The sequence below is a fragment of the Nicotiana tabacum genome, chromosome 8 (assembly GCF_000715075.1).
Source record: "Nicotiana tabacum cultivar K326 chromosome 8, ASM71507v2, whole genome shotgun sequence".
In the NCBI taxonomy this organism is placed as follows: Eukaryota; Viridiplantae; Streptophyta; class Magnoliopsida; order Solanales; family Solanaceae; genus Nicotiana; species Nicotiana tabacum.
In genome coordinates, this window is record NC_134087.1 from 208717375 (window position 1) to 208789463 (window position 72089).

Genomic DNA, 72089 nt, shown 5'->3' on the forward strand with positions numbered 1-72089 from the left:
TGTTTTCTTTTCAAAAATAAACTATCAATTCCCTAACCGCTATTTCTTTTTTTTCAATTTCAAAATATTATTCCTGATATTCACAAGTCAGTCAACACACAAGTCCGAATCAAATAAATGCGCAAGTAGTAGCAAGTAAGATGCATCAGGATGGTCATTTTCATTTTTTGGTACACCTGTCCTAGACAGACCCAACCCCTGTGTTGAGCCTCCAAAGTCAAATGCACGTGATGCAAACAAACATTCCTACTAGGGATCCGGCAAGAAGCTGAGTTATTCTAGGTTCATAACCTGGGTATTTGTTCTAGACTGTGTACCCGAGCGGACAACTCGAGTCGAGGAGGGGGCTACGTACCGGGGACCCGCGGGATCGTCTGGCTTTGTAACTTGTCCGGCCTCTTTCTTATTTCAGGTATTGACACTAACAGAATAGGGAGTCTCGACCAGCGAGCTTCTCCCCGGAGGTAAGAAGAGAAGGGTTTTAGCACAATTTATATGTACAGTTCAAATAATATCAAAGCGGTAAAAGCAGCATTTAGCACATTAGGCTCAAACATGTAAAAATTAGATAAAACCAAATATAACAATTTATCTAAGCTCGAATTTCTAACCCTGAACCAGTGGTTCTGGGTTTTTCCCCAACAGAGTCGCCAGAGCTGTCACACCTCCTTTTTCCGCCCCGCGAGGGGGCGTAGGGAGTTTTTTCCAATTAAAGGACAATCGAAACGGGATTTGTTTATTTATTTCAGAGTCGCCACTTGGGAGATTTAGGGTGTCCCAAGTCACCAATTTTAATCCCGAATCGAGGAAATGAATGACTCTATATTACAGTCTGCGTACCAGAAATCCGGATAAGGAATTCTGTTAACCCGGGAGAAGGTGTTAGGCATTCCCGAGTTCCGTGGTTCTAGCACGGTCACTCAACTGTTATATTCGGCTTGATTATCTGATTTTATGCAAATATGAACTTATGTGCAAAATTTTATCTTTTTACCGCTTTCTTACTTATTGTTATTATTTTACGAGAATTGCAACGTCGTGGAAACATATCTCGAGCCACATTACATCAATGCACCCGTAGTTGTTTGACATATCTCGACTCGGTTGAGATTTGGATTTTGGTCACATAAATGTGCACCCGAGTTAAGGAAAATAAATTATTAAAGGCGCGCTTAAAGCAACTAGCGTATTGTTATTTTTTGGAAAGGCCGTAAAATTCGCTAAACGGCCTGTCCTCGAATTCTAAGTATTTTAATATATACATTTAGAGGGCCCCGCATCTTGTGCATTTTTGTTTGTCGATGCTCGTCTCATTTATTATTTAAAAAAAGAATTTGCAACGTCATGGAAATGCATCTCATACCACGTCACAATCAATGTACCCGTGATTAGAGACACATTTCGATTTCGTTGAGATTTGGATTTGGGTCACATAAATGTGCACCCGAGTTTAAGAAAAATTAAATTATTAAAGGCGCGCCTAAAGCAACTAGCGCATTATTATTTTGGGTAGGGTCGTGAAATTTGCTAAACGGCCCGTCCCGGAATCTAAGTATTTAATACATATATTCTGTGAGGGCTCCGCAATTTGTACATTTTTTATTTGACGAAGCTCGTATCGTTTTTTTTATTTTTATTTTTTTTTTTTTTAAAAGGAAAAGGATAAGGCTAAAAATAACTACATTTTTGCTACTTTGCTAGGTCATGGGTTGTAAATTGGACTTATTTGATGAAACGAGTATTTTTCCGCGGAATTAAAATTGCTACTATAATTTCAACATTTACTACCACATGTATAAACAACTATTAAGACAAACTAAAATAATTAACACCTTTCCCCTATTATGACAAATATTTGGATAATAACACTCTAAACATGAAGAAGCCAAAATGTCAAATAACTACTTGAAGCAAACGAAACAAAGGAAAAAGTCGTTCACGGCCAAATTTCAATACCATACGGAGTTAATTAACAAAAATAGTCATTCGCAAACATCATGTATATATGTCTCGTTCAATTCACGCACTATCCGCATGAACTAGGATGGTATCCTAGAACATCACATATACATATTACTAACAGAAAATATGAGGTACACGGACAGAGATGACCTACTTGAGATTAACGTCTGATGCGTTGGACCTGCGACGAAACCTCGGAAAACAACCTCGACGTACCGGACCTCGACGAACCAAAGACGACCTCAACGGACCTCACCCCGGACAGAACTTCTGGGCTACCTTTTCGATCGTTTTACGGTTAAGCTTCAGCTGGTGTGTGTGTGTGTTTTTTCGGTCAGTCATAGCAAGGAGGGAGGGTCGTTCATGGCTAGACATTGCAGGCAGTCGTTTGGATGTGGGGGTGCGACTGGATGGTCACCTTGGGTAGTGATGACGCAGCAGGAGCTGGGCTTCGTTTGTGGTCGACGAAGGGAGTTCGGACAGGAGGATGGTCGACTGCTGGTGGGTTGTTGACGGAGGTGGTGTTTGCTGGACTGCTTGGGCAGTGACGACATGAGGGAGTGGGTAATGACGGGTGAGGCAGCTGGAGGTGGAAGGGTCGTGGTGGTTTTGGGTAGGTTTGACGATGGTTTAGGGTGGTGTTTGGGTGGTGGTTAGTTTGGTGGTGGTTTGGCAGTGGTCGACGGGCTGGTGGGTTGTCGCTGTTGGTCGTGAGTGCTGGTGGGTTGTTGATGGTGGTTTTGGGGTAGGGTCCTTAGGGTTTTTCGTTCCTTCCTCTTCTTTGAGGAAGATGATGAATAGTGGTCGCCGGACTGGTTTGACGGAGTTTGGGAGGAGACAGGGTGGTCGTTTGGTGGTGGTTTGGGTTGGCGGGTTGTTGACGGAGGTGTTTGGACGGTGCCTGGTGATGGTCTCGTTTCCAGTAGGGTTTTTTCGTTCTTCTCCTTTTGGAGAAGATGAATGAATAGTGCCCCCTTCAAAATTTTCCAAGTCCTTTTCAAATTTTTCAAAGTCCACCCCTTTCCTTCTGTGTTTGCCCGTGTATTTGATACCCAATGCCAAGAAAAATGAGCCCCACGCGTGGTGGGGTTCAAGACTTGTGTCCCCCACGCGTGGTGGGGTTCCCTGTGTGTCGTGTTCCGTCCGTGTTCCCCACGCGTGTCCCCCATGTGTGGTGGACTCGGATTATTATGGGCTAGGTCCGAAAATTAGGCCTAAAACCGGGTAGTTTGAACCCGAATATTATTCTTTTGTCCGGACCCGAGAATAAGAACACGACGTTGTTCGACTAATCCTATGTAAGCAAAATAACTACCAAAATAAGACTAATATTTAAAACAAAACTATATCTTTTTAAATATTTTTTTTTCAAGATTAAAAATAGCTACAAAATATTAATAAAACTATTTTTTTGTAATTTTCGTTTTTATATAAAGATAAAATATAAAGTAATATTTTTGTATTTTTCAAAAATTAAAATGACTACAAAACATTAATAGAACTATATTTTTTGGTAATTTTCGAAATTATGTAAAGTACAAAATAAGGTACTATTTTTTTTATTTTTCAAGTTTATGAGAAATACATAAACTAAAAGTTTATATATATATTTTTGTAATTTTTCTTTTTGCAACGAAATAAAGCAAAAATAGCCAAAATAGGTATATTAGACCTAGATTACATATTTATGCTAAAAATGTGAAAATTCTCGGGAAGGGTCAAAAATCAGCTGTCTACAATCCCCGCCGAGGTAGAAATTACCTCCTTAAGGGTCATACAAGAAGCAGAATTAGATGATGCATAATGGGTCAAGAGTCGCTACGAGCAGTTAGCCCTCATAGACGGAAAAAGAATGAATGATGTCTGTCATGGTCAAATATATCAGAACAGAATGTCCAGAGCCTTCAACAAGAGAGTCAAGCTAATGAAGTTCGCGCCAGGGCAGTTAGTATTGAAGAAGATACTTCTGCATCAAGATGAAGCCAAAAGAAAATTCTCTCCCAATTGGCAGGGTCCGTATATGGTGCATCGGGTTCTAACCGGAGGAGCCCTTATTCTCGCAGAAATGGACGGAGAAGTCTGGTCGAAGCCTATCAACGCAGACGCAGTGAAGCGATACTACATTTGATTATATGTTTTTCTTTCATAATGTAATTTGAACTACGCCTGACCTGATTCCCATTTAAGAAGGGATACGTAGGCAGCCCTATGGGTTCGGTCACATCTTAATAAAAAAAAATTCCATCTTTCCCCCGCAATTGGAACTGGGGCAGAATTTTGAGGAGGACCCTCAAAATTCCGAAGTAAGTTTTTCAGTCTTTTCATCAGCACCAACACGGTAAACTGGGGCAGAATTTTGAGGAGGGCTCTCAAAATTCTGGGATTGTGCTACATTCAGTCATCCAGCACAACCGTCAGCAGCGCCAACCCGATAAACTGGGGCAGAATTTTGAGGAGGACCCTCAAAATTCCGGAGGAAGCAAGGTCGTCGCATCTTGAACCACGTTGCAGTCGTTGGTTAATTATTCTTTTACCTATATATGTATATGTACTTGCATTATGTTTACTAAGTCATGCATAAGCATCATTCGCATCACCATCGTTTAGCAATGCTACGCCCGTGATACACAACGCCAAGAGCCGGAGGATACGAACTAACCTCCCCCTCCCCTTTAAAACTCACAATTTTTCTTTGGATGCAGAAGTTCAGGTAACGAATCAAAGTATATTTGCTCTTCAGAATCAAAAACCCTCCAGAGGGTCACTATCCGCACTCGACACTCCCCAACAGTCTTAATATCGCAAACCGCCCACCATCTAAGAAAACTTACTACTATTCGCTCTTTTACATTCCTGCATTGCATGAGGCTACTATCTGCCTTGCGAGACTAAGCTCTGTCTCCATCTGCATTTTTGCATAAGGCTATTCTCTGCCTTCCGAGGTTAAGCTCTACCTCCATATTGCATAAGGCTATTATCTGCCTTTCGAGACTAAGCTCTGTCTCCATCTGCATTTTTTGCATAAGGCTATTCTCTGCCTTCCGAGGTTAAGCTCTACCTCCACATTGCATAAGGCTACTATCCGCTTTTCGAGACTAAGCTCTGTCTCTATCTGCAATTTTTGCATAAGGCTATTCTATGCCTTTTGAGGTTAAGCTCTACCTCCACATTGCATAAGGCTACTATCCGCCTTTTGACACTAAAGCTCTGTCTCCATCTGCATTTTTTGCATAAGGCTATTCTCTGTCTTTCGAGGTTAAGCTCTACCTCCCTATTGCATAAGGCTATTAGCTGCCTTTCGAGACTAAGCTCTGTCTCCATCCGCACTTTGCATAAGGCTACTCTCTGCCTTCCGAGGTTAAGCTCTACCTCCATATTGCATAAGGCTCCTATCTGCCTTCCGAGACTAAGCATTGTCTCCGCCCTGCATGGCTGAAATATTGCCATCTTATATTTTTGTCTAGCTGAAATATCGCCACTCTGTTTTCCATTCGGCTGAAATATCACCACCTGAATGTTAAATTTACTCTTCAGCTAAAATATCGCCACCTGCATTTTAAAATTTACACTCCGGCTGAAAGATCGCCACCCTTGCATTATTTGGCTGAAAGATCGCCACCTATATCTTAAATTCCCGCACGGCTGAAATATCGCCACCTGCATTTTAAAATTTATGCTTTGGCTGAAAGATCGCCACCCATTTGCATTCATTTGGCTGAAATATCGCCACCTGCATTTTAAATTTACGCTTTGGCTGAAATATCGCCACCCCTTTGCATTCATTTGGCTGAAAGATTGCCATCTTTCTCATGGGCTGAAAGATTTCCAACTCATTCAAAGGCGTCATAGTTTGGAGGCACCATCTGCATAGCCCGAGAACATCATTTCATGGCCTGCAAACCCTTACTTTTATGCTCTTCATGGCCCAGGACATCATAGTCTGAGGACATCATCCTAACCGTCCGAAGACAAACATTCATGGTCCAATGGGAACTTGCATCACGTTTAAATTACGCAATATATATGCACATCATTCATCTACAGGTACACCGGCTGGCTCACGGCCGTCTCATAAGGAGCGATTCCGCTCCGGTTCTCCGCAGCCTGTCCAACCTCCAAACCCCTCTCAAATCTGACCATCGCATCCGTCTTTTCGAATTTCCATCGGCATATTCCGCCAATGGTTCCTGAACTACATATGGCCTGATTCCTATAAAACCAGGGATATGTATGCAGCTCAGAAACCAGAGCACGGTCAAAATTCTTCTACAATCACCAATTCCGGTCAAAATTGGTCATCTTATCTTTACCCGACAACTCTTTCATCCTCCTCGGGTAAAGAGGGGCAGCTGTTGATACCCAATTTTTCTCTACGTATTTTTATGCTCAAAATACTTTTAAAATAGCATGTATATGCATATATAAGTATCCCTAAAGGCTTTGGTATTTTTCCCAAATTCTTAAAGATTTTTAAAACCAATTTATGGCCTATTGTGCACTATAAAATCCATTAATTATTCCCAAAACTTTCCATTTTGGTGAATAATTTATTTAACTCTCATATTTACATCAAAATATAATTTACATGATTTTCTCATAATTTTACAAGTCCATTTGTTATTTTAAACTAAAATTGCATCAAATTGCAATTTTAACCTACTTATAGATTTAATAGCAATTTTAATTACAAAATCAGTCCTAATATTTTTAAATTAATACCTACATATTTTTATCAATCCTGTATTTTTAATTTGATTTTTGACATCTGTTACTATTTTTATTAATTAAAGAAAAGGAAAAAATGGCTATTTAAAAGCTGGCCCCTTTTTATTTCAATTCTAGCCCAAATTGCACCCTTAATTAACCCCAATTTCAACCCCCTAATTAACGACCCAATTTCAATTTCAACCCGCCCCAAACCCAGTTACCAAACCCGCCCGTTTGCATCTTTAAATCCCGGCCGTTGATCATTTTGATCAACGACCCTCATCCTCCCATTCCTTTTTTATTCCTAACCCCTAACCCTATCCCTCATTTCTCTCATGTAGCCGCCTCTGAACCATCTCCTCCTCTCAAATGCTCTCTAACACTCGAAACCCTAGCCGCCCCTACCGTCTTCTCCGACCAGATCCACCGGCATCCATGGCTTCCCAGGGCCATGGATGGCCTGTGCTCTCTTCCCTTCACTCCCAAACCACAATTATTCAACGTTCTTCAAGGTTCGATCTTCAACAGGCCTGCTCAGGTCCTCCACTGATCTGAGTTCTTTTGGCTTCTCCGGTTCCGTTCCGATGTGTTCAAGCTCTGAAAGGCCTAGCCATGGCCCAGACCTACTCAGGACCAGATCATTCCAGGCCTTCTCGTTCATAGGGTTTCTGAGAAACCCTAAAAAAGCTTGTTCGAGGTTTTTCTTCCCTTGTTTCCTTAGATCTATAACAGATCTGTGTTCTTCTCGATGTTTTAATACGTTTCCCTAATTTTCCTTCTCAAAATTAGTCTGCTCAAAATTAGGGTTTTCAAAAATCCTAAAACGATTCTTCTTCTTTTTCTTTATTTATGTGAATCTGTGTGTCCATTCCATACTTATGTGTGTTCGCCTATTCTTATGCATGTTTTTACCCCGTTATTGTTTCTACTGGTTTTTACAAGTATGATTTACACGTTTATCTTGCATGACTTTCTATTGTTTCTCCTACTAAGATCGTTTGCCTTACTGGATTTATTTGGTTTATTGAACTTGCTTCTTTTACTACTTCCTAGACTTCTATGGCATCTCTTCTCTCTTCTGAACTGGTTGAGTTTTAGTTTGCACTTTACTGCTTTCGATTGCTACGTATGTCTGTGTATTTCCTCAGGGAATTCCGAAAGAGTTCCCCAGGCTTGTTGAGTTTGCCTTCTCTTTTGGTGTGTCCTACTCGGACTGAAACCCTATTTGGGGATTTTGCGAGCTTTTGGTTCTAGGGTTCTACTCTAGAAACCCTAGGCTCTCAAATTTGTGCTGAGTTCATAGACTGAACTGAAACTTGCTTTCCTTTTTGCTTATGATTCTAAAACTGTTTATGCTAATCTTTCTTTCTTGCTTGATACTAGCATGCTTATATACGAGGGTTTTGTTCTTTTTGAATTGATACTATTAACTTGTGATTGATTTCAATCTCCTTTTACTGAGGCTCGATTGATTTGCTACTGATTTTTTACAACTTAGACTTTTCCCTATTTTCCTGACTAAGTTCATTCAAAGCTTTTAAAACTTTCCGGCTGTTTGATTACTTTGTTTCCTTATTCTTTCAAAACCGTGTACTATAGTTTCTTACCTTAAATAGACTATATATGAACCTACCCTTATTATGCTACTCTGAAAGGTTTTTCTTCCCTTAATTACCACTCTCGTTTGAAATCAAATCCCTTTGACTAAGGGAGATTTTATTTGATTGACTGAGATTTTATTTCCTTGCCTTCTTGTCTACTCATTTTTGCACTATAAAAACTCACAGCTCTCACAAGTTCTAACCGTTTTTTATACACAAACACTCGAACACACAGACACTTCTGCATTTAAAATACTTCGAATACTTTTCACTACACAATTTCAAATACCTTCTCTATTACTACCTCTGTTTCTGATACTAAGTACTCTACTCCTCTCTCTTTTACTGTCTGAAATACTCCTAGTTTCCTCTTTAACTCTCAAACACTTGATGAAGGTTCTGAGTTTGCTCTTGTTGATTTTCTGGCTGATTACTTACTTTTGCTTGTTCTGCTGTACTAAAATTGCAACTGGTATGTCCTTCTAATTAAATAATACCCTCCAAACTATGTGTTTACTTCTCCCCTTATGTTATGCATTCTTCACTATGTGTTCATCCTAGTCTTTCATGATCTCTTTCATTATGTTTCTGCACCTTTAAGTTTGTTATGCTTTCTTGCTTTCCTCATGTTTCTGTAAATGCCTTCTTATGTGATTCCCTGTCCCTTTGACCCCCTTTTGTGTGTGACTACAATTCTGAGTCATGGTAGCATCCTATTGTTGCCACCCATGACTTAGAACTTGGTTCTCTTGAACCTCTACTCAAATCAATTCCCACTCCCTTCTCCCCCCTTATGTGCTGAGCCTTGACTCAGGTCTGGTGGTGTCCTAATCACCATCCAGACTCAAGTATGACTTTAAAAAGTCTGCTCTTTATTTGTTTGGATCAAGTAAAGGGTCAGGGATGTGCCAGCCTATACTCATGGTTGGGTATGACCACCCTTTGCTTTGATTCCCTCAACTCCCCTCACTTTACACTTACTCCTAGTTCCTTAAGTTCTGCCCCCTTTGGTAAGTCATGCTTTGGGACCCTGGAGTTCCCTCTGAACTTGGATACCTGAGGGCTGGTAATTCCACACTTACACTATTCTGTTACAATATTCCCTCTTCAGAGTGTAAGCATTGCCTAGGCTCTTGAAGCTCCTTGGAACTTTGAAACACTCTGAATAAGATAAGGCCTTGGAATCTGTAACCCGGATTTGGTGAAACACATGTATTGGATATTGAGATTGAATTAGGCTTCTCGGATCTAGCTGTGGGCTATGATGTATTTTGTTTACCTTCTTCCTTCTAATTTTGTAATAACCTTGTAAAAAGAACTCGGGGAGTATGTTAGTAAAGGGTGTGGGAGGGATTTACATTTTCTTGCATACGTTAAAGGGTAGATTCCATGCCTATAGGATCAATATTGTTACTTAATTACTTAGATACCATGCTTATAGGATTCATGTTGTTATTTAATCATTTAGATATCATGTCTATAGGGTTTTTAATGTTTGAATTCGACCACTTAGATATCATGCCTATAGATTAATGCATAACACACAATCCGGTCATATAGAAATCTTGCCTATAAGGTGTAATATTCAGTCATATTGCAATTCGTTAGAAATCCTGCCTATAGGACTTAATATTCATGCAAATCAGCTGCATATAGAAACCATGTTTATAGGGAATGTATAGGCGTAGGAAAGACTGTAGGATAACCAGGCCTGCCACCTATTTACCAACTCCGTAATAAGTTCTAAAATCCGGAATAAGTCCGTATCGCTTAATCTGTTAAGTAGTAATAACTGGATAACTGGTTTTAACATTTCAGTGTCACGTTTTCAATACAAAATTCTTACGAGTCTGCAATGTTTTTTAAGGTTCTACAAATCTGTCCGAAGCAATTCTTTAAAATTTTCTGCTCATCTCTTGAAGCTATATTTCAAAACAGTCTTTTAATTCACTCTCCCTTTTTAGGTATTTTACATTTTTTCAACTCTCCTGTATTTTCACTCAAACAAATCTGCAATTTCCAAAGTCATTTCTGAACTCCTGCAATTTTCAACTTTCCTGTTTAAATTCTTATGCATTAGGCTTTTGTCTGAAATCAATGCTTTCAAAATAATTCGTTTAAAATACTCCAATTCCTAACAATTGGATCCGAGTTGCCTAATGCAGACCTTTTATCTAATTCTATGTGTTAAACTGGTCCGTCCTCCGCTTAAGTTTTAATTTTAAGACCAAACTAGTATGTGTAAGGCATGCTAAACTAAGTGCTATCTGATTTACGGGGTTTTATGTGAGCCTTGCATGTTTGTTTGTCAATCCCCTTACTTGTTATTTGTTTTGGTTGTCGAAACTAGTATTTTGTCCTTTTAAACCCCACATATGCCTCTACCCCATTTCTTTCCCTTTAGGATTGGAAGTCCTTGTCACACCTCCTTCTTCTGCCCCCGCGGGGGGCTTAGGAGTTTTTTCCAATTAAAGGACAGTCGAAACGGGATTTGTTTGTTTATTTCAGAGTCGCCACTTGGGAGATTTTAGGGTGTCCCAGAATCGAGGAAAAGAATGACTCTGTATTACAGTATGTGTACCAAAAATCCGGATAAGGAATTCTGTTAACCCGGGAGAAGGTGTTAGGCATTCCCGAGTTCCGTGGTTCTAGCACGGTCGCTCAACTGTCATATTCGGCTTGATTATTTGATTTTTATACAAATATGAACTTATGTGCAAATTTTTACTTTTTACCGCTTTCATAATAATTATTATTATTTTTTACAGGGAATTGTAACGTTGCGAAAATGTATCTCGAACCGCGTCACAATCAATGTACCCGTGGTCGCCAACACACTTTGACTCCGTTGAGATTTGGATTTGGGTCACATAAATGTGCACCCGAGTTTAAGAAAATTAAATTATTAAAGGCGCACCTAAAATGACTAGCGTATCATTTACTTTGGGTAGGGCCGTGGAATTTTGCTAAACGGTCCATCCCGTAGTCTAAGCAATTTTAAAGCAAATATTTACTGAGGACCCCGCAATTTTGTGGCTTTATTCGGCGAGGCTCATCTCATTCTTATTTTTTAAAAAGGAATTTGCAACGTCATGGATACGCATCTCGAACCACATCACAATCAATGTACCTGTGATTAGAGACACATTTCGACTCCGTTGAGATTGGGATTTGGGTCACATAAATGTGCACCCGAGTTTGAGAAGGTAAGATTTATTAAAATGCGTGCCTAAAGCGATTAGCGTGTTATTATTTTTTTTTGGGTAAGGCCGTGGAGTTCACTAAGCGGTCTGTCCCGAGTTTTAAGTAATTAACACATACATTTTATTTGTGAGGGCCCCGCAATCTATGCGTTTTATTTGGCGAGGCTCGTCTCATTTTTATTTACAAAGGCAAACCTAAGGCAGCTACATTTTTCTACTTTGCGAGGGCTACGGAAAATCCAACCAATGGCACACTTCGATTTCTAAAGAGTTGAAATTTAATTAAGGGTCGTGAGTTATGGAAAAATTTTTGTAAAGGGAATGTACGACTTAATTGTTAAAACCAAAAGACATAACGTAATTAAAAACCTTTCAAAATTTTCTTCCCTACACGTTACTTTACAAATCACAACTAAACAGAAACGGAAATTAATTTATTCGAATCATCATCACATACCCAAAATGCATGCCTTAAACAGATTATTTACCAAAAATATAACTATAATATGAGTGATTTTTCTTGCTTGCACCAACAATTCTTAATACTTGACTGTCCTAATAGTTAAGAATTAAGCCATATTGAACATCCATCACAACAAACTACAAGTAAGATGCATTTGAATACAGTAACAACATTTATAAGAAAATAACTTTATTCAACTACCATACATCAATTTAAGGAGAATAAGATGAAAAGAGAAGGATTAGAAGCGGACCTTAATTGACCAAAACAGTTTTCTATCCCAGAACTTGATTAATACACCAATTTCGACCAACCGATACACCCATTCGGAGCAACAAATTCGACCAAAACTGAGTTCCATAAACCTGTCGTCGACATGGAACCTCGCTCAACCTCGAAACTTCGATACTTGCCTCCGAACAGATCTCACAAATGATCTCCAAAAAATGGACTCAACCTAATGGGTTGGAATGCAACGACACTTTGAATGACAAAAATAGAGATCGAACAACAAATGGAACGCAGGGAACCAGCTGTTCGACAGCAGCGTAAACGACCAATTATGGAGGTTCGACTGGTCGTTTGGTTGCTGGTGTGTAGGGGACGACGCTGCTGGTGGTTCAGGCAACGTGGATAGTGGTCGTTTGGCCGTGCGAAGGGGCTGGATGGAGGTGGGTCACGACGAGAAGCTGGGCAGCAGGGTCGAGGGGCAGTGACGGATGAAGCAGAAGGCAGAAGCAGTTGCGACGAGCAGCTGGGGATGATGGTGATTGTCACACCTCCTTTTTCCGCCCCGCGAGGGTGCGTGGGAGTTTTTCCAATTAAAGGACAGTCGAAACGGGATTTATTTCTTTATTTCAGAGTCGCCACTTGGGAGATTTAGGGTGTCCCAAGTCACCTATTTTAATCCCGAATTGAGGAAAAGAATGACTCTGTATTACAGTCTGCGCACCAGAAATCCGGATAAGGAATTCTGTTAACCCGGGAGAAGGTGTTAGGCATTCCCGAGTTCCGTGGTTCTAGCACGGTCGCTCAACTGTTATATTTGGCTTGATTATCTGATTTTATACAAATATGGACTCATGTGCAAGTTTTATCTTTTTACCGCTTTCATTATTATATTTTTTAAAGAATGTGAACTTCGTTTAAAAACATGTCTTTGGATTGGGTCACATAAAATGCATCCACGATCCGGAACGTATTTTTATTCAATGTTTTGGGATTTGGATTTGGGTCGCATAAATGCATACCCGTGTTTAAGAATGTATTATTATTATATCGCGCCAAAAGCAATTAGCGATTTATTACTTTGGGGTAAGGCCGTGAAATTTGCTAAAATGACTCCTCCTTAATTCTAAGCAATTAAATGTATATTTATTGAGGGCCCCGAAATCTATACATTTTATTAAGCGAGGCTCATCTCATTTATTTTCCTAAATGGATAAATCTTAGAGCGACTACATTTTGCTATTTAAAATTAGTCTCTAAAATGAATAAAGAAAATCCTAATTAATTACATTTTTTTATTATTATTATTTAAGAAAACATGACACGCTAATTGCTTGATTAATACAAATATTGATGAAAAAGGAATTTTATTCTTAATTTCGAAAATTATAAATTAAATAATAATTCAACAACTAATATTCAAAATAAACAAATATAGCTAGATTAAAACTCAGCATTGTTATTTTTTTAAAAAAATATATTATTGAGATTAATTATTCACAATCATTTGAAACTAAATTTAACCATAATTACTAAAGCTTATTAGAAAGTTTATTAGACTTAAACGTTCTTCTAATCTTGCTTAAGCTCAAGTCATGCCTTAATGCCTAATTTACGATGTTTAATTTAAATTCGTGTCTTAGCTAAATTTAGCTACTTGTTCATGATCAACCTATAATCTTGAAGCTTTCATAACTAGTGAATTAACCTATTTTACCGAACCGATTTATTACAGACTAACTTATGATATTATTTTCTTATTCCAGTTATTATTTAGTAATTCATGAAATAGCTTAAATACAATCAACAAAAGGAACAAAGAAAAAAACAAAATTAAAACTTCAAATTTTCATTCTTCATATGTATTCACGCTTCATATTTCGGATTACAATAACCAGCTTTTCAGTTGTGTACCTGATATTGGAAGCAAAAGAAAATGAATATGAGAATCAGCAGCAACAGTAAAATCAGTACAACACAACAACAATAGCCCAGCAACAGTAACAACCCAGTAACAGACCGGTGGAGTAGTAATCCCAAAAAAAACAAAAGCTTCCAGCTTTGATGAAACAACAATTAATTCTGATTTCAAACAACAAAAGAAAGCAGAATGTTTTTTCTTAGGTTTTTTTATTTATTTGAAAGCTTAAATATTTTTCGGAATTTTCTATCTCTTAAATGTTCAGCCCTTTTATCTCTCTTATTTTCAGATTTGTTTCTCTCTCTCGTATCTGTGTATTTTTCTCTATCTCTTTTTCTCCTTTTATTTTTCTAAAACTAAATTATAAAAGTACTTAAATTATTATTAAGAACTAAATTAAGTTATAAAAGCGCAAATTAACTCCCAATAACAATTAACGCACAATTAGGTAATAATTAAGCACAAAATTGTTCATTTGGACATTAAATGCTAAAAATGCAAAAATGCCTATTTTTGTAATTTTTAATTTTTGTAAAACTAATTTAATTACTAAGAATTGTAGAATTAAATCCTACATGCAAAATGCGACTTATTTTTGTATTTTTTATTAATTTAACAAATAAGCAAACACAGACAAATACAAATAATTATCCAAAAATATCACAAAAACACTCAAAATTGCACATCAAGAAAAATCATTTTATTTTGCATTTTTGGGAGTATTTCTCATATAGGGCAAAAATCACGTGCTTACAGCTGCCCCTTTTTGCCCGGAGACACGAAGGGTTTTCGTGCAAAGATAAAACGAGCGATTTTTGCCTATCCGAGTACTCCGTGTGAAGCATTTTTTGAAAAAGATTTAACCGAACCTTTGCTTCAAAGGTTTCCTACATATCCCTGGCTAAAGGGGAATCAGGTTAATGTAGTTCGGGAAGCTTTGGTAGCTGGGACTACCGTGGGACTGCAATGTTACTGTTGTTGCATGCTGTTATCACTGCTTACCGATCTCCTTGTTACACCGTGCTTAAAGAAAACAAGAAGCTAGGCTAGAGTACAATTTGTTTTTGTTGCCTTGCTTCCTTGTCTGCTTGCATTTCTTCCGGTGCTTTTCTTCTTTTGACACATGTACTTGAGTTTGTACTGTGACCTCTTGTTGCAACCTTCTGTTTCCCGGTGCCGGGGAATTTTATTGTTTCCTGCTGGGGATTCTTATTGTAACCCTCTGTTTTATTGTCCTCTGACTTGATCTTGAAATGTATGCCTCTGTTATCTGGGCGGGCTCCCAACTTCAATGCTTGAAATGTAAAGACTGAATGTATGCCTCTGTTCTATGGGCGGGCTCCCAACTTCAATACTTGAGAATTAAAGACTGAAATGTATGCCTCTGTTCTGTGGGCGGGCTCCCAACTTCAACAACAACTTTAAAAATAAATGTCATTCCTCTCTTCAGGCGGGCTCCTAACTTCAACCAATACATCGACATTCCTTTCTTTAGGTTGGCAAGATTTCAACAACTTTTAAAAACGTCTTTCCTCTCTTCAGGAGGGCTCCTGACTTCAACCACAACTTTGAAAATAATCGTCATTCCTTTCTTCATGCGGGCTCCTGACTTCAACCAATACATCGCCATTCTATTCTTCAGGGGGGGCTCCTGACTTCAACCATTTTTTTTTCAATTGAACCATTTTTTTTTTCAAATTATCCTAGGAGAAAATTCATCAGACTAGGATTTGATATCTTATCTTAGGAGAAAGATTCATCGGACTAAGATTTGATATCTTATCTTGGGAGAAAGATTTCATCGGACCAAGATTGTGACTCTAGGAGATAAATCGTCAGACTAGGTCCATTTTGTTGTGATCTTAGGAGAAAGATTCATCGGACTAAGATTTTATTATGTTATCTTGGGAGAAAAATTTCATCAGACCAAGATTTTGACACTAGGAGATAAATCGTCAGACTAGGTCCATTTTGTTGTGATCTTAGGAGAAAGATTCATCCGACTAAGATTTTATTATATTATCTTGGGAGAAAAATTTTATCAGACCAAGATTTTGACTCTAGGAGATAAATCGTCAGACTAGGTCCATTTTGTTGTGATCTTAGGAGAAAGATTCATCCGACTAAGATTTTATTATATTATCTTGGGAGAAAAATTTCATCAGACCAAGATTTTGACTCTAGGAGATAAATCGTCAGACTAGATCCATTTTGTTGTGATCTTAGGAGAAAGATTCATCCGACTAAGATTTTATTATATTATCTTGGGAGAAAAATTTCATCAGACCAAGATTTTGACTCTAGGAGATAAATCGTCAGACTAGGTCCATTTTATTGTGATCTTAAGAGAAAAATTCATCCGACTAAGATTTTATTATATTATCTTGGGAGAATAATTTCATCAGACCAAGATTTTGACTCTAGGAGATAAATTGTCAGACTAGGTCCATTTTGTTGTGATCTTAGGAGAAAGATTCATCCGACTAAGATTTTATTATATTATCTTGGGAGAAAAATTTCATCAGACCAAGATTTTGACTCTAGGAGATAAATCGTCAGACTAGGTCCATTTTGTTGTGATCTTAGGAGAAAGATTCATCCGACTAAGATTTTATTATATTATCTTGGGAGAAAAATTTCATCAGACCAAGATTTTGACTCTAGGAGATAAATCGTCAGACTAGGTCCATTTTGTTGTGATCTTAGGAGAAAGATTCATCCGACTAAGATTTTATTATATTATCTTGGGAGAAAAATTTCATCAGACCAAGATTTTGACTCTAGGAGATAAATCGTCAGACTAGGTCCATTTTGTTGTGATCTTAGGAGAAAGATTCATCCGACTAAGATTTTATTATATTATCTTGGGAGAAAAATTTCATCAGACCAAGATTTTGACTCTAGGAGATAAATCGTCAGACTAGGTCCATTTTGTTGTGATCTTAGGAGAAAGACTCATCCGACTAAGATTTTATCTTGGGAGAAAAATTTCATCAGACCAAGATTTTGACTCTAGGAGATAAATCGTCAGACTAGGTCCATTTTGTTGTGATCTTAGGAGAAAGACTCATCCGACTAAGATTTTATCTTGGGAGAAAAATTTCATCAGACCAAGATTTTGACTCTAGGAGATAAATCGTCAGACTAGGTCCATTTTGTTTTGATCTTAGGAGAAAGATTCATCCGACTAAGATTTTATCTTGGGAGAAAAATTTCATCAGACCAAGATTTTGACTCTAGGAGATAAATCATCAGACTAGGTCCATTTTGTTGTGATCTTAGGAGAAAGATTCATCCGACTAAGATTTTATTATATTATCTTGGGAGAAAAATTTCATCAAACCAAGATTTTGACTCTAGGAGATAAATCGTCAGACTAGGTCCATTTTGTTGTGATCTTAGGAGAAAGATTCATCTGACTAAGATTTTATCTTGGGAGAAAAATTTCATCAGACCAAGATTTTGACTCTAGGAGATAAATCGTCAGACTAGGTCCATTTTGTTGTGATCTTAGGAGAAAGATTCATCCGACTAAGATTTTATCTTGGGAGAAAAATTTCATCAGACCAAGATTTTGACTCTAGGAGATAAATCGTCAGACTAGGTCCATTTTGTTGTGATCTTAGGAGAAAGATTCATCCGACTAAGATTTTATTATATTATCTTGGGAAAAAAATTTCATCAGACCAAGATTGTATCGTGGGAGGGAAATTCATCAGACTAGGACTTTTTATCCTAGGAGAAAAATGTAAAGATCAATGATTTGAGAAACTTACCTTCGTAATTTCTTCTTTTCTTTTCTCCTTCCTTTGCTCTGCTTTGTTCTTGCTTGCTGGGGATAATACCATTGTGGGAGTCTCCTTTCTTCCCCTCCTTCAAATTCAAAATTTTTTTTTTGGGTTTTTTTTTTTCAGAATTTATTTTCTCTCAACACTGTTGGGGATAAAAGTGTTATCTTCTTGTGATAACGTTGTTGAGGATAACGCTGCTGGGGAATTTTATCCTTCCAAATCGATGCTTCATTCTTCTGGAAGCTGCTGGGGATGATAATGGCTCTTTGATTTTCTGAGCACAAGCGTCATCCTTTTATTCTGTCTGCTGGGGATAACCTCCTCCATTGAAACTTATTATGTTGGGGCAACACTGGTTCAAAGACCACTTCCTTGGTGTTATCTTTATTCTTCCCCAAATGGGTACCTGATTTCCAGAAAATTTTCTAACTGAAAAGAAAATTTTCTGCCCCAGTTTGACAATCTTTCTTGTGGCATGCATTTGTAAATGCCATTTATTTTACCTGTTTCAAATCAAACAAAATTTGTTAGCTTGAAATACGGTGGTTGGTTGTGATACGCCTACTGGGATGGTTTTTCCCTTTCTCCTTCACTGCTCCGTGTCCCACAACTTGTTGGGGATGATATTATTTGTTGGGGATAATCTATTTCTGCTGGGGATATCCCTCTTCTTTCGTGGAATGGCTTGGAAACTTGCATTTTCCCGACCTTTTAGTCTCGCATGAATTTCCCAAATCATGCTTATTGCTCTCCTTGTTTGTCCACGGGCCTTGGCCTTGAGGTTTTAATAACCTTTGATTTTGGCAAGGATATCCCTCTTGACACTCGTTGATCCTTTTGTCAATCTCCTTTTGCTGGAGATATCTTTCTTGATACTGGCCTCGCGCTTGTTCCTTGCTGACTATACCATTTGTATGTACTAGTCAGATCTTATCTTGGAAAGCTGATGGCCTATTTTGAAGTCATTTCCCACTGGTTCTGACCAAACAGGCTCTACTGGGGAAATTTCTATGAAAGGAAAAGATAAAAGGAAACAGAATAAAAGACAACGAAAAAAGATGACTCTTTAACAAAAGAAACTATAAATAAAAATCTATCAAACGCAAATACCGACTCTAATGGTCATGACATGCACCTGTGGCCTATCATCTGCCGTCAATCGTCTTTCAAGACCTTCAATTGGCAATTCCCCATCTGATTCCCAATCTTATTCGACTTGTAGTGCCCAAAAGGTTTTCACCATCAAGTCTCTCTCATTTTGGTTTTTCTCTTAGCTTTCATCGCCTTATGGTGTCCGTTAAGATTTTCACCGATAAGACTCTCTCCTTTGTACCACTTTCCAGCTGGGGATTTTGGAGTGTTGCTGGTATGACTCTCTCTGCTGGAGATTAGAGTTCTTTCTGTTGTGGAACAGAGTGTTATGTTCACCGGTAAGACTCTCATTTGTCTGACTTGGCATCCTTTGCAGACTGGTCAGAAGGTCTTTCTTTGGACCGTAATGTGGTTTTTTGGACAGGCTAGAAAGAAAGGGTATTAAAGGCTCAAAAACAAAATAAATTTGGGGTTTAAAATTACAACCTTCGGAACCAATTTTGCTTACCACAAGCGCAACCCTTTCCCCAGTTTCTTGCTTGGGGATTATTTATTTATTATTTTTTAATTTCTTTTTACACCATGCACATTATGCACATTATGACCGAGCCGTGAGGTGCCTACGTATCCTCTTTGAGGAATCAGGTCAAACGTAGTTCCCAATTCCTCTGTTTTCTTCTGACTTTCTTTTGTTTTTTTTGTTATCATTTTTCTCTTCTTTTTTTTTTCGTTTTTTTTTTGATTTTTGTTATTTTACCTTCCAGGCTCGTATTTCCTAGTCGTTGCTATTGATTCCGAACGAGGGATATGAAAGAAAATAAATAAGGCTCAAAAGGGGTAACGAAGGATAAAGTGTTTAGGTAGCAGAATAAAATGCCTTCGTCATTCCAGTCTTCAAAACATGCCAAGTGCAAACAACACGATTGAACATAGATTTATATTCTCTTCCGATGGTGCTGGACTTGACAATTATGTTAAACACTTGCTTTTCATTTGTCATTTCTAAAGCACTGCTGGGCGACACTCTCACTCTCATTCTCATGAACGACCCTCATGCCAATTTGGCGAACCCTGCATTTAACGGTTTTCTTTATGTTTAACTTGCCCCAGTTCCACATGACTCGGGCTTCAAATAATCTCAAACCGTTCTTATTTCCTTTAAATGCTTTAATCACCTTCCGAGGATTTTATGATTAACTTTTAAGATTAGGCCCAAACTGTGCGCGCATGTCATGTCACTAGAATCGGCGTTGAATAGAAGCAAAACAAAAGGGTAAAGAAAACTAAACAAAGAAGATGAAAAAGACTGTAATTTGCTTTTAGACAAAAGGTAGAACCGTTTAAACGACAAAATAAACAGTTACAACCCTAAAACTAAACCAGATAACACCACATTAGGTAATAGACAAATAAAAGGATAAGGGGGTTTGACCACAAGATAATATCCGAATTACAACCCTGAAATAATCCGGACGAATGAAATGACAATAAAATAAACCACCAAAACTCCTCTCTGGCTGACCAGGAGATGGAGCGCCTTTCCAATTGCCCAATACGGTGTTTTAGCCATCATCATTGCCAAGACCGTTACCAACTTCAATATCATTATCATCAGTTAGCGGCTTTCCGGGATGACTCTAAAATCCCATGTTACCAGGCATCCTCCCCATAAAGTGTGCATCATGATGTGCAGCTAAAGGATTCTGCGCGATATTCTGGGTGTCATTACCTTGGATCACAATTAGATTTTCCTGGATCATCCTTTCTATTTCTTTTTTCAAATCCCGACAACTTTCAACATTGTGCCCCTGGGCATTGGAATGGTATTCACACCTTTTAGAAGGGTCAAAGCTTCTTGCACGTGTGTCCAGATGATTTGGAGGAATAGATGCAATCATGTCGTGATGCTTTAACCTCTCAAATAAGCTTTCATAGGACTCTCCTATTGGTGTAAAATTATCTTTCAACCTTCGTTCCCCTTTATACTTCTGGCTTGGATGTGGGTTATAGGGCACCTGAAAGTTATGTGGAGGCTTCTGGAGATTTTGTGACGCTCGTGCTCGCCTTCTGGGGCGTTTTGGTGGTCGGGCAACATACTGAGGTGGAACAATAGAGTGTTGTGGGTTCTGAGGGGGATAATATTGCTCAGGGGATTCATAGATAACTTTAGGAGGCTGCTCATACCTTCGAGATGTTCTCCTAGGACCTCTTCTTGACCCTGATGTCATCATGATTTCTTCAATCTTCTCATTTGTGTCGCAAAAATTATCAGACTCAACACGGACAGCGTGAGTTGCAGCTTTAAAAACTGCTTGACTTATAATTTTTCCTGTCCTAAGACCATTCTCTATTATTTCTCCCATTTTGATTGCTTCCGAGAAGGATTTGTCAACTGCGGACATCATGTTCTGAAAGTAATCTGGCTCTTGCGCTTGAAGGAAGACAGTTATTAGCTCGTGGTCATCCATGGGTGGCTTAACTCGAGCTGCTTGCTCTCTCCATTTAATGGCATATTCCCTGAAACTTTCACTTGGTTTCTTTTTCAGGTTTGAAAGGGAAATGCGGTCTGGGGCAATGTCGACGCTGTATTGGAACTGTTTGACAAATGCTTGTGCCATGTCGTCCCAGACATACCAGCGAGACGTGTCTTGATCCATAAACCATTCGGAAGCTACTCCCGTAAGGCTTTCCACAAAATAAGCCATCAACAATTCTTCATTTCTTCCCGCACCTCTTAGTTGATTGCAATACCTTTTCAAGTGGGCAATGGGATCTCCATGTCCATCGTACTTTTCAAATTTGGGAGTCTTGAAACCAGGCAGCAAGTGTACATCGGGGAACATACATAGATCTTTGAAGGCAACACTCTTTTGACCAGACAACCCTTGCCTGTTTTTCAACCATTGTTCTAAGTTTTTCACTCTTTGGGTCATTTCTTCTTGTACCATCTTTCGGGCAGGCTCTTCAATCTTTGCAGGAAGATCAAACGAGTACGGGTGGTACTTAGGAGAGTGGTACTGCTCTTGTTGTGTCGCAAATTGTGACTCATGACGAGGTTGTCCTTGCCCACTGGCCCATGCTTGACACACTCCGGTCATTTGCTGTTTCAGTATTCTATTTTTTTCCGGCACAGTAGACTCTTGTTGAACCATCTGAACAAACCGACCAACTCAACTTTCTTCACAATTCAAAATAAAACATGTTAGAATGGACTCAGTCGGTTCTTATTACTAGCAACATCTTTTTCCTTTTTTTTCGATTTTTTTTTTCATTTTTTTGTTGTGGTCGAATCTTATGGAGATTGCCTACGTATCATGACCTCGCATAAATCAGACCTTGCGTAGTTCGGACCAAAAAGGATAAACAATACTAATCATTTTTTCGATTTTCATATTAAAATAAACTGGGTTTCAAAGGTTTGAAGATGACCTACAAACTCGAAAATCAAATAACCCACATATTCTAATTAAAGATTTATAACCTCGAAACAAAAAGGCCAGCTTCCTTTCCCCATATGACAAATGCAACCAAACGGCTATTTTTGCAAATGTGGCCCCTTCCAAATCTCACATGAATTTTGAGGCCGGGGAGGATTATTTTGACACTTTACAAACTTGTCCGTTCTTTTACGAAAATAGCCTTTCGACAACTGAAAGATACTCTAAGGCTATTTCGACAAGAACGGTTTAAGACGCGGCCGAAGCTGGCTCGGCTTATTTTTGACTAAAACGGTATTCACCTGACCGTTGACTCTTTGTTTTTTTTTTCAAATTACAATAAAAACACGGCCCTTCAGCGCCTCGGGGACGAAAATTTTTACGGCTGTGTGGGTCAACTGGACCAAAATCCTAAACATGACCCAAAAGGTGGCTGTTTATGCAAAGTTAGCCTTCTGGCATCCCATTCGGGAACATTCGGCTATTTTTGACAAAACAGCATCACTCGACTTATTTATGACTCTTTTTTATCGTTTTTTTTTCAAAATAGAAAACTCAATATTGCAAACACGGCCTTTCAACGTCTCGGGGACGAAGATTTTTAAGGCTGTGTGGGTCAACTGGACCAAATCTTAAAAAAATGACCCAAAGGTGGCTGTTTATGCAAAGTCAGCCTTCCGGCGTCCCTTTCGGGAACATTAGGCTATGTCTTGATAAAACAGCTTCACCCGACTTCTTTATGACTAAATTAAAATTTGACATATTTTTTTCCGGCTATTTTTAGCAAAAGGGGAGGTTAGACACCACCCGACTTATTTATGACAAAATTAAAATTTTGACACGTTTTTATTTATTTATTGGTTTTTGGCTATTTTAGCAAAAGGGGGGGTTGGACATCACCCGACTTATTTATGACAAAATTAAAATTTTGACATGTTTTTTTTTTGTATTTATTTGTTTCTGGCTTTTTTAGCAAAAAGGGGGGGTTGGACCCGATGAGGGTTGCCTACGTATCTCACATCCAATGAGAATCAAACCCGCGTAGTTCGGGCAGGTCATGAATAAAGTAAATAAACTAATTTTAAATTTTTTTTTTGAATTTGTAAAAGAACTGTTTTAAAAGAAGAAAGGAATTTTTTTTTTTTTTGGATTTTTGATTGATTTTTTTTTTGAAAGAAAGACTTCTAAGAATTCCTTTTCTTTTGATTTGAACTTTGAGAATTTCAAAAGTTTGGAAGATATTTTTTTTTTGTTTTTTTTCTTATTCTAAGAAGAAAGAAAATATTTTTTTGGAGTTTTACCTTTAATAAAAGAAATGCTTTCTAAAAAAAATATTTTTTGAATTTTGAATTTTTTTTCAATTTTTAAAGAAGAAGGAAAATATTTTCGAATTTGTTTTATTTTATTATATATATATAATTTGTTTTATTTTATATATATATTTTTAATAATTAAAAAGACTTTCTTAAAGAAGTCAATAATGGAAAATATTTTTGAATTTTTTGTTTTGAAAATTGGGAGTCTAAAAAAAAACTTTTCTAGACTTTTTGGCAGGACAAATATTTTTTGCAACAAATAAAGATATATATACATTTTTTGGAAATAAAGAAAAACTTTTTGGATTTTTATATATATATATTTGCAACAAATAATAAAACCACTTTCAATGCGACTATTTTTATTTTATTATTTTTATTTTTATTTTGGTATCTAAACAAATAAATAAATAAAAACCCATTTTAAAAACAAGACTCTTCTTCATTTTCATTTTTATGGCAAGACAAACTATTTTTTTTTCTAATTTGTTTTTTTTTTTTGAAAAACAAGACAGAACAACAATTTTTTATTTTTATTTTTCCTTTGCTTTTAATAAAACAAACTAATAAGATATTTTTTTTCATTTTCTCAAAATCTCGGCAGAGTTTTGACAGTATTTGGGCATTGGTTTTTTTTTTTCAAAAATAAACAATCAATTCCCTAACTGCTATTTCTTTTTTTTTTTAATTTTAAAATATTATTCCTGATATTCAAAAGTCAGTCAGCACACAAGTACGAATCAAATAAATGCGCAAGTAGGAGCAAGTAAGATGCATCAGGATGGTCATTTTCATTTTTTGGTACACCTATCCTAGACAGACCCAACCCCTGTGTTGAGTCTCCAAAGTCAAATGCACGTGATGCAAACAAACGCTCCTACTAGGGATTCGGCATGAAGCTGAGTTATTCTAAGTGAAAAAACCTGAGGCATATTGATCTAGCCCTGGCTTACCCAAACGGACAGTTTGCGCCGAAGCGGGGGCAACGTACCGGGAGCACGAAAGTCTACCCGGCCTAGTTACTTGTCCCAACTTCGTCTTATTTGGTATGAATTTAACAGAAAGGTGGGTCACGCGCACGTGTGCACCATAAATTTAGAAGACTCAGAAAGAAGGGGGTTTCGTAGCAGTTGTATATATTCATAATTCAAATAATATTAAAGCGGTAAAAGTGTCATTTAGCACATTGGGCATATATCATGTAAAAAAATCAGATAATAAATAAAGCCAACTATAACAATTATTTTAAGCTCGAATTCTTGAACCCTGAACCAGTGGTTCTGGGTTTTATCCCCAGCAGAGTCGCCAGAGCTGTCACACCTCCTTTTTCCGCCCCCGCGAGGGTGCAAGGGAGTTTTTCCAATTAAAGGACAGTCGAAACGGGATTTATTTCTTTATTTCAGAGTCGCCACTTGGGAGATTTAGGGTGTCCCAAGTCACCTATTTTAATCCCGAATCGAGGAAAAGAATGACTCTGTATTACAGTCTGCGCACCAGAAATCCGGATAAGGAATTCTGTTAACCCGGGAGAAGGTGTTAGGCATTCCCGAGTTCCGTGGTTCTAGCACGGTCGCTCAACTGTTATATTTGGCTTGATTATCTGATTTTATACAAATATGGACTCATGTGCAAGTTTTATCTTTTTACCGCTTTCATTATTATATTTTTTAAAGAATGTGAACATCGTTTAAAAACATGTCTTTGGATTGGGTCACATAAAATGCATCCACGATCCGGAACATATTTTTATTCAATGTTTTGGGATTTGGATTTGGGTCGCATAAATGCATACCCGTGTTTAAGAATGTATTATTATTATATCGCGCCTAAAGCAATTAGCGATTTATTACTTTGGGGTAGGGTCGTGAAATTTGCTAAAACGACTCCTCCTTAATTCTAAGCAATTAAATGTACATTTATTGAGGGCCCCGCAATCTATACATTTTATTAAGCGAGGCTCATCTTATTTATTTTCCTAAATGGATAAATCTTAAAGCGACTACATTTTGCTATTTAAAATTAGTCTCTAAAATGAATAAAGAAAATCCTAATTAATTACGTTTTTTTTTATTATTATTATTTAAGAAAACATGACACGCTAATTGCTTGATTAATACAAATATTGATGAAAAAAGAATTTTATTCTTAATTTCGAAAATTATAAATTAAATAAAAATTCAACAACTAATATTCAAAATAAACAAATATAGCTAGATTAAAACTCAGCATTGTTATTTTTTTAAAAAAATATTATTGAGATTAATTATTCACAATCATTTGAAACTAAATTTAACCATAATTACTAAAGCTTATTAGAAAGTTTATTAGACTTAAACGTTCTTCTAATCTTGCTTAAGCTCAAGTCATGCCTTAATGCCTAATTTACGATGTTTAATTTAAATTCGTGTCTTAGCTAAATTTAGCTACTTGTTCATGATCAACCTATAATCTTGAAGCCTTCATAACTAGTGAATTAACCTATTTTGCCGAACCGATTTATTACAGACTAACTTTATGATATTATTTTCTTATTCCAGTTATTATTTAGTAATTCATGAAATAGCTTAAATACAATCAACAAAAGGAACAAAGAAAAAAACGAAATTAAAACTTCAAATTTTCATTCTTCATATGTATTCACGCTTCATATTTCGGATTACAATAACCAGCTTTTCAGTTGTGTACCTGATATTGGAAGCAAAAGAAAATGAATATGAGAATCAGTAGCAGCAGTAAAATCAGTACAACACAGCAACAATAGCCCAGCAACAGTAACAACCCAGTAACAGACCGGTGGAGTAGTAATCCCAAAAAAAAACAAAAGCTTCCAGCTTTGATGAAACAACAATTAATTCTGATTTCAAACAACAAAAGAAAGTAGAATGTTTTTTCTTAGGTTTTTTTTTTATTTGAAAGCTTAAATATTTTTCGTAATTTTCTATCTCTTAAATATTCAGCTCTTTTCTCTCTCTTATTTTCAGATTTGTTTCTCTCTCTCGTATCTGTGTATTTTTCTCTATCTCTTTTTCTCCTTTTATTTTTCTAAAACTAAATTATAAAAGTACTTAAATTATTATTAAGAACTAAATTAAGTTATAAAAGCGCAAATTAACTCCCAATAAAAATTAACGCACAATTAGGTAATAATTAAGCACAAAATTGTTCATTTGGACATTAAATGCTAAAAATGCAAAAATGCCTATTTTTGTAATTTTTAATTTTTGTAAAACTAATTTAATTACTAAGAATTGTAGAATTAAATCCTACATGTAAAATGCGACTTATTTTTGTATTTTTTATTAATTTAACAAATAAGCAAACACAGACAAATACAAATAATTATCCAAAAATATCACAAAAACACTCAAAATTGCACATCAAGAAAAATCATTTTATTTTGCATTTTTTGGGAGTATTTCTCATATAGGGCAAAAATCACGTGCTTACAGTGATGACGGGATAGGGTTGTGGTCGCCGGACTGTTTGGTTCACTGTTGTGCGCGAGGAAGCGACGTGAAGTCTGGTCGTGATCGCGGGACGTGAGGATGGAGCTGGTTTCAATGGAGGAAGAAGGCGAGCTACTGGTTTTTCCGGCGACGAAAGGGGTCGTTTTCTGGTGGTCGCGGAGAGGTTTGGAGGTGGGGAAGACGATGGGGGAGTTGGGCTGGTTATCGCGACTGGTTTTCAGGCGTTCGAAATCCTAAAGAAGACGAAGCCTTAGGGTTTTCTTTCTAGGGTTCCTCCTTGTTTTCTTTAGGAAGAATAAGATGAAGTCCAAGTGTTCTCCCCCGCTTTTTGAAAATCAGTCCGTGTATTTTGTAGCTTGTGCAAAGAACATGGACCCCACGTGTGTAGTGGTCCAAGACTTGTGTCCCCTATGCGTGGTGGGGTTCCCCGTGTGTGGTGTTCCGTCCGTGTTCCCCACGCGTGTCCCCCACGTGTGGTGGGCTCGAATTATTACGGGCTAGGTCCGAAAATTAGGCCTAAAAACGGGTAGTTTGAACCCAAATATTATTCTTCGCCCAGACCCGAGAATAAAAACACGATGTTATTCAATTAATCCTATGCAAGCAAAACAACTACCGAAATAAAATTAATTATTTAAAACAAAACTATTTCTTCCTCTTTTTTTCTTAGTATTTTTCAAGATTAAAATAGCTACAAAGCATAAATAAAACTATTTTTGTCATTTTCGTTTTCATATAAAGATAAAATATAAAGTACTATTTTTGTATTTTTCAAGATTAAAATGGCTACAAAACGTTAATAACTTTTTTGTAATTTTCGAAATTATACAATGATAAAAACATAAAGTACTATTTTTATATATTTTTTAAGTTTAAAATGACTACAAAACATTAATAAAACTATATTTTTTATAATTTTTGAAATTATATAAAGTACAAAAATAAGGTACTATTTTTTTTTTGTATTTTTTCAAGTTTGTGAGAAATACATAAGCTAAAATTTATATATATATATTTTGTAATTTTTCTTTTGCGACGAAATAAAGAAAAATAGTCAAAATAGCTATATTAGACCCAATTTAAATATTCACGCTAAAAATGTGAAAATTCCCGGGGAGGGTCAAAAATCACACGTCTACAGCTGCCCCTCTTTGACTGGAAACACGAAGAGTTTTCCAACAAAGAACGACTAGACATGTTTTTGACCCGACCATTATTTGGAGGGACTACACTAAGGAAAGGAAGGGAATGTGACCGAGCCCTGGTATCTGAGCTGCCTACATATCCTTGATTATAAAGGAATCAGGCCACGTGTAGTTCGGAACTGAGAGAGATGGTAGAGTGTACCGAGGTGAAGAGCCGATCGAGGTGCCATTCCGTTGAAGTTTCGGTCCGCGGTCCTGTTGTTACAAAAAATGAAAAATGAAAAAAAAAAGGACTAATTAAGCCTATCAGCTACTAGTTACAAGGATTCCTATCTATAAGTCTTCTGAAGTTTGATTTTGAGTCTTGAATGGTGCTTCATACAGACTTTGGATTTGAACCTTGATACTTGCTAGTTGTAGGTGCTAGTTCTTGAGCAGACCACATTTGCTCTCCACTTCCGTACTTTGGATTCATTTTTTTTTATGCTTGCTTTTTTTCCTTTTCTTGTTTTTGTTTTTGTGACTAGCTTCTGTTGATCATCTCAGACTGTTGACTCGCATTCTTGAGGCGAGCTTCTGCTATTTCTAACTTGGATTGAATACTGGGGATTTTTGTTGTAATCTTCTGCCTTCCAGTGGGTTACTGCTTGATCTTGAAAGATATTCCTCTGTTCTACAGGCGGACTCCTGACTTCATCATCTTGAATTTAACAACCTCCGTTCTACAGGCGGGCTCCTGACTTCTTCAACTTCTTAAATTCTAACAACCTCCGTTCTACAGGTGGGTTCCTGACTTCATCATTTTTCAACATATTGCAACCTCCGTTCTACAGGCGGGCTCCTAACTTCTTCATTTTTCAACATATAACAACCTCCGTTCTACAGGCGGGCTCCTGACCTTTTCCTCTTCGACATACAACAACCTCCGTTCTACAGGCGGGCTCCTGACTTCTTCATCTTGAACATATAACAACCTCCGTTCTACAGGCGGGCTCCTGACTTCTTCATCTTCGACATACAACAACCTCCGTTCTACAGGCGGGCTCCTAACTTTTCATCTTCGACATACAACAACCTCCGTTCTACAGGCGGGCTCCTGACTTCATCATTTTGAACATATAACAACATCCGTTCTACAGGCGGGCTCCTGACTTCTTCAACTTCTTAAAATTTAATTCAGCCTCCATTCTCCAGGCGGGCTCCTGACTTCAACAACTTTCTTAAAATAATTCAGTCTCCATTCTCCAGGCGGGCTCCTGACTTCGACAACTTTCTCAAAATAATTTAGCCTCCGTTCTCCAGGCGGGCTCCTGACTTCTACAACTTTCCTAAAAATAATTTAGCCTCCGTTCTCCAGCCGGGCTCCTGACTTCGACAACTTCTTAAAATAAATCAGCCTCCATTCTCCAGGCGGGCTCCTGACTTCAACAACTTTTTTTTTCAAAAATTTATCACCTCCATTCTCCAGGCGGGCTCCTGACAACCAAAACAAACAAAACAAACGAAATTTCCTAACCCAGTTTGCACTTGGAAAATTTGTGAGTCGTTAGCAAAATTGTAACCCACTTATACTACCGATGCAATGATGAGAGTAAACTAAATACTAGACTAGGATGCACATCTCCTACGAGTAAAACCAAAAAAAACTCTTGCTAGCAAATGTGTCTGCTAAAATAAAACCTCAATGACTCAAACTAGGAAGTGCGTTTTCTATGGTTGAATCAGAATGAACTAAACTAGGAAGTGCGTCTCCTGGGGTGAAAACTTCAGTGACTAAAACTAGGAGGTGCGTCTCCTATGAATAAAATCTCAATTTAGGAAGTGCGTCTCCTAAAAGAAAAACTTGAAAGACCTTGATTAGGAAGTGCGTCTCCTACAGGTAAAACTTCAATAAACTAGACTAGGAAGTGCGTCTCCTATGGTCGAACTTAAGATGAATCAAACTAGGAAGTGCATCTCCTAAGGGTGAAATCTCAATTCCGGAAGTGCGTCTCCTGAAATAAAATATAACTTGAAAAATCCAAACTAGGAAGTGCGTCTCCTATAAATGAACTATCAATTTTAGGAAGTGTGCCTCCTATGGGTAAAATCTCAATGACTCAAACTAGGAAAATGCGTCTCCTACGAATGAAATCTTAAATGAACCAGACTAGGAAGTGCATCTCCTAAAGCAAAAATATAACCTTAATGACCCGGACTACGAAGTGCGTCTCCTAGGGGTAAAATAAACTTAGGAAGTGTGTCTCCTATGAGTGAAATTTTAATGATTTTGAACTAGGAAGTGCGTCTCCTAGCAATGAAAACTTAATTCAGGAAGTGCGTTTCCTATGCATAAAATTAAACTTAGGAATTGTGTCTCTTAGGGGTAAAATAAACTTAGGAAGTGCGTCTCCTATGGGTGGAACTTTAATGATTTTGAACTAAGAAGTGCGTCTCCTATGCATGAAAATAATTTAGGAAGTGCGTCTCCTATGCGTGAAATCTTAATTCAGGAAGTGCGTCTCCTATGGGGTAAAAGTAAACTTAGGAAGTGCGTCTCCTATGGGCACAACTAAACTTAAGAAGTGTGTCTCCTATGGGAAAAACTAAACTTAGGAAGTGCGTCTCCTATTGGTAAATCTAGACTTAGGAAGTGCGTCTCCTATTGGTAAAACTAAACTTAGGAAGTGCGTCTCCTATTGGTAAAACTAAACTTAGGAAGTGCGTCTCCTATTGGTAAAACTAAACTTAGGAAGTGCGTCTCCTATTGGTAAAACTAAACTTAGGAAGTGCGTCTCCTATTGGTAAAACTAAACTTAGGAAGTGCGTCTCCTATTGGTAAAACTAAACTTAGGAAGTGCGTCTCCTATTGGTAAAACTAAACTTAGGAAGTGCGTCTCCTATTGGTAAAACTAAACTTAGGAAGTGCGTCTCCTATTGGTAAAACTAAACTTAGGAAGTGCGTCTCCTATGGATAAAATGAACTTAGGAAGTGCGTCTCCTATTGGTAAAACTAACTTAGGAAGTGCGTCTCCTATTGGTAAAACTAAAATTAGGAAGTGCATCTCCTATTTGTAAAACTTGTAAGCACGTGATTTTTGCCCTATATGATAATCACTCCCAAAAAATCCAAAATAAAATAATTTTTCTTTGCGTGCAATTTTGAGAATTTTTGTGACATTTTGGATAATTATTTGTATTTTTCCGCGCATGTTTATTTGTTTAAATTAATAAAAATATTAAAATATGTCGCATTTCCATTTTAGTATTTATTTAAGTTTGTTTACAAAAATGAGAATCATAAAAAAATAAATGTATGTTGCATGTTTAGCATTTAAACATCTAAATTGTGCGATTTTTGTCATTAATTGTTATTTAAATGTGCGATAATTATTTTTAGAGTTAATTAGTTTTTTTATAAGATAATTTAGTTTGTAATTTAATTTAGAATTTTAGTTTTATTTATTAGGAAGTAAAAGAAAAGAGAGCAAAAAATACAAAGAAAAATCGGATTGGGCCACTTCTTCAAATTTCAACCCCAGGCCCAAAAAATACCCAACCTTCCCCATGAACCGGTCCATTTTAAACCGGGTCGACTCAGTCCATAACCCAACACCCCTATTATCTTACATTTCACAAAAGAAAACAAAACAAAAACAAAACAAAAAAAAAAACCCTAACATAAAACACTAAACTATCCGCCACCCACCCCTCATTTTCTTTCTTCTTTTTCAAGCTCCAAATGACCTCCATCCATGGCTGCCCCATCTTCAGCTTCTTCGTCCCAAGCTTCATCTTCATCATCAAACAACATCCGCCATTGACGAGCTCGTCAAGCTCCCATGGCTGTGCATCTTCTTCTCCTTCTTCTTCGTTGCGTCGTTGCTTCTTCTACTGCTGCTGCGTCGTCCATGGCTTCCCCGTTGCTTCATCTTCTTCGTCAAGCCACCACTGCTACTCCGCATTCTGCTCCGCCGCTGCTACCTGCTGCTGCTGCTCCTCCATGATGCCGCTGCTCAACCACTGTTGCTGCTATTGTTCCTTGCCGCTGCTACTGTTCCTTGTCGCTGCTACTATTCCAATGGCTGCCGCTGCTACTGTTCCGTGTTGCTGCTACTGTTTCGTGTTCGTTTCTTTCGCCATGGCTGCCATCGCAGCTTGTCGCTTCGTCGTCTTCAAGTCCGTTTATGTCAAAGTTTCGTTGGTTTCGTTTAAAGTTCGTTCGATGTTCGTCGTTGGTCATTTACGGTTAGTTGGTTTAAGTTTTATTTCGTCCGTAATTTGTTTGATATTTTCAGATTTGAAATTAGTATAAGTTTGTTTTATTTTTCTTATTTATTTTTAGATAAAAATGGTTAGTTTAATTATATTGTTGTTAGATCTAAGTTGAAGATTCAATTAATTATTTTTCAGTTTGTTTTATTAATTTAAAAGGATTTAATGTTAATATAAAAGAATGTTAGTTTAAATCGTTTGAATCCATTGTTTGTTGTAGATTAAATTCGTGTTCATTTTGTTTAAAGTTCGTCTTTAATTTAGTGATTTAATGAGAAGTTATGTTATGGTTTTTAATTTTTTTTGAATCATGTATCTTTGTTATAATTTTATTGGAGTTAATTAAAAAGATCAGTTGATTATTTGAAGTTTAGTGATTTGAATATGTTTATTTATTTTGTTTAAGCTTAATTCGAATTTGAATAAAACTTGCTTGTTATTGTTGTTGAAACTTTTCATTTATGTTCATACTTTGTTTGATTGTTCTTGAATCCGAAATTAGTATAAGTTTGATTTTCTTGTTTGTTGTTTATCATTTATGATTATTTCTTCAGCTTGCTTCATGATCTTGTTTAATTTTAATATAGAAATTGTTGGTTGTAATGTTGTTAGATTTAATTTTAAGTTCAAATGATTATTGAATTTAGAAATCTGAATATACATGTTTGTTGTTGTTGGATCTAAAAGTAGGTTTGTTTGTTAAAAATATTGTTCAATCAAGATAATTTTAGTTGTTTCTTTGTTGTTCATCATTTAGTTTGAATTTGTTGTTAAAAATTTGTTTAGAAATTGGTCATATTTGCTGTATTTTGGTTGAAATTAATTAGGTGAATTGGTTATAGCTGATGGGGGTAGTGTGGTAATTTGCAGTACGTTCAGGGGTAAAGTGGTAATTTCAGTAAGGGCAGAAGGTTATTTTTGGAATTAAAATTCTGAATAATTATTTACTTTTGAGTGTTTTGTCCATTAAAATTAAGATAATATTAAAATAATCAATAATGGGGGGACAAGATATAATGGTGGGGAATAATGCAATTGTTTAATATAAGCATGGGGGACAAGGTATAATGGGGTATTTATTTAATAAAGTGGGGGATAAAACATTAGGTAGTGAGATTAAAAGGGGATGAGTGGGAAGATAGTGGGTTTGGTAGGAGAAAGTGATGGTTTTATTAATGGATTAAAGGGTTTTGGGATGGGATAAATAAGAGAACTTGATCAGATTTTTAAAAAGAGAGAACAGAGAATACACAAAAAAAAAGAGGACAGATAGAGAGAGAGATAGAAAAAAAAGAGCTGAATATTTAAAAGAGAAAGAAAAATTCCGAAAAATATTAAAACTTTCAAGAAAAAAAAAAGAAAATAAAAAATAAAAAAAAAGGAGCTGGAAATTAGAAGAGAAAGTAGTACACACCTGATAAATATTCTAATATACGGGTTTAGAAATTAAGGGTTAAAACATTAATTAGACTTTCAAATCTGAAAATTCCCTTGGTTTCTGTCCGTTGTTTGTTGTCGGTGTTTCTGGATTTTATTTTGATTTTCAAATCTGTCACTGGGATTTCTGTTGACTGGATTGCTGGTTATTATTGTTGTTGCTGTGTTACGTACTACGTGGCTGACTTTCTTCTTCTTATATTGACAATACCAGGTACACAACTGTAATTTTGGCCTTTTGTAAGCTTGAAATGAAGAATGGAATTTTAAATTTTTAATTTAGTTTTTTTTATTAATTGCATTTAGGTTATTTCATGTATTATTATTCTGTAAATCGCCGTCGTTTTTCATAATTAGGCATATTGTAGCGATGTATTAAATAATGCTTTGCTTTAATCTGATTATTAGGTAGTATATATTTAAGCATGTTCATTACTGATTAAACTGTCAAATAATTAAAATAGAAGAAAATAACGTAAAAATGGCTTTATTAAATCAGTTTGGCAAAATTGATTAAGTTCTTTATTCATAAGGGTTTTAGTATCATCAACGTTAAGTTAATCGGAATCATGTAGCTAAATTCAGTTAAAACATGAATTAATTTTGCGAATCAAGTATTAGGACATGATTTGAATTAAAACAAGGTTAGTTAAGGTTAAATTATTTAATTTTTTTAGAAATACGGTTTAGTAATCAAGATTATTTCTAATTTTCAGTATTTGTAAATAATTAATTTCAATAGCTCAAGTCATCTAACAATATGATTTTTAATCCGACTATGGGATAATTAGTTTTTTTAAAAAAAAATATATATTTGACAATTTCATGTTGTATTTATAATTATAATTTTAGTAATATTACTTTCCGTTAATATTTATTTTAAACTAGTATTTAATATGTTATTTTTAAGTATGTAGAGATTGATTTTATATTTATAGACAAACTTAGTAATAATAAAATGTAGTCATTAAACGATATTCATAAAATAAGGGAGGATTTCGCTAAAAATAAATAAATATAAACAATACAAAAATTTGCAGGGTTCTCCAATCTTATTTATTTATTTATTTTTTAAAAAAGAAAATAATACTTAGATCCCGGGATGGGCCGTTTAGTAAATTTCACGGTCCTACCTAAAAGTATAATAACGCGTAGTCTTTTGGCGCATATTTAATAAGGTTATTTTCTTAAATATAGGTGTGCATTATGTAGCCCAAATCCCGATCTTGACGAAGTCAAAATTCGTCAACAAATCACGTGTACACTGGTTGTGACGTGGTTCGAGATGCGTTTTCACGACGTTGCAATTCTTGTATAAAATAATAAGAAGAATAATGATAAAAGCGGTTTAATGCTAAATTTGCATATAAGTTCTTAATTGTTTAAAAAAATCAGGTAAACAAGCCGAATATGACAGTCGAGTGACCGTGCTAGAACCACGGAATTCGGGAATGCCTAACACCTTCTCCCGGGTTAACAGAATTCCTTATCCGGATTTCTGGTTCGCAGACTATAATATGGAGTCATTCTTTTCCTCGATTCGGGATTAAATTGGTGACTTGGGACACCCTAAATCTCCCAAGTGGCGACTCTGAAATAAATAAATAAATCCCGTTTCGATTGTCCTTTAATTGGAAAAAACTCTTACGCCCTCGCGGGGGCGGAAAAAGGAGGTGTGACAGCTCTGGCGACTCTGCTGGGGACAATACCCAAAACCACTGGTCTCCTATTGGTAAAACTAAACTTAGGAAGTGCGTCTCCTATTAGGTAAAATGAACTTAGGAAGTGCGTCTCCTATTGGTAAAACTAACTTAGGAAGTGCGTCTCCTATTGGTAAAACTAAACTTAGGAAGTGCGTCTCCTATTGGTAAAACTAAACGTAGGAAGTGCGTCTCCTATTGGTAAAACTAACTTAGGAAGTGCGTCTCCTATTGGTAAAACTAAACTTAGGAAGGGCGTCTCCTATGGGTAAAACTAAACTTAAGAAGTGTGTCTCTTATGGGCAAAACTAAACTTAGGAAGTACGTCTCCTATTGGTAAAACTAAACTTAGGAAGTGAGTCTCCTATGGGTAAAATAAACTTAGGAAGTGCGTCTCTTATTGGTAAAACTAAACTTAGGAAGTGCGTCTCCTATTGGTAAAACTAAACTTAGGAAGTGCGTCTCTTATTGGTAAAAATAAACTTAGGAAGTGCGTCTCCTATGCGTGAACCATTTCCTTATTTCTGAATTATTTTACTTACCTGTGTTGTCTTCCCTCGAAAATGATGGGGATAACACTGCTAGGGAATTATTTACTTACCTGTTGGGGGATAAAATGTTATCAGCTGGGGATAACTCTGTCGAGGATAACACTGCTGGGGGATTTTGATTCCTTCAAAACTAGTGCTTCACTCTTCGGAAGGCTGCTGGGAATGATACTGGCCTTTTGCTTTTTCCGAGCACAAATTTCATCCTTTTGTTCTGTCCGCTGGGGAACAACTTCCTTTATTAAAACTTGTTATGCTGGGGGTAAAACTGGTTCAAAGACCACTTCCCTTGAGACTGGTGCTATCTTTATTCTTCCCCAACTAGGTATCTGACTTCCAGAAAATTTTCTAAATGAAAGGAAAATTTTCTGCCCCAGTTTGACAGTCTCCCTTATGGCATGCATTTCTGTCATCAATGCCATTTCCTTTACCTGTTTCAAATCAAACAAAATTTTTAGTTTAAAACGCGGTGGTTGGTTGTGATACTTCTACTGGGATGGCTTTTCCCTTTTTCCTTCCCTGCTCTGCGTTCCAAAACTTGTTGGGGATGATATTAAATGCCATTTCCTTTACCTTTCTGCTGGGGATATCCCTCTTCTTTTGTGGCATAGTTCGGAAACTGTCATTTTTCCGACCTTTTAGTCTCGTATGAATTTCCCAAATCATGCTCATTGTTCTCCTTGCTTTGTCCACGGGCCTCGGCCTTGAGGTTTATAACCTTTGATTTTGGCAAGGATATCCCTCTTGACACTCGTCAATCCTTTGGTCAATTCCCTTTTGCTGGGGATATCTTTTTTGACACTGGTCTCGCGCTTGTTTCTTGCTGGCTATACCACTTGGATGTACTAGTCAGATCTCATCTTGATTGATTGGAAAGTTGATGGCCTATTTTGAAGTCATTTCTCACTTGTTCTGACCAAACAGACTCTATTGGGGAATTTTTCTATGAAAGGAAAAGATAAAAGGAAACAGAATAAAAAGACAAAGGAAAAAGATGACTCTTTAACAAAAGAAACTATAAATAAAAACCTATCAAACGCAGATACCGACTCTAATGGTCATGACATGCACATATGGACTATCCTCCGCCGCCAATCGTCTTTCAAGACCTTCAATTGGCAATTCCCCATCTGATTCTCAATCTTATTCGACTTGTAGTGCCCGAAGGGTTTTCACTATCAAGCCTTTGTCATTTTGGTTTTTCTCTCAGCTTTCATCGCCTTACGGTGTCCGTAAAGATGTTCACCGATAAGACTCTCTCATTTGTATCACTTTCCAGCTGGGGATTTGGAGTGTTGCCGGTATGACTCTCTCTGCTGGAGATTAGAGTCCTTTCTATTATGGAACAGAGTGTTATGTTCACCGGTAAGACTCTCATTTGTCTGACTTGGCATCCTTTGAAGACTGATCAGAAGGTCATTCTTTGGACCGTAATGTGGGTTTTTGGATAGGCTAGAAAGAAAGGGTATTAAAGGCTCAAAAACAAATCAGTTTGGGGTTCAAAATTACAACCTTCGGAACCATATTTGTTTACAACAAGCGCAACCCTTGCCCCAATTTCTTGCTTGGAGATTATTTATTTATTTAATTTTTATTACACCATGACCGAGCGTGAGGCGCCTACGTATCCTCTTTGAGGAATCAGGTCGAACGTAGTTCCCAATTCCTCTGTTTTCTTCTGACGTTCTTTTGTTTTTTGTTATCATTTTTCTTTTATTTTCTCTTTCTCTTTTCTTTTCTTTCTTTTTTCGTTTTGTTGTTTTCTTTTCTTTCTCTTTTTTCCTTTTTCTTTACCTGTCATGCTTGTGTTTTCTAGTCGTTGCTAATGATTCCGAAACCCGCGTAGTTCGGGCAATTAACTGAACTATTTGAAAACAGGATTTTTTTTCATTTTCAGCAGCAAATAACAAAACCACTTTCAAAGCACGACTCTTTTCATTTTCATTTTGGCATTTCCAGAAACAAATAAAAAATTATTTTAAAAGTAAGACTCTTTTTCATTGTCATTTTTCAGGGAAAGACAAACTATTTTCCTTTTCTATTTTTTTTTTGAAAAATAAGACAGAACAACGACTCTTTTTTTTCTATTTTTCCTTTGCTTTTAATAAAACAAACTAATAAGACATTTTTTTTTATTTTCTCAAAATTTCGGCAGAGTTTTGATGGTATTCGGGCATTGGTTTTTTTTCAAAAATAAACAATCAATTCCCTAACCGCTATTTCTTTTTTTTTCAATTTCATAATATTCCTGATATTCAAAAAGTCAGTCAACACACAAGTCTGAATACCAACTCCCAAAATGAAGCCACCAATGCCTCTCCGCTGTAAGCACGTGAATTTTGCCCTATATGAGAATTACTCCCAAAAAATTCAAAATAAAATGATTTTCCTTGGTGTGCAATTTTGAGAATTTTTGTGATATTTTTGGATAATTATTTGTATTTGTCTGTACATGTTTATTTGTTAAATTAATAAAAATACAAAAATATATCGCATTTTGCATGTAGGATTTAATTCTACAATTGTTAGTAATTAAGTTTGTTTTACAAAAATTAAAAATTACAAAAATAGGCATCTTTTGCATTTTTAGCATTTAATGTCCAAATATACAATTTTATGCTTAATTATTACTTAATTGTGCGTTAATTGTTATTGGGAGTTAATTTGCGCTTTTATAACTTAATTTAGTTCTTAATAATAATTTAAGTATTTTTATAATTTAGTTTTAGAAAAATAAAAGAACAAAAGAGAGCAAAAATACAAAGAAAAATCGGATTGGGCCACTTCTTCAATTGTAAGCCACATGCCCAAAAAATTGTCCAACCTTCCCCACGACCCGGTCCATTTCAAACCGAGTCGACCCAATCCATAACCCAAATACCCAACACCCCCTATCTTGCAATTTCAAAAAACAAAGCAAAAGAAAAAACCCTAAAAACCTAACACCAAACTATCCCCCCTCCCCCACCTTTTCTTCTTCTTCTCCAAACTCTAAAACACACACAACTATGGCTGCCCACCGTTGCTTCGTCATCTTCTTCGGCACGCAATGAACCAGTCCAAAACAAGCTTCACCTCCGGCGACTATGGCTGCCTCCCCCCGCGACTGCCTTCGAACCAACACCTCCCCCCCGTTGCCTTTCCACCTCCTCACGCCCAGAACAAGCTTCACTTTATCGTCTTCGAAGCTCCCTCGTCGCCATGGACAACTACGCAGCTGCTTCCTCGTCGTTGCTGCCTTCTCCGCCACTGTTGCATTTACTGTTGCTCCGTCGTGCTGCTGCCCGTCACTGCTTCTGCTGCATCGTCTGCTTCTTCTACTGATGCTGCCCGTCGAGCAGCTGATTCGAAGCCACCCCGTCGCCACTGCTTCGTCGTCAACCAAGCAGACCACGCTGCTACTTCTGCTTTCGTTTCATCTTCATCGTCTTCGTTGGACTCCAGCCATGAACGACCTTCAACGAGCTGCTACTGCTTCACTGCTCTTGTTTCTGCTTCTTGCTGCTTTTGCTACGTCCAAAGAAACCCATCGTTGCTGCTTCAGTCCGGTCCAAAAATGAGACTCAAACCATCTCGTTTGTTCGAGCTTTGGTTGGGGTCGTCAAAATAGTCCATACGAGTTCGTCGTTGGTTAGTCATTGTTCGTCGTTTCGATCCGGTTAGTGGGTTTTGAGTTTTATTTTTGTCCGTATTTCGTTTTGATATTCTCTAATCTAAAGTCGGTAGATGTTTGATTTTTGTTTTGTTCGTGTTCATTGTTTTGTTAATTTTTCAGTTTGTTCATGTGAAATTGTTAGTTTAATGTTGTTAGTTTCAAATTGAAGTTTAATTAATTATTTCTTCAGTTTGTTTCATGTGTTTTATGTATTTTCAGAAATTGTTAATGATGTTAGATTCAAGTTCAAATTCATAATTGTTTCTTCTTCGATTTTATTTTGTTATTTGTCTAATAGAATTTAGTTGTAATAGGGAAATATGTTGGTTTAATCATTTGAATCCGTCATATTTTGTTGTTTAAAATAGATTTAATTCATGTTGATCTTTGTTTGAAGTTCATTTTTAATCCAGTGATTTAATGTGAGTTTTTGTTTTGGTTTTTGATTTGTTGATTTAGTTTGAATCATGTATTGTGTTGTTAATATTGTCGTTTCCTTGCTCATCCATTATTTGTCTAAGTTAACCAGGATTGGTTCTCAATATGGTTAATTTTTCACATTAATTTGATGTTGTTCATATGTGTTCATATGATTTTGTTGTTGAATTTGTTGAGAAATTGGTCATATTGGCTATATTTTGGTTGAGATTGATTAGGTGAATTGGTTATAGCTGATGGGGTAGTTTGGTAAATTGCAGTACGTTCAGGGGTAAATAGTAATTGCACTAACGTCGGAGGGGTAGTTTGGGAATTGAACATTTTTAATAATTCTTTATGTTAAGCATTGGGGACAAAATATAATGGGGTGTGGGTGATATAATTGTTTAATATAATGGGGGACAAGACATAATGTAGTGGGGGGAATATTGTAATTGTTTATGTTAGGCATGGGGGACAAGAGGCAATGGGTTGGGGTTTGGTATATTTATTTAATGTAGTGGGGGACAAAACATTAGGTAGTGGGTTTAAAAGGGGGATGAATGGGAAGATAATGGGTTTGGTAAGAGAAAATGATTGATTTATTAATTGATTAAAGGGTTTGGGATGGCATAAATGAAAGAACTTGATCAGATTTTTAAGAGAAGAAGAGGAAGAGAATACAACAGAGAATACAGAATAAAAAAGACAGACTTTTTACACTTGAGAGCTGACAGACTTTTACATTAAGAGGACTTTGACACTTGAAACATTTGGAGAGTAAAAGAGGAAGGCAATTTGAACTTTCACTTGAATAATTTCCGTTTGCCTTTCCTCGAGTATGATTCAAAATCAGTAAACTACTGCATCCTGTATCGGTCTCTCTTCTGCTTTGACTGCGATTGCACTTTGGTATTGTTGAGTTTTCAATCTGTTATTGGGTTATTCTACTGGTCGTTACTGGTTTTGCGGTGTTGCTGAATCTGCTGTTGCTGTGTTATTACTGCTGCTTACTTCTCCTTCTTTTGTTCTTGTACTGCCATTTCCAGGTACACATTTGTACACTCTCGGATTGAAGAGAAATGAAATATTAATCAGGCTTTGTTCCTGTTGAATCCCTCATGTTTAGATTTGTGTTTGAATATAATTTTCCTGTCTTTGTATAAAAATGTAGTTGATTGATTAATGAGTAATGAGGTTGCATATGTATAACTTCTCCATCTAATAATGTTAGTTTAAATTAATCGAAGAATAGTTAATCTGTTTTGATATTATTGTGCGTCAATCTCATGTTCCAATGTTATTAAATAATAGAATATAGAACGGAAGCAATCTCTCTTTGTACAAACTCGATTGCAATTTTCCATTTGCATTAGCCGTAAACTAATAACTAATAAGTTCGACTTTTTCAGCAGGTAATTAATCGAGGGATTTTCTTTTATTTTAGAGACGAACTTAATAGAAGAAATGTAGTCACTGTAGGTTTATCCTTAAAAATAAAAATGAGACGAGCCTCGCCAAATAAATCACACATCGCTGGGGCCCTCAATAAATACATAACCATTGACTAGGCTTTGGATTTGGCCGTTTAATGAACCTTCACGGCCTCTTCCTAAAATAACAATATGTTAGTCTCTTTAGGACGCGCCTTAATAAATCTTACCTTCTCAAACTCGGGTACACATTTATGTGACCCAAATCCAAATCTCAACGGAGTCGAAATGTGTCTCTAATCACGAGTACATTGATTGTGACGTGGTTCGAGATGCGTGTCCATGACGTTGCAAATTCCTTTTAAAAAATAAGAATGAGATGAGCCTCGCCAAATAAAAATACAAAGTTGCGGGGCCCTCAGTAAAGATTTGCTTTAAAATTGCTTAGACTTCGGGATGGACCGTTTAGTAAAATTCCACGGCCCTACCCAATGTAAATGATACGCTAGTCACTTTAGGCGCGTATTTAATAATGTTATCTTCCTAAACTCGGGTGCACATTTATGTGACCCAAATCCCAATATCAACAGAGTTGAAATGTAGCTCTAACCACGGGTACATTGATTGTGACGTGGTTCGAGATGTGTTTCCACGATGTTGCAATTCTTGATAAAAATAACAGTAAATGATAAAAGCGGTTAAAAGTTAAATTTTGCACATAGGTTCAACATGTATTAAATCAGATAATCAAGCCAAATATGACAGTTGAGCGACCGTGCTAGAACCACGAAACTCGGGAATGCCTAACACCTTCTCCCGGGTTAACAGAATTCCTTATCCGAATTTCTGGTACGCAGACTGTAATATGGAGTCATTCTTTTCCTCGATTCGGGATTAAAATTGGTGACTTGGGACACCCTAAATCTCCCAAGTGGCGACTCTGAAATAAATAAATAAATCCCATTTCGATTGTCCTTTAATTGGAAAAACTCCTTCACCCCTCGCGGGGGCGGAAAAGGAGGTGTGACAGCTCTGGCGACTCTGCTGGGGATTAGACCCAGAACCACTAGTTCAGGGTTAGAAATTCGAGCTTAGATAAATTGTTATATTTGGTTTTATCTGATTCTGTTACATGATATATGCCTAATGTGCTAAATGATGCTTTTACCGCTTTGATATTATGTGAATTATATATAAACTGTGCCGAAACCCTTCTCTTCTTACCTCCGGGGAGAAGCTCGCTGGTCGAGACTCCCTATTCTGTTAGTGTCAATACCTGAAATAAGAAAGAGGTCGGACAAGTTACAAAGTCGGACGATCCTGCGGGTCCCCGGTACGTAGCCCCCTTCTCGACTCGAGTTGTGCGCTCGGGTACACAGTCTAGAACAAATACCCAAGTTATGAACCTAGAATAACTCAGCTTCATGCCGGATCCCTAGTAGGAACGTTTGTTTGCATCACGTGCATTTGACTTTGGAGGCTCAACACAGGGGTTGGGTCTATCTAGGACAGGTGTACCAAAATGAAAATGACCATCCTGATGCATCTTACTTGCTGCTACTTGCACATTTATTTGATTCAGACTTGTGTGTTGACCGATTTTTTGAATATTAGGAATATTGTGAAATTGAAAAAAAAATAGCGGTTAGGGAATTGATTGTTTATTTTTGAAAAAAAAAACCAATGCCCGAATACCGTCAAAACTTTGCCGAAATTTTGAGAAAATGAAAAAAAAAAATGTCTTATTAGTTTGTTTTATTAAAAGCAAAGGAAAAATAGAAAAAAAAGAGTCGTTGTTCTGTCTTATTTTTCAAAAAAAAAAAATAGAAAAGGAAAATAGTTTGTCTTCCCCTGAAAAATGACAATGAAAAAGAGTCTTACTTTTAAAATAGTTTTTTATTTGTTTCTGAAAATGCCAAAATGAAAATGAAAAGAGTCGTGCTTTGAAAGTGGTTTTTTTATTTGCTGCTGAAAATGAAAAAAAAAATCTTGTTTTAAAATAGTTCAGTTCTTTTACCCGAACTATGCGGGTTTGATTCTCACCGGATGTGAGATACGTAGGCAACCCTCATCGGGTCCAACCCCACCTTTTGCTAAAATAGCCAAAAATCAAAAATTTTAATCTTGTCATAAATAAGTCGGGTGATGTCCAACCTACCTTTTGCTAAAATAGCCAAAAATAAAAAAAATATATGTCAAATTTTAATTTTGTCATAAAGAAGTCAGGTGACGCTGTTTTATTAAGACATAGCCGAACATTCCCGAAAGGGACGCCGGTTCATAAAGAAGTTGGGTGACGTTGTTTTGTCAAGACATAGCCGAATGTTCCCGAAAGGGACGCCGGAAGGCTGACTTTGCATAAACAGCCACTTTTTGGGTCATGTTTAAGATTTGGTCCAGTTGACCCACACAGCCTTAAAAATCTTCGTCCCCGAGGCGTTGAAAGGCCGTGTTTGCAATATTGAGTTTTCTATTTTGAAAAACAATAAAAAGAGTCATAAATAAGTCGGGTGATGCTGTTTTTGTCAAAAATAGCCGAATGTTCCCGAAAGGGACGCCGGAGGGCTGACTTTGTATAAACAGCCACCTTGGGTCATTTTCTTAGGATTCTGGTCCAGTTGACCCACACAGCCTTAAAAATCTTCGTCCCCGAGGCGCTGAAGGGCCGTGTTTGCAGCACCAGGTTTTTATTGTAATTTGAAAAAAAAACAAAGAGTCAACGGTCAGGTGAATACCGTTTGAATTTTTAGTCAAAAATAAGCTGAGCCAGCTTCGGCCACGTCTTAAACCGTTCTTGCCAAAATAGCATTAGAGTATCTCTCAGTTGTCGAAAGGCTATTTTCGTAAAAGAACGGACAAGTTTATAAAGTGTCATAAAATAATCCTCCCTGGCCTCAAAATTCATGTGAGATTTGGAAGGGGCCACATTTGCAAAAATAGCCGTTTGGTTGCATTTGTCAAACGGGGAAAGGAAGCTGGCCTTTTTGTTTTGAGGTTATAAATCTTTTGACTAGAATATGTGGGTTGTTTGATTTTTGAGTTTGTTGGTCATCTTTCAACCCTTGAAACCCAGTTTGTTTTATTATGAAAATTGATAAAGAAAAAAAAATGTCTCATTGTTGTTACCTTTCATTTGGTCCGAACTACGCAATGTCTGATTCATGCGGGGTCATGATACGTAGGCAATCTCCATAAGATTCGACCACAACAAAAAAAAAAGAAAAAAATGAAAAAAAGAGAAAAGAAAAAAAATGAAAAAATTGAAAAAAGAAGACAAAGAAATCGAAAAAAAAAGAAAAATGAAAAAAAAAGGGAAACAAATGTGGTTAATAATGAGGACCGACTGAGTCCATTCTAACCTGTTTTGTTTTGAATTGCAAAGAAAGTTAAGGTGGTTGGTTTGTGGTAAGCCGGACAATGACACCCAAAATATTGCGCAGAATCCTTTACTTGCACCTCATGATACACACTCTGCGGGGATCAGGCCTGATAACAGAAGCACTCGAATCCTATTGGGGACTTGTTGACGGAGGTTGATGATATTAAAGCTGGTAATGGTCTTGGCAGTATTGATGCGAAGCTCAGTGGCTAAGATGCCAGTTTTGATAAAGTGGGAGGACGCTCCATTCCTTGGTTAGCAAGAGAGAAGCTTGTGGTGGCTTATTTTGTTGTCATTTTTATTGTTCGGGTTATTAGGATTGTAATTCAGATATTGTTCTGTGTCAATATCTTTTCGCTTATCTTTCCGTTTGGTCATAGCAGTTTGTTTAAGTTTTGTCCAGTTTGTTTTAGGATTTTATTTGATTTGTTTTGTTTGTCTTGTTATTCAAACCCTTCCACCGGTAGTCTAAAGCAAATCCGGTCCTTTATTATTTCCAGTCATCTTTTGTTTAGTCCTTTATCATTGTTGTTCAGCGCCGATTCTAATGACAGGACATGCGTACACAGTTTGGGCCTAATCTTAAAAGTTAATCATAAAACCCCGGAAAGGTGATCAGAGCATTTAAACGAAATAAGGACGGTTTGAGAGCTCGAGTCATGTGGAACTGGGGCAAGTAAAACATAAAGAAAACCGTTAAAAGCAAGATTCACCTTTCATGATAATGAGAATGAGAGTGTCGCCCAACGGTGTTTTAGAAATGACAAATGGAAAAGCAAATGTGAATATAATTGTCAAGACCAGCACCATCAGAAGAGACTACAAATCTTTGTTTAATTGCGTTGTTTACACTTGGCATGTTTTGAAGACTGGAATGACGAAGGCATTTTGTTCTGCTACCTAAACACTTTATCTTTCATTACCCCTTTTGAGCCTTATTTATTTTTCTTTCATACCCCTCGTTCGGAATCATTAGCAACGACTAGAAAACACAAGCATGACAGGTAAAGAAAAAGAAAAAAAAGAGAGAATGAAAAGAAAACAACAAAACGAAAAAAAAAAAAGAAAAAGAGAAAAGAAAAGAAAAATGATAACAAAAAAAACAAAGGAAAGTCAAATGAAAAAAGAGGAATTGGGAACTACGTTCGACCTGATTCCTCAAAGAGGATACGTAGGCGCCTCACAGCTCGGTCATGGTGTAATAAAAATTAAAAAATAAAATAAAATAAATAATCCCCAAGCAAGAAACTGGGGCAAGGGTTGCACTTGTTGTAAGCAAATATGGTTCCGAAGGTTGTAATTTTGAACCCTAAATTTATTTTGTTTTTTGTCGAGCCTTTAATACCCTTTCTTTCTAGCCCTATCCAAAAACCCACATTACGGTCCAAAGAAAGACCTTCTAATCAGTCTTCGAAAGATGCCAAGTCATACAAATGAGAGTCTTACCAGTGAACATAACACTCTGTTCCACATCAGAAAGGACTCTAATCCCCAGCAGAAAGAGTCATACCAGCAACACTCCAAATCCCCAGCTGGAAAGTGATACAAATGAGAGAGTATTATCAGTGAAAATCTTTACGGATACCGTAAGGCGATGAAAGCTGAGAGAAAACCAAAATGAGAGAGACTTGATAGTGAAAACCTTTTGGGCACTACAAGTCGAATAAGATTGAGAATCAGATGGGGAATCGCCAAATGAAGATCTTGAAAGATGATTGATGGTAGAAGATAGGCCACATGTGCATGTCATGACTATTGGAGTCGGTATCTGCGTTTGATAGGTTTTTATTTATCGGTTTTTTTTTGGTTAAAAAGTCATCTTTTTCCTTTGTCTTTTTATTCTGTTCCCTTTTATCTTTTCCTTTAATAGAAAAATTCCCCAGTAGAGTCTGTTTGGTCAGAACAGTTAGAAATAACTTCAAAATATGCCATCAGCTTTACAATTATGCAAGATGAGATCTGGCTAGTACATCCAAGTGGTATAGTCAGTAAGGAACAAGCACGAGGCCAGTGTCAAGAAAGATATCCCCAGCAAAAGGGAATTGACAAAAGGATTGACGAGTGTCAAGAGGGATACCCTTGCCGAAATCAAAGGTTATAAACCTCAAGGCCAAGTCCTGTGGACGAATCAAGAAGAATAATGGGCATTATTTGGGAAATTCATACTAGACTAAAGGGTCGGGGAAATGCCAGTTTCCGAGCTATGCCACAAAAGAAGAGGGATATCCCCGGCAAAAAGGGATTATCCCCAGCAAATAATATCATCCCCAACAAGCTGTGGAACGCAGAGCAAGGAAGGAGAAAGGGAAAAGCCATCCCAGTGGAGTATCACAACCAACCACTGCGCTTTAAACTAACAAATTTTGTTTGATTTGAAACAGGTAAAGGAAATGGCATTGATGACAGAAATGCATGCCACAAGGGATATTATCAAACTGGGGCAGAAAATTTTCCTTTCATTTAGAAAATTTTCTGGAAGTCAGGTACCCATTTGGGGAAGAATAAAGATAACACCAGTCTCAAGGGAAGTGGTCTTTGAACCAGTTTTACCCCCAGCATAACAAGTTTCAATGGAGGAAGTTGTTCCCCAGCGGACAGAACAAAGGTATGAAACTTGAGCTCAGAAAAAGCAAAAGGCCAGTATCATTCCCAACAGTCTTCCGAAGAATGAAGCACTAGTTCTGAAGGAATCAGGATCCCCCAGCAGTGTTATCCTCGACAGCGTTATCCCCAGCTGATAACATTTTATCCCCCAACAGGTAAGTAAATAATTCCCCAACAGTGTTATCCCCAGCAGTTTCGAGGAGTCCAACACAAGTTTGGAGAAAATCGGTATCCTCAGCGGTTCCTTTCGGGGAAAGGCAAAACGAGTCTTAAGGGAGGTAGTCTTCGAAGGAAGAAGCTATGCAAAAAAAAAAAAAAAAAGAAAAAGAAAAAAGGGGGAAGTAGTTTGCAGAGGAATGAAACATCCTACTTAAAAGGAGGTAATTTTTGAAGGAGTAAGATAACATATTTACTCAGCAGAGTTATCCTCAGCAGTGTTATCCCCAGCAGGGTTACTCAGCAATTCGCAGTGTTATCCCCAGCGGACCATCGAGATGTAGAAGCATCCTCGATAGAGTTTCGACCAAGTTTCAAGAGGGTCAGACAACCCAGAGTGGGTAAGGAAGAAAAGGAAAATTCATCCCCAGCAAAATAATCCCCAGCAGTTTCGAAGGAAGACAACACAGGTAAGTAAATAATTCAGGAAGAAGGAAATGGTTCACGCATAGGAGACGCACTTCCTAAGTTTAAAGTTTCACCCATAGGAGATGCATTTCCTCCTAAATTAGTTTTACCCATAGAAGAGGCATTTCCTCCTAAGTTTGTTTTTTTACCCATAGGAGATGAATTTCCTCCTAAGTTTGTTTTTACCCATATGAGAGGCATTTCCTCCTAAGTTTGTTTTTACCCATAGGAGAGGCATTTCCTCCTAAGTTTAGTTTCACCCATGGGAGAGGCATTTGCTCCTAAGTTTAGTTTTACCCATAAGAGAGGCATTTCCTCCTAAGTTTAGTTTTACCCATAGGAGAGGCATTTCCTCCTAAGTTTGTTTTTACCCATAGGAGAGGCATTTCCTCCTAAGTTTAGTTTTACCCATAGGAGAGGCATTTCCTCCTAAGTTTGTTTTTTTACCCATAGGAGATGCATTTCCTCCTAAGTTTGTTTTTACCCATAGGAGATGCATTTCCTCCTAAGTTTAGTTTTACCCATAGGAGAGGCATTTCCTCCTAAGTTTAGTTTTACCCATAGGAGAGGCATTTCCTCCTAAGTTTGTTTTTTTACCCATAGGAGATGCATTTCCTCCTAAGTTTGTTTTTACCCATAGGAGATGCATTTCCTCCTAAGTTTGTTTTACCCATAGGATATGCATTTCCTCCTAAGTTGTTGTTGAAATCAGGAGCCCGCCTGAAGAGAGGAATGGTGTTTATTTTTAAAGTTGTTGTTGAAGTCAGGAGCCCGCCTGAAGAGAGGAATGGTGTTTATTTTTAAAGTTGTTGTTGAAATCATGAGCCCACCTGAAGAGACGGATGGCGTTTATTTTTAAAGATGTTGCTGAAGTCAGGAGCCCGCCTGAAGAGAGGAATGGCGTTTATTTTTAAAGTTGTTGTTGAAGTCAGGAGCCCACCTGAAGAGAGGAATGGCGTTTTATTTTTAAAGTTGTTTAAATCTCGCCAACCTAAAGAAAGGAATGGCATTTTATTTTTAAAGTTTGTTGAGGTCAGGAGCCCGCCTGAAGAGAGGAATGGCGTTTATTTTCAAAGTTGTTGTTGAAATCAGGAGCCCGCCTGAAGAGAGGAAAGGCGTTTTATTTTTAAAAGTTGTTGAAATCTCGCCAACCTAAAGAAAGGAATGGTATTTTATTTTTAAAGTTGAAGTCAAGAGCCCGCCTGAAGAGAGGAATGGCGTTTTTATTTTTAAAATTGTTGTTGAAGTCAGGAGCCCACCTGAAGAGAGGAATGACGTTTATTTTTAAAGTTGTTGAAGTCAGGAGCCTACCTGAAGAGAGGAATGGCATTTATTTTTAAAGTTGTTTAAATCTCGCCAACCTAAAGAAAGGAATGGCATTTTATTTTCAAAGTTGTTGTTGAAGTCAGGAGCCCGCCTGAAGAGAGGAATGGCGTTTATTTTAAAAGTTGTTTGTTTGAAATCAAGAGCCCCCCTGAAGAGAGGAAAGGCGTTTATTTTTCAAAGTTGTTGTTGAAATCAGGAGCCCGCCTGAAGAGAGGAATGGTGTTTATTTTTAAAGTTGTTGTTGAAGTCAGGAGCCCGCCTGAAGAGAGGAATGGCGTTTATTTTTAAAGTTGTTGTTGAAATCAGGAGCCCGCCTGAAGAGAGGAATGGCGTTTATTTTTAAAGATGTTGCTGAAGTCAAGAGCCCGCCTAAAGAGAGGAATGGCGTTTATTTTCAAAGTTGTTGTTGAAATCTCGCCAACCTAAAGAAAGGAATGGCATTTTATTTTTAAAGTTGTTGTTGAAGTCAGGAGCCCGCCTGAAGAGAGGAATGGCGTTTATTTTCAAAGTTGTTGTTGAAATCAGGAGCCCGCCTGAAGAGAGGAAAGGCGTTTTATTTTTAAAAGTTGTTGAAATCTCGCCAACCTAAAGAAAGGAATGGCATTTTTATTTTAAAGTTGTTGTTGAAATCAGGAGCCCGCCTGAAGAGAGGAATGACGTTTTATTTTAAAGTTGTTTTTGAAATCAGGAGCCCGCCTGAAGAGAGGAATGGCGTTTTTATTTTTCAAAATTGTTGTTGAGGTCAGGAGCCCGCCTGAAGAGAGGAATGGCGTTTATTTTTAAAGTTGTTGTTGAAGTCAGGAGCCAGCCTGAAGAGAGGAATGACATTTTATTTTTAAAGTTGTTGAAGTCAGGAGCCCGCCTGAAGAGAGGAATGGCGTTTTATTTTTAAAAGTTGTTGAAATTTCGCCAGCCTAAAGAAAGGAATGACATTTTTTTTAAAGTTGTTTTTGAAATCAGGAGCCCGCCTGAAGAGAGGAAAGGCGTTTATTTTTAAAGTTGTTGTTGAAGTCAGGAGCCCGCCTGAAGAGAGGAATGACGTTTTATTTCTAAAAGTTGTTGAAATTTCGCCAGCCTAAAGAAAGGAATGACATTTTTATTTTAAAGTTGTTTTTGAAATCAGGAGCCCGCCTGAAGAGAGGAATGACGTTTTTTATTTTTCAAAGTTGTTTGTTGAAGTCAGGCGCCCACCTGTATAACGAGAGGAATACTTTTCAGTCTTATACTGCAGATCTTGAAATCAGTAACCCACCGGAAGGTAGAAGGTTACAACAGGAATCCCCAGCAGGAAAACAATAAAAATCCCAACACCGGAAAGCAGAAGGTGGCAACAAAAGGTCCCAGCACAAATTCAAGCGCATGAGTCAAAAGGAAGAAAAGACGCGTCTTAAAATAAGCGGCTTGTGAATATTAAATTATGCCCAGCATAACAAATCTGATGACGAAAGTCGTATCCCCAGAGGAACCGCCGAAAAGCTTAATGAAGAAAGACATGTCCCCAACGGACCGAACGAAATGATGAAAGCTGGTATTCAGAAAAGCAAAGGGCCAGTGCCATCCCCAAATTCACGGAAGAAAAAGCACCGGAGGAAACACAAGCCGACAAGAAAGCAAGGCAACAAGAACAAGTTGCAGCCTAGCCTAGCTTCTTGTTTTCTTTTAAACACGGTGTAACAAGGAGATCGGTAAGCAGTGGTAATAGCATGCAACAGCAGTAACCTTGCAGTCTCATGGTAGTCACAGCTACCAAAACTTCCCGAACTACATTGACCTGATTCTTGTTTAGCCCAGGATATGTAGGAAACCTCTGAAGCGAAGGTTCGGTCAAATCTTTTTCAAAAAAAAAAGACTTCACACGGAGTACTCGGATGGGCAAAAATCGCTCACTTTATCTTTGCACGAAAACCCTTTGTGTCTTCGGGCAAAGAGGGGCAGCTGTAAGCACGTGATTTTTGCCCTATATGAGAATTACTCCCAAAAAATTCAAAATAAAATGATTTTCCTTGGTGTGCAATTTTGAAATTTTTTGTGACATTTTTGGATAATTATTTGTATTTGTCTGTGCATGTTTATTTGTTAAATTAATAAAAATACAAAAATATGTCGCATTTTGCATGTAGGATTTAATTCTACAATTGTTAGTAATTAAGTTTGTTTTACAAAAATTAAAAATTACAAAAATAGGCATCTTTTGTATTTTTAGCATTTAATGTCCCAATATACAATTTTATGCTTAATTATTACTTAATTGTGCGTTAATTGTTATTGGGAGTTCATTTGCGCTTTTATAACTTATTTTAGTTCTTAATAATAATTTAAGTATTTTTATAATTTAGTTTTAGAAAAATAAAAGAAGAAAAGAGAGCAAAAATACATTAAAAATCGGATTGGGCCACTTCTTCTATTGTAAGCCACAGGCCCAAAAAATTGTCCAACCTTCCCCACGACCCGGTCCATTTCAAACCGGGTCGACCCAATCCATAACCTAAATACCCAACACCCCCTATCTTGCAATTTCAAAAAAAAAGCAAAAGAAAAAAAACCGTAAAAACCTAACACCAAACTATCCCCCCCCACCTTTTCTTCTTCTTCTCCAAACTCTAAAACACACACAACCATGGCTTCCCACCGTTGCTTCGTCATCTTCTTCGGCACGCAGCGAACCATTCCAAAACAAGCTTCACCTCCGGCGACTATGGCTGTCTCCCCCCGCGACTGCCTTCGAACCAACACCTCCCCCTCGTTGCCTTTCCACCTCCTCACGCCCAGAACAAGCTTTACTTCATCGTCTTCGAAGCTCCCTCGTCACCATGGACAACTACGCAGCTGCTGCCTTCTCCGCCACTGCTGCATTTACTGCTGACCGCTGCTGCTCCGTCGTTTGTCGCATGTCGCTCCTTCTGCTGCATCGTCTGCTTCTTCTACTGCTGTTGCCCGTCGAGCAGCTGATTCGAAGCCACCCCGTCGCCACTGCTTCGTCGTCAACCAAGCAGACCACGCTGCTGCTTCTGCTTTTGTTTCATCTTTATCGTCTCCGTTTGGACACCAGCCATTAACAACCTTCGACGAGCTGCTACTGCTTCACTGCTCCTGTTTCTGCTTCTTGCTGTTTCTGCTACGTCCAAAGAAACCCATCGTTGCTGCTTCAGTCCGGTCCGAAAACGAGACTCAAACCATCTCGTTTGTTCGAACTTTGGTTGGGGTCGTCAAAACAGTCCATACGAGTTCGTCGTTGGTTAGTCATTGTTCGTCGTTTCGATCCGGTTAGTGGGTTTTGAGTTTTATTTTTGTCCGTATTTCGTTTTGATACTCTCGAATCTAAAGTCGGTAGATGTTTGATTTTTGTTTTATTCATGTTCATTGTTTTGTTATTTTTTCAGTTTGTTCATGTGAAATTGTTAGTTTAATGTTATTAGTTTCAAATTGAAGTTTAATTAATTATTTCTTCAGTTTGTTTCATGTGTTTTATGTATTTTCAGAAATTGTTAATGATGTTAGATTCAAGTTTAAATTCATAATTGTTTCTTCTTCGATTTTGTTTTGTTATTTGTCTAAAAGAATTTAGTTGTAATAGGGAAATATGTTGGTTTAATCATTTGAATCCGTCATGTTTTGTTGTTTAAAATAGATTTAATTCATGTTCATCTTTGTTTGAAGTTCATTTTTAATCCAGTGATTTAATGTGAGTTTATGTTTTGGTTTTTGATTTGTTGATTTAGTTTGAATCATGTATTGTGTTGTTAATATTGTTGTTGCTCATCCATTTTTTGTCTAAGTTAACCAGGATTGGTTCCCAATATGGTTAATTTATTCTCATTAATTTGATGTTGTTCATCTGTGTTCATATGATTTTGTTGTTGAATTTGTTGAGAAATTGGTCATATTGGCTATATTTTGGTTGAGATTGATTAGGTGAATTGGTTATAGCTGATGGGTAGTTTGGTAAATTGCAGTACGTTCAGGGGTAAAATGGTAATTGCAATAAGGTCGGAGGGGTAGTTTGGGAATTGAACATTTTTAATAATTCTTTATGTTAAGCATGGGGGACAAAATATAATGGGGTGTGAGTGATATAATTGTTTAATATAATGGGGGACAAGACATAATGTAGTGGGGAGAATATTGTAATTGTTTATGTTAGGCATGGGGGACAAGAGGTAATGGGTTGGGGTTTGATATATTTATTTAATGTAGTGGGGGACAAAACATTAGGTAGTGGGTTTAAAAGAGGGATGAGTGGGAAGATAATGGGTTTGGTAGGAGAAAGTGGTTGATTTATTAATTGATTAAAGGGTTTGGGATGACATAAATGAAAGAACTTGATCAGATTTTTAAGAGAAGAAGAGGAAGAGAATACAACAGAGAATACAGAATAAAAAAGACAGACTTTTTACACTTGAGAGCTGACAGATTTTTACACTTGAGAGCTGACAGACTTTTACATTAAGAGGACTTTGACACTTGAAACATTTGGAGAGTAAAAGAGGAAGGTAATTTGAACTTTCACTTGAATAATTTCTGTTTGCCTTTCCTCGAGTATGATTCAAAATCAATAAACTACTGCATCCTGTATCGGTCTCTCTTTTGCTTTGACTGCGATTGCACTTTGGTATTGCTGAGTTTTCAATCTGTTACTGGGTTATTCTACTGGTCGTTACTGGTTTTGCGGTGTTGCTGAATCTGCTGTTGTTGTGTTATTACTGCTGCTGACTTCTCCTTCTTTTGTTCTTGTACTGCCATTTCCAGGTACACATTTGTACACTCTCGTATTGAAGAGAAATGAAATATTAATCAGGCTTTGTTCCTGTTGAATCCCTTCTGTTTAGATTTGTGTTTGAATATAATTTTCCTGTCTTTGTATAAAAATGTAGTTGATTGATTAATGAGTAATGAGGTTGCATATGTATAACTTCTCCATCTAATAATGTTAGTTTAAATTAATCGAAGAATAGTTAATCTGTTTTGATATTATTGTGCGTCAATCTCATATTCCAGTGTTATTAAATAATTGAATATAGAACGGAATCAATCTCTCTTTGTACAAACTCGATTGCAATTTTCCATTTGCATTAGCCGTAAACTAATAACTAATAAGTTCGACTTTTTCAGCAGGTAATTAATCGAGGGATTTTCTTTTATTTTAGAGACGAACTTAATAGAAGAAATGTAGTCACTGTAGGTTTATCCTTAAAAATAAAAATGAGACGAGTCTTGCCAAATAAATCACACATCGCTGGGGCCCTCAATAAATACATAACCATTGACTAGAATTTGGATTTGGCCGTTTAATGAACCTTCACGGCCTCTTCCTAAAATAACAATACGTTAGTCTCTTTAGGACGCGCCTTAATAAATCTTACCTTCTCAAACACGGGTGCACATTTATGTGACCCAAATCCAAATCTCAACGGAGTCAAAATGTGTCTCAAATCACGGGTACATTGATTGTGACGTGGTTCGATATGCGTGTCCATGACGTTGCAAATTTCTTTTAAAAAATAAGAATGAGATGAGCCTCTCCAAATAAAAATATAAAGTTGCGGGGCCCTCAGTAAAGATTTGCTTTAAAATTGCTTAGACTTCGGGATGGACCGTTTAGTAAAATTCCACGGCCCTACCCAATGTAAATGATACGCTAGTCACTTTAGGCGCGTATTTAATAATGTTATCTTCCTAAACTCGGGTGCACATTTATGTGACCCAAATCCCAATCTCAACAGAGTTGAAATGTAGCTCTAACCACGGGTACATTGATTGTGACGTGGTTCGAGATGTGTTTCCACGATGTTGCAATTCTTGATAAAAATAACAGTAAATGATAAAAGCGGTTAAAAGTTAAATTTTGCACATAGGTTCAACATGTATTAAATCAGATAATCAAGCCAAATATGATAGTTGAGCGACCGTGCTAGAACCACGGAACTCGGGAATGCCAAACACCTTCTCCCGGGTTAACAGAATTCCTTATCCGGATTTCTGGTACGCAGACTGTAATATGGAGTCATTCTTTTCCTCGATTCGGGATTAAAATTGGTGACTTGGGACACTCTAAATCTCCCAAGTGGCGACTCTGAAATAAACAAACAAATCCCGTTTCGATTGTCCTTTAATTGGAAGAAACTCCTTGTACCCCTCGCGGGGGCGGAAAAAGGAGGTATGATGCATTAGTTTACTGATTTTGAATCATACTCGAGGAAAGGCAAACGGAAATTATTCAAGTGAAAGTTCAAATTACTGCATGTTCGAGTGTTCAAAACAACGCAATTAAACAAAGATTGATTGTGGCGTTTTACAATTGGCATTCTCTTCAAATTCCGAACGAGGGGTACGAAAGAAAAATAAATAAGGCTAAAAAAGGGGTAACGAAGGATAAAGTGTTTAAGTAGCAGAACAAAATGCCTTCGTCATTCCAGTCTTCAAAACATGTCAAGTGCAAACAACATAATTGAAAATAGATTTATAGTCTCTTCTGATGGTGCTGGACTCTGACAATTATATTCAACATTTTTCTTTTCGTTTGTCATCTCTAAAGCACCGTTGGGCGACACTCTCACTCTCATTATCATGAAAGGCGAATCTTGCTTTTAACGGTTTTCTTTGTGTTTTACTTGCCCTAGTTCTGTATGACTCGAGCTCCGAATAATCTCAAATCGTCCTTATTTCCTTTAAATGTTTCGATCACCTCTCAATGATTTTATGATTAACCTTTAAGATTAGGCCCAAACTGTGTGCACATGTCATGTCACTAGAATCGGCGCTGAACAAAATGATAAAAGGATCAAACAAAAAGATGAATGGAAATAATAAAAGACCGGATTTTGTATTAGACTACCGGTGAAATGGTTTGAATAACAAAACAAACGAAACAAAGCAGAATAAAATTCTAAAACAACCTGGACAAACTTAAACAAACCGCTATGACAAACCAGAAAGATAAAACAGTTTGACACAAGACAATATCCGAATTACAACCCTAATAATCCGAACAACAGAAATGACAACAAAATAAGCCACCACAAGCTTCTCTCTTGCTAACCAAGGAACGGAGCGTCCTCCCACTTTATCAAAATTGGCATCTTAGCCACTGAGCTTCGCATCAGTATTGTCCAGACCATTACCAACTTCAATATCATCAAACTTAGTCAACAATTCCCCAATAGGATTTGAGTACTTCTACTATCAGGCCTGATCCCCGCAAAGTATGCATCATGATGTGCGGGTAAAGGATTCTGCGCGATGTTCTGGGTGTCATTGTCTTGTATTACCACCAACCAACCACCTTAACTTTCTTTGCGATTTAAAACAAAACAGGTTAGAATGGACTCAGTCGGTACTCATTATTAACAACATCTTTTTTTCCTTTTTTTTCTTTTTTCAATTTTTTTTTTCGTTTTTTTCATTTTTTTTCATTCTTTTTTTCATTTCATTTTTCAGTTTTTTTCTTTTTTTGTCGTGGTCGAATCTTATGGAGATTGCCTACGTATCATGACCCTGCATGAATCAGACCTTGCGTAGTTCGGACCAATAAAAGATAAACAATACTAAACATTTTTTTTTTCAATTTTCATATTAAAACCAACTGGGTTTCAAATGTTTGAAGATGACCTACAAACTCGAAAATCAAACAACCCAACTATTCTAATCAAAAGATTTACAAACTCCAAAACAAATGGCCAACTTCCTTTCTCCGTTTGAGAAATGCAACCGAACGGTTATTTTTGCAAACGTGGCCCCTTCTAAATTTCACACGAATTTTGAGGCCGGGGAGGATTATTTTATGACACTTTACAAACTTGTCCGTTCTTTTACGAAAATAGCCTTCGACAACTGAAAGATACTCTAAGGCTATTTCGGCAAGAACGGTTTAAGACGCGGTCGAAGCTGGCTCGGCTTATTTTTGACAAAAAATTCAAACGGTATTCACCTGACCGCTGACTCTTTGTTTTTTTTTTCAAATTATAATAAAACCTGGTGTTTCAAACACGGCCCTTCAGCGTGTCGGGGACGAAGATCTTTTAAGGTTGTGCGGGTCAACTGGACCAAAATCCTAAAAAATGACCTAAGGTGGTTGTTTATACAAAGTCAGCCTTCCGGCGTCCCTTTCGGGAACATTCAGCTATTTTTGACAAAAACAGCATCACCTGACTTATTTATGACTCTTTTTATTGTTTTTCAAAAATGGAAAACTCAATGTTGCAAACACGGCCTTTCAACGCCTCGGGGACGAAGATTTTTAAGGCTGTGTGGGTCAACTGGACCAAATCTTAAACATGACCCAAAAAGTGGCCGTTTATGCAAAGTCAGCCTTCCGGCGTCCCTTTCGGGAACATTCGGCTATGTCTTGACAAAACAGCGTCACCCGACTTATTTATAACAAAATTAAAATTTTGACATATTTTTTTTGGTTATTTTTTAGCAAAAGGGGAGGTTGGACACCACCCGACTTATTTATGACAAAATTAAAATTTTGACACGTTTTTATTTATTTATTGGTTTTTGGCTATTTTAGCAAAAGGGGGTTGGACCCGATGAGGGTTGCCTACGTATCTCACATCCGGTGAGAATCAAACCCGCATAGTTCGGGCAAATAAACTATTTTGAGAAGACCCTTTCCATTTTCTATTTTTTCACAACAAACAAACAAACTATTATTTTTCATTCATAACAAACAAACAAACTAACGGAAAACATAAAACATTCCTTTTTTTTCTTCTTTTTTTTCAAAATTTCGGCAGAGTTTCGACACTACTTGGACATTGGTTTTTTTTCTTCTAAAAATAAGTAGTTATATCTCTACACTGTTATTTTCTCCTCTTTTTCACGATTTTCTAATTTGTAGAAAATGATGACAACATACAAAATCTTTTTGAATTTTCAATGCTCCGTTTTTATTTATTATTATTTTTGTTATTATTTTCAAAAATGTGGCATGGGGAGACATAGGGAATTCCAAGACTTCTTGGATTCCACAAATGTTCCCCATGTGCTTTTCCCAAAAATGAAGCGTGGGGGACATAGGGAATTCCAAGACTTCTTGGATTCCACAAATGGTCCCCATGTGCTTTTCCCAAAAATGAAGCATGAGGGACATAGAGGATTCCAAGACTTCTTGGATTCCACAAATGTTCTCCATGTGCTTTTCCCAAAAATGAAGTGTGGGGGACATATGGAATACCAAGGCTTCTTGAATTCCACAAATGTTCCTCATGTGCTTAATTAACATAATATCATGCTTATCTAAAAACAATCGTGCAACTTTCTTATTTAACGTGATCAGCATGATAAGGAGTGCCATTTGTCCTCAACTATCATTGGTCTGCCAAATGACCCTTTTACCCTTGAATAAATACAACATGTAGCACATAGGATGCCTTAAGATGGTCTATTATTTTCAGGTTGCTTGTCCTAGACGGACCCAACCCCTGTGTTGAGACCCCTAAGTCAAATGCACATGATGCAAATAAACGTTTCTACTAGGGATCCGGCATGAAGCTGAGTTAATCTAGGTTCGTAACCTAGGTATTTGTTCTAGACTGTGTACCCGAGCGGACAACTCGAATCGAGGAGGGGGCTACGTACCGGGGACCCGCGGGATCGTCCGGCTTTGTAACTTGTCCGGCCTCTTTCTTATTTCAGGTATCGACACTAACAGAATAGGGAGTCTCGACCAGCGAGCTTCTCCCCGGAGGTAAGAAGAGAAGGGTTTCGGCACAGTTTATATACAGTTCACATAATATCAAAGCGGTAAAGGCAATCAATTAGCACATTAGGCATGTATCATGTAACAAAATCAGATAAAACCAAATATAACAATTCATCTAAGCTCGAATTTCTAACCCTGAACCAGTGGTTCTGGGTCTGGTCCCTAGCAGAGTCGCCAGAGCTGTCACACCTCCTTCTTCCGCCCCCGCAGGGGGCGTAGGAGTTTTTTCCAATTAAAGGACAATCGAAACGAAATTTGTTTGTTTATTTCAGAGTCGCCACTTGGGAGATTTTAGGGTGTCCCAAGTCACCAATTTAATCCCGAATCGAGGAAAAGAATGACTCTGTATTACAGTCTGCGTACCAGAAATCCGGATAAGGAATTCTGTTAACCCGGGAGAAGGTGTTAGGCATTCCCGAGTTCTGTGGTTCTAGCACGGTCGCTCAACTGTCATATTCGGCTTGATTATCTGATTTTTATACAAATATGAACTTATGTGCAAATTTTTACTTTTTACCGCTTTCATAATTATTATTATTATTTTTTACAAGGAATTGCAACGTTGCGAAAATGTATCTCGAACCGCATCACAATAAATGTACCCGTGGTCGCCGACACACTTTGACTCCGTTGAGATTTGGATTTGGGTCACATAAATGTGCACCCGAGTTTAAGAAAATTAAATTATTAAAGGCGTGCCTAAAGTGACTAGCGTATCATTTACTTTGGGTAGGGCCGTGGAATTTTGCTAAACGGTCCATCCCGAAGTCTAAGCAATTTTAAAGCAAATATTTACTGAGGACCCCACAATTTTGTGGCTTTATTCGGCGAGGCTCATCTCATTCTTATTTTTTAAAAAGGAATTTGCAACGTCATGGACACGCATCTCGAACCACGTCACAATCAATGTACCCGTGATTAGAGACACATTTCGACAACGTTGAGATTGGGATTTGGGTCACATAAATGTGCACCCGATTTTGAGAAGGTAAGATTTATTAAAAAATGCGCGCCTAAAGCGATTAGCGTGTTATTTTTTTTTTTTTTGGTAAGGCCGTGGAGTTCGCTAAGCGGTTTGTCCCGAGTTTTAAGTAATTAACACATACATTTTATTTGTGAGGGCCCCGCAATCTATGCATTTTATTTGGCGAGACTCGTCTCATTTTTATTTACAAAGGCAAACCTAAGGCAGCTACATTTTTCTACTTTGCGAGGGCTACGGAAAATCCAACCAATGGCACACTTCGATTTCTAAAGAGTTGAAATTTAATTAAGGGCCGTGAGTTATGGAAAATTTTTGTAAAGGGAATGTACGACTTAATTGTTAAAACCAAAAGACATAACATAAATAAAAACCTTTCAAATTTTCTTCCCTACACGTTACTTTACAAATCACAACTAAACAGAAACGGAAATTAATTTATTCGAATCATCATCACATACCCAAAATGCATGCCTTAAACAGATTATTTACCAAAAATATAACTATAATATGAGTGATTTTTCTTGCTTGCACCAACAATTCTTAATACTTGACTGTCCTAATAGTTAAGAATTAAGCCATATTGAACATCCATCACAACAAACTACAAGTAAGATGCATTTGAATACAGTAACAACATTTATAAGAAAATAACTTTATTCAACTACCATACATCAATTTAAGGAGAATAAGATGACAAGAGAAGGATTAGAAGCGGACCTTAATTGACCAAAACAGTTTTCTATCCCAGAACTTGATTAATACACCAATTTCGACCAACCGATACACCCATTCGGAGCAACAAATTCGACCAAAGCTGAGTTCCATAAACCTGTCGTCGACATGGAACCTCGCTCAACCTCGAAACTTCGATACTTGCCTCCGAACAGATCTCACAAACGATCTCCAAAAAATGGACTCAACCTAACGGGCTGGAATGCAACGACACTTTGAATGACAAAAATAGAGATCGAACAACAAATGGAACGCAGGGAACCAGCTGCTGGACAGCAGCGTAAACGATCAATTATGGAGGTTCGACTGGTCGTTTGGTTGCTGGTGTGTGGGGGACGACGCTGTTGGTGGTTCAGGCGACGTGGATAGTGGTCGTTTGGCCGTGCGAAGGGGCTGGTTGGAGGTGGGTCACGACGGGAAGCTGGGCAGCAGGGTCGAGGGGCAGTGACGGATGAAGCAGAAGGCAGAAGCAGCTGCGACGAGCAGCTGGGGATGATGGTGATGACGGGATACGGGTTGTGGTCGCCGGACTGTTTGGTTCACTGCTGTACGCGAGGAAGCGACGGGGAGTCTGGTCGTGATCGCTAGACGTGAGGATGGAGCTGGTTTCAATGGAGGAAGAATGCGAGCTACTGGTTTTTCTGGCGACGAAAGGGGTCGTTTTCTGGTGGTCGCGGAGAGGTTTGGAGGTGGGGAAGACGATGGGGGAGTTGGGCTGGTTATCGCGACTGGTTTTCAGTCGTTCGGAATCCTGGAGAAGATGAAGCCTTAGGGTTTTCTTTGTAGGGTTCCTCCTTGTTTTCTTTAGGAAGAAGAAGATGAAGTCCAAGTGTTCTCCCCGCTTTTTGAAAATCAGTCTGTGTATTTTGTAGCTTGTGCAAAGAACATGGACCCCACGTGTGTAGGGGTCCAAGACTTGTGTCCCCCATGCGTGGTGGGGTTCCCCGTGTGTGGTGTTCCGTCCGTTTTCCCCATGCGTGTCCCCCATGTGTGGTGGGCTCGGATTATTACGGGCTAGTCCGAAAATTAGGCCTAAAAACGGGTTGTTTGAACCCAAATATTATTCTTTGCCCAGACCCGAGAATAAAAACACGATGTTATTCAATTAATTCTATGCAAGCAAAACAACTACCGAAATAAAATTAATTATTTAAAACAAAACTATTTCTTCCTCTTTTTTTCTTAGTATTTTTCAAGATTAAAATAGCTACAAAGCGTAAATAAAACTATTTTTGTCATTTTCGTTTTCATATAAAGATAAAATATAAAGTACTATTTTTGTATTTTTCAAGATTACAATGGCTACAAAATGTTAATAACTTTTTTTGTAATTTTCGAAATTATACAACGATAAAAACATAAAGTACTATTTTTATATATTTTTTAAGTTTAAAATGACTACAAAACATTAATAAAACTATATTTTTTATAATTTTCGAAATTATATAAAGTACAAAAATAAGGTACTTTTTTGTATTTTTTCAAGTTTGTGAGAAATACATAAGCTAAAATTTATATATATATTTTTTGTAATTTTTCTTTTGCGACGAAATAAAGTAAAATAGTCAAAATAGCTATATTAGACCCAATTTAAATATTCACGCTAAAAATGTGAAAATTCCCGGGGAGGGTCAAAAATCACACGTCTACAGTCCTAATACCCCGGGACTGATAGGTTGGGACGGGTACTACCATGCAATAAGTAAAACGAGACTAATCGCGTTTAAATACCTTAACGGGGTAGGAAGGGTAGAATATGGATATGATGACTGGTGCGCTAATATCTCGTGTGAGAATGATTGCTGGGTATTGCACCAAAGTGATCCATATTATAATTAAATTTAGGATCCCTTTTCTCCTTCTTTAGTTATTGATGTTTTCTTAAATAAATGTTTTCTTCAACTAAGGTTTCTCTTTTCAAAATCACTTGTGTCTTTCTTCTTTCAAAAATTTTCAACTTGTTTATACTTCCTATGTGCAAACTTTGCTTGTTTATTCCTACTCTTCTTAGAGTCACAACTAAGCAAGGCCGGGAACTACACTAGTGGATCTTGAGGGGTGTCTAACACCTTCCCCTCGAGATAATCTCAAGCCCTTAACCAAACTCTGGTTCTCTTTCAAATCCTTCTTCTTTTCTCTAAAAGTGTCCTAATGCACTATAATCATTAGGTGGCGACTCTTCAAACTCCATAGCCCAAATTCCCCCCAAAAGGGGATAAAGGAGTCATTTCCCCCATAATGTCGTAAACCCGATTTCTTTCCCTTGAGAGAAAAAGGGGGGCGTCGACAGGGTGGTGATAACGAAAACACTAAAATTTGAAAAAAAAAATCTTTTGTTGGAGAGGGGTGAGGCGGGTTGGTGAGGGTGGGGAAGGTTGAGAAGGAACCTTGGAAAAAGTTTTTCCTTCTCTTGATAAGGAAAATATTTTCCTCCAATTGGAGAAAAATTAATTGATAAGGAAAATATTTTCCAAAACATTTAGGCCAACCAAACATGGAAAAATTAGAAAATATTTTCCTTCGTACTAAACACACCCTAACCTATGTATTAAATTCAATCAACCCTTAGGTAGCCACCTACTCCAACATGACCATGAGTCATTGTTTGGAAAGTGGTTGGCTGTCACGTTTCGGCGGGGTGTAATTTTATTAATTTTGTCCACTTATTAGTTAACCGGGTAATGTTTCGTTATCCGGTAATTAATCTACTACACGCATAATTTAAGAATTATCACAAATTACTTAAAATTCTATTTATTTTCAAAATACTTCAAATATACTTTATATATTACACTACCGTAGTCATATAGTATCTTGAATGGTACTAGTTTATAATTATCGGGTATTACAGCTCGACCCGTATTTTATTTCAAATTGCCAAACTTGGACAAAAATTCATTTTCTTTGACTTGCTTCCCCTTTTATCTTTACGAATTTACTTAATAATTGCTCGAAATAACATGATCCTTATAATCTCCAAGTATTCTTTTCCTTGGACTGATGTCAATTACCTTACGACAAATTCAATGTACAACACTACAGGGTACAATATCGTCGTAATGTAATACTGCGGGATGTGATATCTCACTTCCAAGCTATCATTATTTTATTTATGGCATATTTTTCATGTACGAAAATATGGAGTGTAACAATTTTCATTTGTTTTCATTGAACATGTAAGAGAAAACCTCTGTTTTGTATATTGATAATAAATGTAATGAGAAAAGGGAAAACTATGGATTAACAATTCGAGAATGTTATTGTGAGCACGTGATTTTTGCCTAACGAAAATTACTCCAAAATAATTCAAAAAAATATAAAACAATTTGTGCTTAGTGTGCAAGTTTTAGAATTTGTGTGGCGTTTATTAAATATTTGTGTTATGTCCGTAAATGTCTACTTTGTTTGTTAAAATGAAAAATAAAATAAAAACACATGTTGCATGCATAATTAGGATTTAATTATGCATTTAAGAGTTAATTAAAAGAAAATCACAAAAATATGCATTTACCTTATTTTGGTCATTTAATTATGTCATTGTGTGATTAATGTTTTGTCTATATGTTAATAATTGTTAAAAGGTAATTAATATTTTTTGTAAGGGTAATTTTTGTTTTTATAATTAAAATTAGGAATTTAATAATTATTAGAAAAGGAAAAGAGTTGATTAAAATGTAAAGAAAAACGGACTGGGCCATTTATTTGAAAAAAAAATTCAGGCCCAAAACAATGCATTTTACCCAGCCCAGGTCAGTCAACCCAAAGACCATCAAACGACGTAGTATAAGGCAAATACTACGCCGTTTGATGATGCCCGGTCATTTAATTACAAATGCAAACCATACGGCGTCGTATGGTTGAAATAGATCGGGGCCGTTCATTATTTCTGATCCAAGGGCTCCCAGGATTTTGACCTAACCCGTGATCCCTACCCGATCCAGTACCCGGGCCAACCCATACCCCAGTTTAATTCAAACGACATCGTTCGGTTAAATGAATTAATCTCCAACCGTGCATCTTAATTGATCCAACGTATGAGATCAATCCACCCCACCCCTATATAAATCCAAATCCCTACCCCGGCCCCCTAACTAAACACCCCTTCTCCTCTCTACTATTCATCGTCCTCCCCGAAATCACACCCCTAACCCTAGCCGCCCTAATTCCCCATTGCCTGAAACCCGACAACAACAACGTCGCCGGTCACCACCTTAACACCCTCGACTACTCACAACCCCCTCTTTACGGATCTGGTATTAGTTTCCTTCGAATCAGGCCCCAACTCTTCGAATCTTAAATCGAAGGTTGGCCTGAAAACCTTATCTTCTCCGATGGCCTCCAAATTAATCCCACAGTCTCCCCGGTCCATCCTCATCACGGATCTGTTAGTGGCATGATTCGAATCCGCTTGGAACTGCTCGAATCTTCATTTGAAGATTCGAGTGAAACCTGACCCTATCCCAACCTACCTCAAACTCACACCAGTTATCCACCTGACCCCCCTCGTGCCTAGAACACCATTGGTTTGATTCGAATATACCTAAAAATGTTCGGATTTGAAATCAGAAAATCTGAAACCCTAAAAATTTCCAGTCATGGAATTTTTCCAATTCAAGTGAGGGATTGAGGTCTAAGAGACTTTAATCGAGGTATTCTCAATTGAGAATACTTCAAATAAAGTCTTTTCAGCCTCAAAAAGGTCCGAATCCAAGTTGAGTCTGAGTCCGTGTAAATTTAAAGATTCAGAGGTATTTTTCCTATTTTCTTTTGTTTCCTACATGTATTGTTGTTTGTTTCAGTAACATGTGTAATTTTTCATATTTTTTTTTTATTTTATTCTGTGATTCTGTCTCATACCCGTCTATTTGATCAAATAAGTGAATTGTTTCTGTTGGTTATGTTTGTTTACAATGTGAGTAATCGACTCGATTAAGTTCGTCTCGTAGTTATATTATAGAATCCTGTTTCTGAAAATGCTGTTTGAAATAATCTGTTTATCGGTTGTTCGTTGACAATTGTTGTAAATAATCAGTTTAATTAATACTCATCAGTTAAATCATCCTTGTTTATATTTCAATAAGTCCGTCAAAATGAATGTTGTGGGTATATTGATTTCTGAACATCAAGTTTCAGGGCATTGTCAGTATATTGACAATGCTCCTGTGTTTGTTTGATCTTAGTTCAATGATGGAAATTCAGTTTAAATTGTTCTGTTGTTCAGTGTAATGTTATTGTGATGATTAGGTTTAATTTCAATTTTTACAAAGTGTTGGTTAGATACAATTATATTAGGAGGTTAATTATAGGATTGGTTATAGCTGTTTAAACAGATTATAAAGTCTGTTCTATATCAGATGTTGAATTTTAGTTTAAAAGCAGTAATTACAGTAGGATTTCAGGGGCTTTTGAGTAATAAAACAGTGAGGGTAATTTGATAATAGTAGTGTGCTGATAGTGGAGTGTAATGGATATAATTTAATGTAATAATGGGAAACAAAGGGTAATGGGAATGCTGGAAATCAGGAAAAGTTCACTTAATGGGATTTAAAATAGTTAAAAGCAGATTTTGGATATGATTTTCTGGTTTTTAAAAGAAGAAGGGGGTCCAGGCAGCATTAAAAGAAAAGGGGCAGACCTGTATAAATACAGGGACAGACATTAGGAGAGAGGATCTGATTTTAAGAAAAGAGAGAAATAGATGAACACAATCAGATTTTAATACACACAGATATAGAAATTAAGAGAGGAAAACACACAGAAGCAGAAACGGAAATCTGAAAAGAAAGAAGAAAAACAGAAAAAAGAAACAGAAAATAGAGCACTCATATATACATAGAGTCGAAAACAGATAATAGAAAAGGAAAAAGGAAATCTGAAACATTGTTTTTCTGGAATCTGTCCGGGTCTTGTTTGTTGATACTGCTTGGTTTTAAAATATGAAATTCTTTAAGAAGCTTTGCTCCTGTGCATCTGGGTTCCTCGGGTCCTGTTTTGTTGCTCAAATCTGTGGAAACACTGGTATTGTCCTGTTTTGTTGTTGCTGTCACTGCTGAAATTTACTTCTTCTACCTTCATTTCCAGGTACATATCTGTAAACTCATGTCGTGCAAAGCTTTCAACATGACAAATAAATGAAGCTCGAATTGTAATTCTGTCTTTTATACATTTAAGTTCGTTAGTTTAAATTTCAGCTTTGTTTCATGTTGGTTAACTAATAGTGAGTTCGATACGATGGCTATAAGTTAATTATCTTATTTTGAAATTCGTATAAAAGCTTTGTAATAATGTTATCCATTTCGAAATCTCATTAGTATAGTTATATCTGAATTGTCAAGATAGGGAACATGGCATAAAGTTGGCCATTAATTAAGTCTTGTGACATTGTTAGTTAGGTACAGAATAGTATGGAAATGTCAAGAAAATACATTGTTAGCATATTTTGTTAATTATTTGGTTGTGGTTTAAGGCTAGATGATGTTGGTTGCATTTTGTTCATATATGGCGTAATAATGGTTATGTTTATAATCAATAGTCGAAAGATGCATTGATAAAATCCGTTAGGTTCACAATGTTGGAATATGGTGAATGGTGTAGGGGTATATTCATGTTATATATGATATCGTCTTATTAAAGACAACAAATAGATTAGTTCTTTTCTTAATAACAAATGGCCTAGTTATTTGAATGCAATCACCTCATTTCTTTAAAAAATAATGTAAACAATAAGTCAACAATTTTTTTTTACGTGTAAAGTTAGTGTTTGCTAATAGTTCGCATAGGTTGAGAATAAAAATCGTTTCGATTATGTACCTCCCAAACTCAATCATAAGCAGAATTAACTAAAATAATCATGCATATCGGATTAAGAACAAGTGATGTGGAAGGAGATTAGGCTTATAAATTGTAACAATTTTAAGAATGTAATATAGCATTCGTTACAAATAAAATAATGAAAATTCTTCAAAAACATCTCTTCCTTTCATAAATCAATTTTTTAGTTTCATACGCAATTCACTTTTTGGATATACATATATTTTATTTACGAGAAAAATGGTAGTATTAGTCACACTTTGTTTATTTTTACTCCTAAAATTTGAATGGCTCGGAAGAATATAATTCACACGTAAAAATATAATCAGCGGTCAACATTTAATAAATTGTGAATTCTTTTCAAAGAATTTAAGAGCATCTCAAATGGGGATTTCTCATGATTTTCACATAAAAATAATATGGATGTAATAAACAATCTGTAAACAAATTTATACTACCATCAAGAATATTTTTGTGATTAGGGATACGTTCGCGTAACCTGATTATATTTCTAAAAGCAATTCGGATTATGCGTTCGCGCAACTTCGAGCGAATATTTAATAAAAGGGATTTTTCGGAGAATAGCAAATTAATTTCCTAAAAACTCGAGATGTGCAGTTCATTGTTTAATCATACAAGGGCGATGATGTTCTTAATTTTATTTTTAATTTTGAACGTATGGTATTTTTATAATAAAAATATAAAAATTATTATCAACCTTTTTGTGTACACGTATGCGTGGCACGATTCTCTACAATTATAAAAGGTATATAATACGAATATACGTACGCGTGATTCATTTATATAATTGTAAACAATCTAAACAAAAGCGGTAACAAAATCATGCAATAAAAATGTAAAATCGAGATAATTAAGCCAAGAATAAAAACAGTTAAGCGACCGTGCTAGAACTACGGAATTCGGAAATGCCTAACACCTTCTTCCGGATTAACAGAATTCCTTACTCAGGATTTCTGGTTCGCAGAATAATGAACAGAGTCATATTCTCCTCGATTCAGGGATTAAAATTGGTGACTTGGGACGCCTTAAAATTCTCAAGTGGCGACTCTGAAACAAAACAAACAAATCCCGTTTCGACTGTCCTTTAATTGGAGAAAACTCCCCACGCGCCCCCGCGGGCGCGGAAAAAAGGAGGTGCGACAGTTTTGGCGACTCTGCTGGGGAATCGAGTTTTTCTTCTCGGGAAAACTGTAACCCAGAACCACTGGTTCAGGGTTTAAAGAATTCAAGCTTAAAATAACTCTTATAGTTGGCTTTATTTATTATATAATTTTTACATGTTTATGCTTAATGTGCTAAATGATGCTTTTACCGCTTTAATATTATCTGAATTGTGTATATACAACTTCTACTAAACCCTTCTTCTTTCTGAGTCTTCTGAATTTATGGTGTACACGTGCGCGTGGCCCACCTTTCTGTTAGAAGTCATACCAAATAAGACGAAGTTGGGACAAGTAACTAGGCCGGGCAGACTTTCGTGCTCCCGGTATGTTGCCCCCACTTCGGCTCAAACTGTCCGTTTGGGTAAGCCAGGTTTAGAACAATCAGTCTCAGGTTTTTCACTTAGAATAACTAAGCCATGTACCGGATCTCTAGTAGGAACGTATATTTGCATCATGTACATTTGGCCTTGGAGACTCAACACAGGGGTTGGATCTGTCTAGGACAGGTGAACCCAAGATGAAAAGACTATCCTGATACATCCTACTTGCTACCTGTGCATTCATTTGCCTCGGATTTGCTTGTTGACCAGCTTAATTGAAATCATTGTGAGAGCCGAGGAATAAAATGGGTTGTTTTAGGAAATTCCCAAAAAATAGTTTTAAATCTTAAAAAAAAAGTGTTAAATAAATAAAATGATTTTTTTTTTATTTTGAGTGTATATTTTCAAAATGAGTCTTGATTTTGTTAAAATTAAATTTCAGATACAAAATGAGCACCACGCAAAACCCCCGTCCACGAATACAGACGAATTTCTATTTCAGCTTCAAATGTGGTGGTATGAGTTAGGCGAAGATGGTCAAAAATGGGTTATTAAGTATTTGGGAAATATCACAGATATTATGAAAGTTAAACCACGTGATGATCTGATTGCGGCGTTAGTAACTTTTTGGGACCCTGTTCACAATGTCTTTCGTTTCTCTGATTTCGAGCTTACTCCTACATTAGAAGAGATAGCTGGATATGCTGGTTTTGACGGAAGTCTAAGAAATCAAAACCTGATATTCACAAAGGCTCCCTCGGTGCATCGATTCTTCGGTCTTCTGAACATCAGTAATCAAATCAGGAAAAGCAATGTCATCAACGGATGTTGTTCTTTCAACTTCTTGTATTCAAGGTTCGGAAAGCCAGATGGATTTGAAATTCATGAGAAAGGCCTTACTAACAAGCAAAACAAAGACACCTGGCAGATTCACCGTCCTCGCCTTCATGGTGGCTTTTCTAGGAATCATGGTCTTCCCAAACAAAGAGCGAACAATTGATATTCGCACGGCGAAAGTTGTACAGGTCCTCACCACCAAGGAAAATCACACCCTTGTCCCGATCATTCTCTCAGACATTTATCGGGCATTGACTTTATGTAAATCAGGGGCAAAAGTCTTCGAAGGATGCAAAATTTTGTTGCAAATGTGGGTGATTGAACATCTCCAACATCAGCCCAAGATCATACAGTATGGGCCAAGCAATGATAATTTCATCGAGAGTTATAAGGAAAGAATAAAAGATTATAAGTCCCCAGAAGGGATAGAAGCCTGGGTATCTCATCTAAGGGCTTTAACGGCGAATCAAATTGAGTGGACTTTGGGATGGCTCCCGATGAGGGAAGTGATACACATGTCGACCTCAAATAGTTATTTGCTACTATTGGGATTAAGAAGCATCCAGCCATATGCGCCACAAAGAGTTCTAAGACAACTAGGGAGATACCAAGTAGTTCCTGATGATGAAGATTTGAGTATGCAAGTAATCGAATTACACCCGGAAGCCACTATTCCCGAGGCTCTAATTCAGCAGATGTGGAATGGATGTCGATACTTGAAAAGTGATACTCAAGTCCCAGACACTACAAGGGGTGAGATAAATCCTGGATATGCAAGGTGGTTTGAGAAACGGTCTCGCGTGGATGATGTACCAGAACCCGAGCTAAGAAGGCCAACAAAAAGACCCCATGTTCAAAACTTTAATGATAAAATCCAAGAGCGGTTGATTTGGGGAGAAAACGAAAAAGGGTACAAAGCAACTATCCATGACCTAAAGGAAAATCTGAGGAGCCTCAGTCTGGAGAAAGATTTGCAAGCACAAGAAGCCGAAGGCGAGAAGAAGAGTTTAGCTTGTGAGAATGAAAATCTTCACGCTCGATTTCAAAAAATGAAAAAAGCTTCTGAAACACCAATGAGGAGTTGGAAGGATCAAAAAACCATCGCCAATCTTTTTGAAAGAATGCAAGATTATGATTCCATTCTTGCAAAAAACGAAATGGCGTTGAGCAAAGCTAAAGAAAGAATCCAACAATTAAACGAATAAGCCAGATCTAATAAGGAACGCCAAGTAAGGCAATCCGAAGAGGACAGGGCACAATTCAAGAAAGAAAAAGACCATTGGATACGTTCAGAAGACCAACTTCGTGCAAAATTGGAAGAGGTGAGAAGATACAACAGAGAACATCAACATGTGGACATCGACAGAGAAAGGGCACATGCAAGACTCGATCTGGCCAGACTACGAGCTCAGTTAGAGTCAGCTTTAGATCGTGAGGACCGTATCAGAGATATAGCCACCACTCGCCAGTAGCAATTGCAGAACCAAGACCAACGTCTCCAAGATTTCAGGGCACAAATCCACGACCTGGCGGTCTACACCTCTCAAAGTTATGTAAACTGCCAAGGAATGGATTATGAAAGGTTTGCAGAGCATGCACCTATTTTTGCCCGTCATCTGGCAATGGAGTTAGAAAGGATGTATCGTATGCTGGGAGGTCATCTAGGTCAAGCCCCACATTGAGCAGATAATCCAATAATTGACGACAAAAGTGGAAAGTAGAGCATGATAAGAGATGTTACGAGTTGTGTCTTTTATTTTTGATTTGGGTGTGTGTGTTTCAAACCATTTTCTTATAAGGTTTTCAAA